Source organism: Pinus tabuliformis, chromosome 9, assembly GCF_031772625.1.
Source record: "Pinus tabuliformis cultivar Carrire ecotype Pingquan chromosome 9, CPIR1, whole genome shotgun sequence".
Taxonomy (NCBI): Eukaryota; Viridiplantae; Streptophyta; class Pinopsida; order Pinales; family Pinaceae; genus Pinus; species Pinus tabuliformis.
The window spans coordinates 1,002,388,881-1,002,460,969 of record NC_142307.1 but is presented as its reverse complement, the minus strand read 5'-3'; the positions used below and the strand labels follow the sequence as shown (position 1 = coordinate 1,002,460,969).

Here is a 72,089-nt window from a genome sequence, read left to right as displayed (position 1 = left end):
AAATACTTGGAAGTTGTTTGGCTGGTTGATATATTTAGGGACTTTATAGTGTGTGCTTAGTGCTCTTAGTTGGCCTAGCTTTCAATTTTTTGATTCTTTAGTTAGATCTTAACAAGAAATTCAAAGTGGCTGACCGATCACCCAGACATTCTCAAAGACTTCGTGGTCTTTCACCACCAATTTTAGAGCCTTTTCCTAGAAGGCGCAGGGGTAATACTGCTAGTGGGTTTCGTCCCAGGGTAGTTGACGCATCAGGGATTGATCCTCCTCTTGGGGGCATTAGTATTCAAGCAAGGTCTGACACTTCCGCGGAACAAGTGAGGAACACTCCAGTTCTTTCTCGAGTTCTCTTTAAAGTGGAGAATAACATAGAGGTAGAAGAACTCTCAGAGTCGTTAGTGGCTCCGAATTCTCCCCTACCATCTAGTCATCCGGACGTATTACAATACGTTGGGACTCTGACGCATAGACCGTCAAGTCCAAGTTACGCTACGCGCTTACCATCGATGACCACTACTGGAAGCATGGCTTCTACTATAAGTGATACGACTATGCAGACTCCAACATCGGTGCAAGGGGAGGAACGATTTCCATCTCCTCTGCTTCTTTGCTTGGATCTTTTGCTAGCACATCTTTAGTTGGGTCTACCTCCATTCCGTCCACGAGTGGAAATTCCCAAACCAATGCTTTTGGTTCTGGATTCTTCCCATTTGGCACCCACTCACAGGGTATTCCATCAGTTCCGTTTAGTGCCGCTACGTCCATGATGGGCGGATCGGCTTCATTCCAGGTTTTTCCTTTCGGAAGTGGTCATATACCACATTCCAACCCGACAATAGGATCCATGCCTTTTTCTTCTATAGGACAAAGCAGCAATCCTTTCCAAGGTTGGACTAACCTTGGGGTTAGTGGTGCGGGAACTGGGAATCCGTCTTTCGGCCAACAAGGGAATAGGCCGTACTCCACAGTTAGTTCATTTCAAATTATTCCTCCCTTAGCTTCGGCTTGGAATCCATATCAGGGGTTATCAACTCTTTATAATCCTTTAGGAGGAAGCTTTGCTGGTTATGGAGGCTTTACGGCCGGAGTTGGTCAAACTCCGAATTTTGCTGGATCACAAGGCTTGCCTTTTGGTTCAGCCGATTCTGCTGGTTACTTCGGGCAGCCTGGTGCCCTCCAAAATCCAGGCCAATCTTTTCAGAACTTTGGGAGTTCTGCCCAATTTGGGTGGAATCCCCAAGGTCCTCCTAGGCTTCCGTTTCTGGCAACTTTGAACTTGCCAGATCTCACTAAGTTAACAAACGATCCAATCAAGTACAATCCAGCCTGGCCTCCGGTCCCAACCAAACTCCCTTCGGACATTCCAAAATTCGAAGGGAAGAGCGATGAAGACCCAGGCGACCATGTAACCACATTCCATTTCTGGTGCTCATCTAACTCCCTTATCGATGACTCGATTAGGTTGAGACTATTTCAACGCACCTTGACTGGTAATGTGGCCAAATGGTATATAGAGTTGCCAGGGGGCAGCTTTACATCTTTCGTTGACTTAGCCAATATTTTCTTAAATCATTTCCAGTTGCCTGTCCGTTATGATGCCGGAACTGAACTTCTGGCCACTTTTCGTCAGGATAAGGCAACTCACATTTCTGACCATATTCAGGAATGGAGACGGAGAAAGAGGCTCATTAAAGCCAAAATCCCTCCAGAGTACCGTCTCAAGTGGTTTTTGAAATCTTTACAACCCGAGATCTCAAAGGATGTCTCCATATCTGGAGTCTATTCTAAGGAGCAAGCCATTTTTAGGGCCTAGCAATTAGAATTGATCTATTCTCAGTCTGGGATCCTACAAAAATACTTGCCAGATGCTCCTGGGTCTAAGGTTGACATAGCTAAGTCGAATCTAGGTCCCCACGCAGATGGTATCGTTGGGTCGGTAGACACAAATGCAGTGAACTTGTTGAACCAATTGCAGCAGTTGTCTTTACAAACTGCTTCTAACAACCAAGTCACATCGTCTAACCCTTCGGCTTCCCAAACCTCTTCGATTAATGCCATCCAATCTGATAATCCCAAAGGAAATCAAAATTCCAATGGGAAAAATAAAGGACGAGGTAAGAAAAAGAACCAGGATGGGAAGGCCAATGCAAATAAATCCAGCAATAATGATGGTGGTGGTAGAAATGAGTTTAGAAAGAAAGTCAAGTTTCCATGCAAGTTGTGCAGTGGAGACCATTTAACTCATCTATGCCCTAAGATTGAAGACGCTCAGTGCTTGTAGGGCAGCAAGGGACTTCTAGTTCTCAAGCTGTGTTAACCAACCCTTTTCCCCAAGGGCAACAACTTTTTGCTAGCGCGAGTTCAAACCCTGGAACCTCCGCAGGGGGCAACTAGGAAGGGGAAAAATCATCGAATGTTTTCAGGATGGGTTCTAATGTCCATGTGGCTACTCGGTCACGTGATTATGGTGAAGCCAAAACTTCCAAGGACAAGACTGTTCCCGGAAATACTGACCTTCATATTGAGCGACCCCCTGTTGAGACTATACCACGGATACCGAAAGGTTTCGCTAAACGCGCGACTATTAATCCTAATGCTAGGGCCGCCCAGAACTACTCCATTGTTGAGGATTAGGCTCAGAGTCCGTGCGCCATGTCTGCTTTAGAGGTTCTCCAGTCATGTCCGGCTCAGCGAAGTGCTTTACTTTCCGCGATTGAGGTAGCTGATCCAACTAACTCTTTAGTGCTCACTTTCGACATGTTAAATGTAAAAAAGCGACTCCCTCATCATATGGCTCTCCAAATAAAGTCTACATACCGGAAAATTAACATTTTTCGTACCGTTATCGATGAAGGAGCTTCCACGTGCGTCATGTCGATGTCATGTTGGAAGGCTATTGGATCGCCTTCGTCCGTCCCTTCACCTATCGTCTTGACTGCATTTGATGGTTATTCTCATAAGCCGCATGGGATTATCCTGGCCTTTCCTATATGTGTTGGGGGGAAGGTCGTTAATATTGAAGTAGAAGTCATAGATGCTAACCTAGACCATAATCTCCTCTTAGGAAGTAACTGGGCATACGAAATGGACGCCATTGTTTCGACTCTGTTTCGTGTCATTTGCTTTCCTCATGAGGGGAAAATCGTTAAGGTTGATCAATTGGATTATTGTCCAGTCGATCCTCAAGCAAGCTCTGACTCTACTGTCCCTTTAGTGGATAACCCTCATCTGCCTACTGAGAATTTAGGAGTGGGGATGTATTCCTCATTGATGGGTACCTTTGATCTTCCCTCTCCTTTCGTTAAAATCGATGTCATTTCATCATCTAAGGAGTCTCCTCTAGAAGAGTTATTCCGAACTTGTTATTTTTCAGACCCTTGGACCTTGCCTTCACCTACGACCACATTAGTTGAAGGACAAGTGAATGGAATGGCATTCCCTATATCTGTAGCTGAGCTTAGATATCAATCTATCGTTAACTCTGCAGATGACCACTCTACTCCTTTTTCCGAAGAGGAGTTAGATGGTGATGTGGCCCCGGCCTGGAGCCTTGATTCTACCTCTGCCTTGGACTGCTTAGATTCAGTTTTACCTTCTGAAGAAGCAATCCTCGAAGCAATGATGGGTATAGATCGACCTTGGGAAGACTTACACCATTGTTCATACTTTCTTCCTCCATTGCAGGAAGTAGAATCTAGATTCTCCGAGCTCTTTACTAGTGATGTTTGTACGGTGTCAAATCCTTTGGCTCCAGCACACGTTCGTGCCGAAGGTAATATGTCGGTGATTTCAAAAACGATACCTATAAACATCTCTAGGGACCCTAACGTGATCAAGAATCTCTTCATCGGAATTGAATGTTCCCCTGAAGAAATTCAAATTTACACCGACCTGTTCAAGGAATTTCGAGATGTATTTGCTTGGTCTTATGAAGAAATGCCTGGCATTGATCCTTCTATAGTTCAACATGAGATCAAGATGTATGAAAACGCCAAATCAGTTCGTCAAAGGCTTCGGCCGGTTAATCCTAGGAAAGCAGCAGCTATCAAAGCTGAAGTTGAGAAGCTGCTAAAGGCGGGTTTCATATACCTTGTTCCTCTTACTGATTGGGTTTCTAATCCAGTCCCTGTGGATAAAATGCAAGGAACAATCCGAGTATGCATCGATTTTAGGGACCTAAACAAGGCTTGTCCGAAAGATAATTACCCCACGCCATTCATTGATCAGATTATCGACGAGTGTGCGAGTAATGAGATTTTTTCCTTCATGGATGGTTTTTCGGGTTATAATCAAATTTCTATCCGTCTTGAATATCAACATAAGACAACCTTTATATGTCCCTGGGGTACCTTTGCATATAGAAAGATGCCTTTTGGTCTTAAAAATGCTGGAGCCACTTTTTAGCGGTCCATGTCATATGCTTTCCACGACATCAAACATGTCATCGAAGCGTACTTGGACGTTCTCGCTGCTCGTTCTCGAAAGAGAACTGATCACCCTAGTCATCTTCGAATGGTTTTTGAGCGATGTCGTTTTTATAAAATCCGGTTGAATCCCAACAAGTGAATTTTCGTGGTTACGTCTGGTCGGTTGTTAGGGTTCATTGTGTCAAATGAAGGGATTCACGTTGATCCCTTCAAGGTTGAGGCAATAGTTCAGTTGCCTCCCCCGTCCTCAATTCGAAAACTTCAAAGTCTTCAAGGGAAGGCTAATTTTTTAAGAGAGTTTATAGCAAACTATGCTGAGATCACTAAAGGGTTCATGCATTTGCTACGGAAAGGAGTTCCATTTGTGTGGGATGACTTTGCGCAGTAGTCGTTCGATGCTTTGAAAAAGGCAATAGTCTCTGCCCTGCTTTTGAGTCCACCGGATTATGGTAGAGACTTCATTTTATATCTCGCTGCAGCAGAATCAACCATTGGTATGGTTCTCGTTGAGGAGGACGATGCTCTCACCGAGCATGTGATTTATTATTTGAGCCGAGGCTTAATAGGTCCTGAACTTCGCTATTCTCCAGTGGAGAAATTGGCCTTGGCAGCTGTCCATGCTGTCCAGCGGCTTTGTCATTATATCCTGCTACGCAAAACTTTTGTCTTAGCGACGGTCAATCCATTTCAATTTATCCTTAGTAGGTGAGTGATTGGGGGCAAATATAACCGATGGATAGTCATTTTTCAAGAATTTGATATCGAATTCTTGTCTGCCAAGTCTAAGAAATCCATGGTTTTCGTGGAGCTAATTTCTGAGCTGCCTTGTGGAGAGGATACTGTTTATGAGGAAAGTTTTCCCGACGAACATTTATTCCTCATCTCTTCACTCGACCTTTGGTATGGAGATATCATTGTCTATCTCCAGACTTCGAAGTTTCCCTCTACTTTCTCCAAGGATGAACGTCGAAAATTACGTCACCTGGGTGAAAATTATGTTATCATTGGTGACACATTATACCGTCGAGGGGTTGATTCAATATTTCGACGCTGTTTAACCTTAGAGGAAGCAGAGTCAATGCTCAATGACTGCCACAGTGGAGCTTGTGGTGGTCATCTATCAGGGCTTGCTACAGCCCAGCGCATCTTACGTGCTGGCTATTTTTGGCCTTCACTCTTTAAAGACTGTGTGGAAGCGGTCAAACGCTGTCACCCCTGTCAAATTTTACTCGCAAGATGCGTGCACATCCAACTCCTCTTTTTCCCGTTGTCACCGTCGGTCCCTTTACTAAGTGGGGTATTGACTTTACAACTTGTAATCTGCCTTCAGTTGCAAATCACAGATACATTATCGTGGCTGTAGACTACTTTACGAAGTGGGCCCAGGCCATGCCCACTTATAAAAACAATAGTGACACGACAACACTGTTCCTTTTTAATCAAGTTATCTCAAGATTCGGTATCCCGAGAGAGATTGTCACTGATCATGGCAGTCATTTCCAGAATCAACTGATGTCTGAATTGGCTCTCAAATTGGGTTTCCGGCAGGAGCATTCGTCTCCTTATTATCCTCATGCCAATGGACAGGTCGAGGCAGTCAATAAAACTCTTAAGATGATCCTCCAACAGAAAATCGATAAAAATCGGTCCAATTGGCACATTATGTTGTATTTGGCTCTTTGGGAATACCGGACCTCCGTAAAGACTGCTACTGGTTTTACACCTTTTCAGTTGGTTTATGGGATGGAATCTATCTTTCCGGTTGAATGTGAAATTCCATCTCTTAAGTTAGCTGTTGAGCTCCTTCCAGAGAATTCAAGTCTCGAAGAGCACCTACTTCACTTGGAACATCTCGATGAGAAGCGTCGAGATGCTGCCATGATGAATGAGGCTCATAAGAAAAGGGTTAAAACGCAGTATGATAAATTTGTCCGTCCTCGAGTCTTTTCTGAAGGTGACCTTGTCTTGGTCTATGACCAAGAAAAAGACACCTTGGGGGTAGGCAAGTTTAAGCCTATGTGGTACGGTCCTTTCAGTATTAAACGAGTTTTAGAAAAAGGGTCGTATGAGTTAATCAATTTTGATGGAAACAAGCTCGCGGAGCCCCGTAATGGGCTCTACCTAAAGAAGTACTTTGCTCAGTTTTGGCCAGGCAATGGCTTCTTTGTACTTTATGTATATTTGTACATATATCATCGAGAGTTTTTTGATATCAACACTTTTGGTCTGCTGTGGCAGGTGTGGATGGATGACTTAGTCTATTTTGGGTTCGCCGATGGTGCTAGTCGGCACACTCGGAATCTCGTTTCCGTAGCTTGGGTACTCTATTATCCAATTGGTCAATTGATGGTATCAAGTGGCATATGCATCGGTCCTGCTTCAAACAATATGGCTGAGTATACTGCCATTATTAATTTATTATCCGAGGCAATCTCTCATGGGATCGACTCGTTGGTAGTGTATCTTGATTCTCAATTGATAGTGTCACAATTAAACAACATTTATCGGGTAAGGGATCCATGTTTATATCGCCAGTATTTAAGGGTGAGGTTGTTGCAAAGATCATTTACTTATATTAATTATTTGCACATTCCAAGATCTCATAATTGGTTAGCTGACTCTATCGCTAATCAAGCATTAGACTGGCACATCATTCATTCATCACCATAAAATCAAGCATCAAAAAGTCGAACTGTATATATATATATATATATATATATATATATATATATATATATATATATATATATATATATATATCATAAAGCGTCTCGAGTGTACATATGTTTGTCCAAAAATATACAAAATTGGAACTCAAATGCCCATAATCATGTCCGGCATATCTAATGCCCCGGCTCAGGATGAGCGGCTAAAAAAAGAAAGTACACAGGATAGTCCCATATCCAAAGTTTTTGGTCTATCCCCTCTTGATAGAAGTGAGCTGGCTCTTCATGTTGGCCAGAAGAGGAGTACTCCAGTTGAACACAGTGGTGAGACAGTCAACTGCCACGCTCATGGTTAGCCATGATGCCTGATGTAGAGAGGACGATTCATTCACTCGAGCTATGGTGAACATGATTATCCTCAGTGATAAACTCGCCACATGGGTGATGGAAATCTGGCTCCCAACCTTCTTGGGATGTCTCGGGCAATATATATGTACGTAGTCTTCTATCGTGAGACTGCTCTGTGTCTTGCCCTGGGAATGTACTACCTCTCCCCTTCGGGAAAGTCCCGTGATAAAATAGATATCCTCCACTTCTACCCTGAGCAGCATCTAGTCAATCATAAAGGCTTCCTCCTCGACGTCCCAATAATCAATGAGCATCTCAAGCAGACGTGTGTTTGCCTTCATATTCGGCAGTTTGAAGAATTTAAGCAAACCGCATCCCCATAGGGCTTCCAAAGCATCAGGATCATTCATGACTTCATTATCCACCGCTGCGTGCTCTCTTTCTCGCCAGGTGACTGGAATTCTGAGAAAAAAATGATTTGCAACCGTTAGTTTTTTGTTTAAAAATTGTTTGCAGCGTATACGCGGGTCCCTGTTCACACAGTCGTGTATAGGGCCCGCGTGTACGCAGGTTTCATATTACCAACCCACGTATACGCCGCGGTGAAATTTTAGGCAAAAATTCAATGGTGAAACATTAATTAAAAATCTTAAAACCAGTCACAATCAATTGCAAGCTAAGTATAAGAGTTACCTGGAGGTTTTTGAAGAATTTGAACAGTTGAATCTGGCTATGGGAAGTTTGCTCCTTTTGCTCCAAATCCTTTGCTCTCAAACTCAAATGGTGAAAATGGTGAGTCCAAAATCCTTTTTATAAGTTTTGAAAATGCAAAATTTTTTCAAAATTTTATTTTGTTTGACCTCATGTGACTTTTAACTTGGGAGCTTGGAATGTCGAGAATGGTTTGTTTTTCAGGACATTTTGGACGTTTTTTTCGAAAATTTCGAGACGGTTCCATGACTGCTGACCCGTCATGGCAGGTATGGTTTTCTCACTGGCATATAGGTTAGGGACACCATTTTTCCGTTGCATTATGCATACTAGCCTCCATTTGCCGATACATCTGCCATAGGGTCGACCCCATCATGTTATGGTTCGTAAGCCATCTTCACTCGCCGATTCTTTAAATCGTGACATGATGGTAGAGCCATCCTTTACATGGGCATCGTAATTAACACCTCACTGACATTTGTTGCCCATGCTGCTCCGATTTGAGTAGGCTCGGGAGTCCTCTATAGTCCCGCCATGACTTATGCGTTGAAGAATCATTTCTCTTAGCTTCTTCGCTTTGTTCTGGCCTTATACCCTAGAGGCTCCTTTGTGTTGAGTTGTACTACTGCATTGCATGTTGACCACTTGCACCTTTTGGCCTAGAGCCGGTTTCACTTGGACTCATGTTTAAGCCAACTTTTGACCATGACGACTGCAAAATCAACCTTGCATACCTTTGACTTCTGCAACTTGACACACCTTGACCCATGGAAGGAACACACCTTTGAGTGTCACTGACCAGTTTTCACCTCCCTGCATTGAGCATAGGAACGTTCCATTCCCAGGAACTAGATCATCTGTTTCACCGACACTCATTCTTTCCACTATACCATAGCATTCTTTTATTCTTTTTCAAGCTTAACAGAAAAAGACAAAAAAATTAAATATTCCAAAAAGAGCAGGAACGAGACATTATTTCCATTTATTGTTGGCATCTAGAGTCAGTCATGTCGCCCTTGAACAAATCACTCAAAACAAAGTCTCCTCCATTTGGGCGGGATTTAGTTTGACTTAGGTAAGCCTTAACCTGGTTATTGAGTCAGTTCTCCCCCGATTGGTTATCTCTTCCAATCATATGGAGGGTTTGTTCGTGCCTCCTGCATGACGAACTTATACGGAGTCATCATATGCCGCCACATAGTCACATTGAGTTGTGCTTTTGTTCAAGGGAAGTTAGCCTGCGTCGGCCTCTCTGCGGTGTCTCTTGACTCATTTTTTCAGTCGGCCATCCCTGGTTGTCGGTGTCATGTCTATCATCACATCAGCTATATTGGTCCTTTACTCGTGCCAGTTTGAGAAGGTTCCCATTGACTTCTTGCTGGCAGGTCTTGTCCTTATCAATGACGACATCTTGCTCTAAGGACAGGCCTAGAGCTGCACCTTGGCCCTATTTTCATTATGGATAGGTCACCTTGTGCTCAGCATCGATCAGTATCATGGGTCTTTGATTGAGTGGTTTCCCTTGTGTTCGACATCAGATTACATTATCACACATTGGGATTCGTGCAGTACCTTGGTTTCCATTTGACCCTATTGGTGGATACCTCGCCTCTCTGTCAGCTTCCATTATTGGTTGGTTAATAGGGTTTCTGTCGTGTGCTAGCCACATCTTGTGTACGCCGGAAACGTACTTCGGTTGGGTTACTACATCTCTTTCGTCCGATTCCTTCCACATTATTGGCCTATGGGTTACACTCGTGCTAGATTGATGAAGGATGCCTTAATGCCTTCCTTCTAGCGGATCTTTCCCTATCGACTCCGACTCATTTCTCTGGGGCAAAGATATAGAGTCCATTTTGCAGTACCTTGGGGTTTTCAGTCATTAGTGGCAGATCCTTCGCTATCGACAGTGGGAAACCATCATTGTCTCCTGATGGATAGATTCTTACAGGTGTTCGACTCCAGCTCATCTATTCACACTTGTTAGATTGTACTGGGTACCTTGATGCTCATTATCATTATCGGTGAGTAGTCTCGCATTTGTTAATGGTATACATCAATGACCGGTAATCAAACGATTTCTCACATGGTCGAATTCAGATCATTTATTCCCATGGTGTAGAAATATACCACGGCAGTCGGTGAAGACCTCAGGTTGTGTCAACATTCATTGGTTCACTTGACAGTTGCTCTTGTTGCTGCTAGTTGATACCACTCCACCTTATATGTTGCAGCCAGTCTTGGCGACATTCTATATGCTGGCACCTGAGTTTGCAGTGTAGTACCATCCTATTCCATCATGTTCAGTTGGTACCTTTTGGGATCAGTCTTTGATATCAGTGATCCGTTACATCTTTCAACATCATTGACAGTCTTATATGTGATATTCAGACATGTACTTGTTCATCATGATCAGATGATCCATTATGTATTTTCCAGTCATTTATACTTGTATACTTAGTGGATCCGCTTGTAGTTGATATGCGGACATGCTTTAATTTTTCTGAGCATGGGTATGCCCGCCTCAGACAATGTTTCTTTCTGATCTCCTTTTGTGGCTTGGCAGGCTGAATTCTGGGGAAGTTCTCCTCGGTTTTTGACAGATTTCCTTTCCATGTACTTGCATAATACATTTCGGCCATCATATACCCCTTTTGACCTTATATATTAGGGGGCATCTGTTATAGCTCCAAATCTCACTCTTATGGTTTGTGATGCTGCACTCATGGCCTAGGGCAACCCCTCCTTCCAGACCTGGTCCTAAAATTTAAAAAACAGTGTTTTATCCCTTATATGCGACATCACCATGAATTAAACACATGTATATGCAGGTAGGAATATAGCCAACCCGTGTATATGTATTAAAACACTTAAAAAAATATAAAACTCGTTAATTTCGGGCGGAGATCGCGAGTTTTACCTGCTAATCACTTGTTAGTGCCCGTGGCCCAACTGTTCCCAAACAACTCCCAACTAAAAAAATAATTTGGGAGAGGTATAAAAAGACCTCAATGGGAAGGCCTAAAGGAGGAGAGAAGAGAGAGAAAGGTTATTATGCTTAGATTTTTCCCCTGACCAGGTTTGAAGATCCTTGTGCCTTCTGTACTTCCCCCATTTGTACAGGAAACCCTTGTTTCCTTGTGTTGATGTTCATCCACTACTTATGACATCATGGAGTAAGTCATGGAAGGATTTTGTTAAAGGCTTGAGGCTAGACGAATCCGGAAGGAAGCTTTGCTTGGAGCCTGCGAAAGGTGACTCAGGTGAAATTATTCCTTTTCTGTACTTTATTTGTCTATAATAAAAGAAACACATGTCTTGGTTCCTGATATAAATCTTCTTTATGTTCATGATATTCATGTTAAAATACATATGTGAATGGTTGTTATATTTCATAACTAACTACCTTTCTTTATAACATGAAGATGGTTTCTTTATAAGGTTTTGTCCATATACTACTGTGTTCTTTGGAATTTGTGGTTTTGCAGATCAAAGGAGAAAAAAGGGAACTCCAAGAAGGGTTTGCACCCTAAAGGGCCTTCTGAAATGTAGGACCTAAGGTACGCTATCTTATCATAGAATTTGCTTACAATAGCATAATGGCTGTATGAATGCGTGTTTCTCTGTATAGACAATTTTCAGTCTACTAGGGTTTCAACCCAAAAGCCCTAGGGGAACATTTCCCTCAACACATAGTGGCTCGATACTATCTCAAAACCTTCGTGTACACCCATAATTGCTCTGATAAGGAGTAAGAGATACCCTCCTTCTTTATTTTTACACCCAATTTCATGGGTATTCTGCTTGAAATTAAGAGCCTATAGCGGTCAATTGATCAATAGGGGATCCTTTTGGAAGTTGTTGTGGTTAAGATGAAATAAAATAGTTTGGTTGATATCAATTCGAGAACCCTTCTTCCTCACTATTACCAACTAATGTGCCACTGTTTCACCACTTTTTATGCCACTATTTCACCACCGATACTGCTTGAATTTTTTTGAATTCCACACATACATAGCATAAAGGAGTAATAGAGAAGAGATGCGGGGAAGATTTAATAGAAGGTGATCCTCAGACACCAAGATAATTCACCAACACCCTCATTTAGTTGATATCTTCATAAACCACCAATGGTTAGGTTTATTTGAGCTACTAAAGGGGTATGATGATGATCTTGCCCATGAATTTTCCATGGAATTGCACTCTCAAGGGGAGCCACAAATGTTGTCAAAGGGTTGACTATCTCTCTTAGTCCTGAAACTATCAACAGAGTGACCACCTTTCCTCTAGGAATTAGATGGAGCAAAGAAGACAAGCAAGTGTCATAGCTAGGAAAAAATTCTTCCTTTAAAAGATAAGCCTTTAGAAGACAAGAATGGAGTGAGAAGAGAAATCCTACCTTATCCTTGCGATGAGGTAGCTTACGCTATCCTTAAATATATATCTTGTGAAGGGAGATTAAGTGTAGTTTATGACTACCACTTCAGGTTGCTCCAAGAGCTAAGATTCAAGGTAGAATTACCCCTTTCTCAAAGACTTAGTTTCCCTCATTTCCTTTTACAGTCAGTCATGGAGATGAGTCAGGAGGTAAGGGAAGGAAAATACCAGAATTTAGGTCACCATGCCCTCATCAAATTGATAGTGGTATATGCTCTGAACCACTTGAGAATCCTTATCATATGGAACAAATTGTTGACATGGATAGGGAGACTTTCATAGAAACAAAAGCCCTCCCACCAAGAGAGACTCCAACCTCTAATGTTGGAGGAAGAGAAGGAAAAACAGAGGAAGAATAAGGAGAAAAGATAGAGAAGGAATACACAGTAAGAACAAAAGAAGAATAAAGAAAGACATAGGAGAAAGAGGAAACAAAGATGGAGGAAGGAGAAGTAGACATGAAAGGAGAAGAGGAGGAGGAGAAAGGAGAAGAAATAACAAGCCCTCAGAATACTTCTCCACCACAAGGAGCAAAAGACACTGAACAGAAATTAGCTACAACCTTAACGACAATGGGCACTCTTGTCAAGCCCAAGAGGAAGAAATCAAGACCAAGTCAAATGTATTTTAGAACCAAGAAGACCACTAGAATTAGACAAGGGAACGCACAAACTCCTACAAAGGTTCCTATAATTATTGATGAGTCACCAAGGAAAAAGGAAGAAATAAGACCTAATGAGGGAAAAATTGAGGAGTCACTCCTCCTAAAAACAAAACCAAGTCACCCATAGCACCTGTGAGTAGGCATACCACTAGGTCTATTACCTTCAAAAATCCAAGGACATAATCTTCCTTTGAGGAAGAGGAAAAAGATAAGCCACATGGGGATCAGGGTTTTCTACAAGAGAGACAGGGTTTGCTAGATGAGGGGCAAAGTCTACTACAGGCAGGACAGGGGAAGCTACAAGAGCCCAAGAAAGGCTGAAAAGAGGAAGCCACCACATCAAAGACTATTGGAAAAAACCTACAAGAGCTCCAAGAACCTAGCCCACAACCTAGCTTAAGCTCCTACTACAAATTCATTGAAGGAGGAAGGATTATCCCTGAAATGTTTTCAATCCCACTCCTTTATGAGCTCGAGATAGAGAGAGGCAAAACCCACAAGTGGATTAAAGTTTCTAAATCTAAGAAGGTAGAGGATGTAGGCCTCATGGAAGAAAAGGTAATTTAAATGAGAAAAGAGTTAAGTGAGATGAGAATGATAGAGTATATAATTAAGGAACAACTACAAGTAGAAAACATGAGGTTGAGAGAGAGGCTGTAGGAGAAAGAAACACAACTTTCCACCATGGAAAGTCTCTCCATGGAAGCACTGCAATGAAGACAGGAATCAAAGTCTTATTCCCTCTTTCTCAAAGAATAATGGTTGCAATTCCAAATCAAATCTTTGGCACAATATGGATCTCTACCATTTCCGGACTATAAACAGTTCATTGAATTTTGCAGCCAAATGAACTTGGAAGACAAAGAAAAAGTGGCTCAATTTTACATACACAACCTCACTTTGAAAAATATGAATTTTTTAGATCCCAATTCGATATTGGAAGATATGCAGCTGATGGCTTTAACATCTTGGATGACTCATGAGGAGACAAGAGTTGAGGAAGGGAAAAGGGTAATGGAAAAGGATAAAAATGAACCATTATATATCAAGGCAGAGTTAGTGAGCCGAAAGGTTGTCATTAGAAATAATGGCCTCATATCCAATGATGCTTCTTTAGCACAAAAATAAATTTCTACCCAAGAGCAATCCATTCTACACTTTGAAGACACATTCAGGTTGTTGGGAACATGAAGTCTGGAAGCTTTCTAGAAGAGATGGCATGCCTTACCCCATAGTCTACAAATTAGAGAATATCACTCTCCTGAAAGGCTAAGGAATTCCTTGGAGAGAACACCATTATACAAGAGGATCATGCGAAGGATGAAAATTAGGTGGATATGACTCAATCTCACTCCACCCTTGTTGTTAGGCTTACAAGAAGGAAGAGATGAATGAGGAGAGAACAAATGGAAAAAAAATAGAGCAGAATGCAGGGTTTTACCCCCAAGAGGTCACACCATCTGAGGAGCCTTGGGATGTGAGGGAGGCCACCAGGGATATGAAAGAACTGCACATGGATGACTGATTTTCTTAGAGGATGAGCAACAACTTCAACAGTGGGGTGTTGATGAGTCCCATTAATAGGTACATTTTGAATATCAATATGGCATCCTCCATCCTTAAAACTATCCCTCTCTTACATTAATTCAAATTTTATGTTATATTATGCTTAATAAGAGGAGTAAAAGGTGTTTTTCATAGTATATGGCCTATTTTGGTTTATTTTTACAAAAATAAAGCAGTTTTTAGGATACTACTATGCAGGGGCTTAATGGAGACAACTAGAAGAGAATCTAGGGGGATTTCCCACATCCTTAACTCCCTAAACTTAACTTGGGATCACCATATCCTCTCTCACACTTTCGAGTTCACTAACATTCAAATGACTCCTAGTCGAAGTGAAGATCAAGAGGGACAAGATCCACCATTTTGATCAAGGAGGGAACCATTTCTACTTTTAAGGGAGCTACTAAAGCTGCCCTTTTGTATAAATAAACTAGAAGACGATTTCATTAGGATTCAAAGTTTTTGTTCAGCTAGGTGTAGCTATTGAGCTTCAAGATTGATATTATTATGTTCAACTTTCATGCAATGTATTAGACCCGCACTTTTTGATAATGAGAAGTTGGATTTTGTGTTGCATTTGAGTTACTTTCTGTAGTATGCTAGTGGGAATATTATGGGGTACAAAGGGATAATATACCTAGGGGGGATAATATGGGGTACAAAGGGAGGTACCTAAGGTAATAATGAGATGTAAGGATAATAAATAAATGGGGAGTCTCTAGCCTCTATATAGGCTTCATAGATACAATACCATGGGTCTCTCAATACCATATATCTAATACAATGGACTTATCACATTATTCCTAACTACTTATGGTCCCTTACATGATGTGGGTTAACCACTTTATTTATTAACTATGGCCCATTTATTTATTATCCTTACATCTCATTATTAGCTAGGGTACCTCCCTTTGTACCCCATAATATCCCCCTTAGGTATACTACAGTTTCAGAGGGTCGAGACCCTTGGGTTTGGGCTCAACCTAGAGGCTTTGGTCCCTCTTCTTGTACTTATGTTTCTTCTTGATTCCAAGCAGTTCATAGTTTCTTGCATTTCAGTAGAGATTAATCTATAAGATCCCGTGGTTGCAGCCTCTACACCACCTCTATTATGGGAGAATGAGTTGAAGGATTCACAACCAAAACCAAAAAATATTGTGTTTATGATTTCTTGGAAATAGATTAGTGTTAGTTGTCTTGTTTTACATCTTCTTTCTGTATCTTAGAAGTCATTTTAGCGATTAGATTAGTGGTATTGCATGAATTAGATGTTATTTAAATTCAACTCATATTTTCCATCATAAGTTATTTCATTTTGTTAATGATAAATGGATGCATGCATGCAATTGATTGTAGGGTTGGTTGATCTACAGGGAAGGGAACCTTCGCCACTTCCATCCTAAGCTCCTTCATCTTCTCCTAAGACACCAAGAGCACTCATCCTAGTGCAAGACAAGCCTTCGAGAGGTCCTCAGCTTAACTAGGGTCTCAAACCAACCTCCTTTAATTTGATTCAACTACTATCCACCTCTACATACCCTCAAGACAATGTTTTCACCTTCAAAAACCACTCTGATGCCCTCTTGTAGCATTACAGACCTCCTATAGCAATCGCCTGTAGCAACATTTTCCTCCATCAATTTCGATCCCCACTACAACTTTGGCTTATCGTAGATGCATAATGACCCCCAATCATGATATTATTATTAGGGAAAGCTCCTAGGCCAATCCAAACCTTCTTTTTCTTCACTGCAAAAATAGAATAGAGTTAGTTTCTTTATCATGCAAGTAGGTTACTGATTTGTAAGCAAATATGAACTAGGTAGATAGTACTTACAATTTCGAGTGAGTTGTTGAATTATGCAAGATATATTAGTTTCCTTTCTGCAAGTAGATGAGGTAATTTGATGAATTCTGCAAGATAAAATAACTTTATTTCTGTAAGTAGATTAGCCTTTGTCCTTTCATGAATTGATTAGTTAAGATTTTACAAGTTGAGTCAATGGAATTTCTATTTTCATAGCTAGAGGAAATTTCCAATTGTCCCTTTATCAACAAGATTTCATTCTAATTCAATAAGAGGAAGAGTCTCTGAGAATTTTTTGATCTAATGTCATAACTGAGGGTGGCATGAGTGGAATACTATTTGTTGTGCATATAGCACTGTCACCTCGAAGTTTGAACAAACCCCGAGTTGATAATTTGAGTTGAGGAGCCCTTGGGAGTTGCAATATTCTTAGTGCAATACTAGGGCTCACCAATAATTACTCACTTGCGGAGAAAATAAATATATTCTAAGATATAAATATTCAAACCTATGAGACTACAAAATTTTCAATTAACGAATAAAAGACAACTAGGTCAAAGTAGCAAAAATGGAAATTTCACTCAAACACAGAAAAAGTGAAAAAACACAAAAAGAATGGATTTGGAAAGTTTAAACTATAAACAAATAATGAAAACCCTCAAAAGCAATATAAAAAATAGATCTAAGATCGATTCGGGAAAAAACCTACGAAAATTTTGGTTTTCTAGGAAGTGTCATAGGTTGCAGTGCAACATAGTGTGATAGACAGGCTGTGTCGCAACTTGCAATCTAACATAGTGTGACAATGTCACTCTAGTTCCCAAAGTAGGGTGAAACTGGTGCAAAAATTAAGAAAAATAAAAAAATTCTTTCAAGTTCCAAATAATTCTGTGGTTGAAGAGTCAGATATGGATCACCAACAATTCAGAAAGAAGAAAGACTCAAGAAAACAAGGGCACAATCAATAAAAATGAATCTAAATAATATATCTGAAGATTATTCCACAATATGGTCATTAATTTTGTTAATTGACAAATCCTTCTTGTGGACACATGTTATTCTTTAGCTAATCATTCTCACTAGGTGGAGTAGCTTCCTCTAGCAAAATGGTGGTGTAATACTACCTATCATACATCTACTAAAATGATGCTATTTGAGGCTCTTTATGGATATCTAGTTCTTGGTATCTCATATTTTTCACAAGAATAGTCCAAGGTATAGGAAATAAAGTCACATATAGAGAATATTAAAGAAACTTTGACAATTCTTAAGGAAAACCTTCGAATGGTGTAAAATGGGATGAAACAACAAGAATATGAACAACAAAGTGTAAGAAAATTTTGGGAGAATAATTGGGTATTTCTAATACTACAACCTTATAAGTAATACACAATTAAGAAAAATAAGAATTAAAAATTATCTCCAAACCTTTATGGAGCCTACAAACTTATTCATATTCATAAGTGACGTATGAGTTAAATTTTCCTTCTTCTCACATTCATAAGGTATTTCATGTATCTCTTCTAAAAAAAGTCATGGGACATACTATTCCAATGCAAACAAAACTTCCAGAATCAGATTAACAAGGGAAGTTAATTCTTGAACCAAAAACATTATGCATCAACATTCTCTAACTCTTCAGAATAAAACCATTATGGAGTATATAATGAAGTGGAAGAATATTCCTCTTGAAGAAACTACATGGGAAAAAGAGAAATTCATGAAGAAATACTATAAATTAAAAGATTTGATAGTTTTTTTTTTAAGGGGTACTATGTTAAGGAGGCTTGGTCCCCCTATATGAAGGACCTAATAATCATACATTAGTACTTTAATTGTTATATCATTGGAGGTTATATGGAGACTTTCATTGTACTATATATATATATATATATATATATATATATATATATATATATATATATATATATATATATATATATATATATATATATATATATATATATGACACATTATTTTGTCGCGTTCATGGCAATTGATATCATTTCCCTATCCTTCGTTATCTAAATCATAATCACCATTAATCCCTGGAGAAGATGGAAGAAAAAACCTTATGTCGAAGATAAGAGACTTGTGCAAATGTCTTAAAAAACCCCAATTCAAAAGGATGGCATAACTAACACATTAATGAACTATGACACTACTAGGTTGTCGCAGGTTGCATACCTACTAGACTATGATATTGTTGCACTTTGTTCATTCACAGGGCGTGACATTGTTTTAATGTTCAGTTAAAAATAAAAAGTACAAGGAGCTTCTAGAATAGAAGCCTCACAGATGACATCTCCTTTGAGCAGTGTGGATCTAACTCACATCCATAACTTGTTGGATCTCAACATCCATCCCTTATCCTCCTCCTATCCTTTCTCAAGCCTACAAGTACAACCATCTCCCATTGAGATGGATAGTTAGAAAATATGAATAAGGATTTTGGCTTTGGTGAAACTCCATTGTAATATCAAACCTTTGATCTCAATATTTTTGAAGGCAAGGCATTGGAACAAAGAATAGTTGGAAAGGGACCTACAACATTAAGGTGACTTCAAGCTATAACTACATTATAATAATGATTACTCTTTCATTTCCCACATATCATTGTCTATTTGTTTTCAATCTTTGGCATATTCTTCCTTGATTGTGTATATAGGTTTTAGCAAGCCATCTTTGAATTATTGTACTTTGATGGTTTGTTTGTTTCTTTCATTTGTAGGTCCTGTCTTCAGAGCATAGAGGACAAGATTGGAAGCTGCAAACAACTAGTGAGGACAATCATCATAAAAAGGTATGGGTCCACCCCACTTTTATTTTAATTGTTGATTTGGTGGTGTTAAACCTAGGGAAAGTTTCTTGTCACTACCTATTTTGTTCTAGATCTGGGTGCCGTATCTAGGGAGATCGCTTTTGAAATTTTAATTATAACATAGTTATTTGACTAATCCACAATAAGTTCCTTGTTAGACATGTTCAATACATCATTTAATCACATGAACTGCATCCATTTCACTTATAACTCACTCTCCCTAATTTTCATAGTAATGCAACTTGCAGATGGGTAGTGCCATGTTTGGATTCACTACTCTTGTTCTTACTTTTTTTATCTCATTCTCTCATCACCATAATGACATTAATAGTAGAGTATGCATATCCCGCTAGAAATTCATAGTCGTTCTCTCCCTCAAGGTTCTTGTGAACAAGATGGATGAGCATGTCCATGGCGGCTTGAATGATGTGGGTTGGATGGAGGCCCTTTCTGGTGCCCTTTCTTTTCCCAAATAGAGAAGTTATTGTAGGAATTCTCTGTTGATTCTTGGTAGGCTATATTTATCTTTATATCAAAGAGTTGTTTTTGTGGTTTTGCATTATAAATTTCGAGCTTGCTCATCTTGAAAGTTTAGATCCTCTAATTTGGCTTTGCCCCTCATGCAGAGCAAAAAAATGTGTTTCTTACACATTGTCGCAACTATCATTAGTTGAGGGCTTACGACTAGAATTACTTTGTTCAATTAGTTTTATGAGGAGCTAATTTGTAATGCGACTATAGTGTTCTTAACTTGATTTCATATAATAAGCTAAGCTTAATGTATGTACAAATAAATCTTTTGTGTGTCTTTAGACTGTAAAATGAATGAATAAATAGGATAGTGTGGATGTTTAAGAATACCAAAAATATTTATTACAAATCATGGTGTTAAGATTTATATGATGAGTTAATCATAGAGATGGATGGTAGACCCTACTTGAAGGAGGAGACAATCCTTTACTTGTTTGTCCAATTGGTCCTGTGTTTTGGAGAGTATGGTGTGTACTTTTTATGGAATTTGCTAACATGATGTGGTTGTACAATAAACCGATCCTTTTCTAATACTATTGATTTGACACTGTAAACAGAAAGGTCCCATAAATGCTTTGATTACTCTAGTAAAGAGAATATTTAATGGGAAAAATATATAAACCATTCCTTTTCTAATACAAAACGTGAATAGCCAAAAATGTTTTGACTGTTCATCCAAATGGAAAACTTTCAAGACATGTTATAAATGCCACTATGGAAAAACCTTGAATAATAGATAGACTTGTCATAAATTTGTCTAAGATGGTAATATTTAGTATAAATATTTGTTATGGGATGATGATTTAAATGATTTTTTGTTCAGATATAAATGATAAATTGTTTACATTAAATTAGCTAAAAAAATAAAAATCAAAGTTCTATTTTTTATTTTAAAGTTTCTTAAAAATATTAAAATTGTATTTATATTTGTGAAAAAATTATTAACATTTAAGAGTAAAATAGATTTTCTTTAAGTATTTTTCATATTATTAATCTTTCAACTCAAAAAGTTATGATGATCTTATATCATTTTTTTAATATTTTTTTAACACAAAAATACAATTTAAAAAAATTCATGATAATTTCTCACCTTTTTAAATTTTGATAAATCATATTTGATCTTAGTGAAAGTTGTTGCTTCCTCATTCCATACAAACAATTTCATGATACCAGAACTAAACCTTCATACATATAACTCATGTTTAGTGAAAGGCTTTAAGTTGAAGTTAATTAAATCAATAAAGTTTAACTCATGTTTAGTGAAAGGATTTAAGTTAAAGTTAATTAAATCAATAAATTTTTGTCATTGAATTTTGACATTGATAAAAAAATCACTTTTGGTTAAAAATGACATAAGGATGCTAAGTCTTGGCTAGATCACTAGGAGAGAAAAGAGGAGATCATTTCACAGAATAAAGACAACATTAAAAATATTATTACATCAAAATTTAAGGAGAAAATGACTAATCTAGGATATTATTGTTGGACACCTAATCCTCTAAGGGTTGGTGTGGAAGCAGAACAACCAAAAGGAGTCCAAGAGACCACTTGGAATATGAATCCAAGGGTCACACCATGTACTATAAATGTATATCATTTGTTAATAATAAATGTACTCTCATGTTTATCATTCATATTCTGTTGCTTCCCATGTGTGTGTTTAACATGGTATCAGAGCTGGATGGTCATTCCTGGCCCTCTGCCACTTAGATTTTCTATTATGAAACCCTTGTCAGCTATATTTGAGTTGGGTTCTCTCCTTACACCTGCCATCTCTGCCCATTCTTTCAAAATAACAAAAAAATGGGTGTTTTCCCTCATATTCAGATATGTCACCTATCTTTCTGTTTGATTCTTTAATTCATGTCTTGTACATTTGAATGGAACTTCTGAGCTCTGCATTAAGCAGTTGCACATTGTTTTTGAAATGGTCATTGAATGAATTGTTGGTTGAGCTATTTGCCATGAATTGAATGTTGTGTTGATGTACTTGACACGTTTAAATACCTGAACGTTGGTGATTCCCTGTGCATGAATATAATGCTCCTTCCCTCGAGAATATCAACGCCATTCTCGTTGCCATTCTGCTGAGCATAGTAACACATCAACTCCCATACCCCGCAGCTTCATTATACTCATTATACTTGTGGCCTCCGTTGTTGCGTTCTTGGCCTACATTATCAACCATTCAAAGATTCAAATTGTGGTATATTGCTGTGGTGAACGCCGCTCCCATACCTTTGATCACTGCAGTTAATATACAATCGACTCCTCACTTGTATAGTCCCCATCCACAACACCCTCAACCCTCTCATACAACACCACTCCATACGCTGCCTTCTACAACACCCTCAGCCATATTCTTCTGTTGTATTCCTTCTGCCCTTGGGAGCTTCTTAGTTTATTCCTCGTTAAGTTCATCATTTCGACCTTTTACACGCCGTATCATTCGCTCAATCTCAAGTTCTCGCTCACTAATTTTCGGTTCAAAGGGTTTTATCAGAGCTTTCCACCACTATCTGTAGGGCATTTCAAGTTCTTAGGGCGGAATTCGACCTGTCTGTTATCCAACAGATCATTCAAGCCTTTAGTTCGCTCGACCAGGATGCCTCAAATTCAGTACTCAGAGAAATACACTGATGATACTTATGAATATAGGAGCCGATTATACCACACAATCATACATTGAAGTGGAAGCGTGGTGGCCTATGCATAGTGGATGTGTGTGAATTGTTGATAAGCTCTCTAAGAAAAATTTCCTTGTTGCTAAAAAAAAATAAAGTATAAAGTGTTGATAATAAGACTCAAAAGCTAGTTGATCTCAGCCTGGAAGGAAAAGGTCTCAACTTCACCAGCTTCTACCATTCTTGGTCCTCCAGTCATATAAGATCCTGATTAGATTGATGCACAAATGGAATGATTATTTGATATGTGCATTTGGCACCTCTTCGACACCAACTTTTGGTGCAACTTCGACACCCGCATTCGGTTCTACGACATCTATTCCATTTGGATCTACTTCAACGCCTACATTTGGAGAAGCACTCCATCTCCTTTTGGCTGTTAAGTGGATCAAATCATCTGCCATCACTCCATGCCTGTTGAAAGGAGTCAATTCATCTAGCCATTGGAGAAGCCATGTTGCAATATTAGGATCAAAGGAATCGTATTGCAGCCACTAATGTTATGTTTTAGATCTGATTTCTACATGCCTGTAGCAGTGAGTTTATGAGAGGCTGAGTTCGTGTACATGTTCCAGATTTCATGTGCCTGTAGTAGCTTGTAATGTGCATATAGTAGTCTATCAATATCATTGTGGTTTATTTTGCTTCGTAAAGGAAGGGAAGATCTAGAGAAAGAGAGCACTTTACTGGGTTCATCAGAGAATTGCACTGAAGGTTATTTGAGCTGAAAAATGGCTGTCGCTCATGGAAATATGCATGCAGGAGTGGGATGCGAAAATATTTGAAGCAACTTGGTCGTCCATACCCTCATCCACATAATATTCTGACAGATTCTCCAATTACGACTATGTTCTACATGGACTGACTTGAGACGGGATTTCAACATCTTCCGAGAACCTGATCTGAACTCTGTATGGATCAAACCCGCTCTTGAGAGGATAATGACATTACAGTTTTGAAGCAAAGAGGTATTGACTTGTTGATTCCAGAGTTGTTGATTCCTTGTTATATTCACTACTGCATAAGTATGTATGGTTCATGAAAGTAGTGTTCTTTTAGCATCACAGTGATTGTTGTTGGTTGATTGGAACATTGATTGTTAAAGCCCAGAAAATGGCTCTAATTTATGATGTATTAGATTTATTAAATACTTTGATATAGTCCAATGACGATGGGATGGTAAACATCAACAAGGACAATCTTTCCGATATCATAACCTATTTGCAAAATGCATAGGAAAACATTGATTTTTTACAACTTTAATCTCAGCTACAGCAAGCAGAATTACAACAATGGACTCATCATTCTGAACCTGTTTCTGTTCAGAACAATGAAACAGACTCCCATAAATAGCAAGACAATAATGTTACAATTGATTCAAATCCAGTGGCAAATAAACAGTAGTTGTACATGCATATGCAGAAATTCAGTCTGCACTTCCCAAGTCGGTCATCAGACATTGGGAAGAGCTTGTCCACAAAAAGCACAAAATTGGTCTTGGATATGGCAAGGACATGTCCTTTCATATTCCAGATTATTCAAAGCCCATCCAGTTTTAGAGTGCTGGATTCATTCATGACAGTTCACCTTCAGCTTCTGCTCCTCTTCCACAGCAACAACAATAGATTGTGAAATGCCAACACTATGACCGAGTTGGCCATATGAAAAATCACTATTTTGATCTTCATCCATGTAAGCACTGCCATAAAACCAGTAATTCTTTAAACATATGCTTCAAAAAAAAACCTCCTGCAAGAACAAAGATTCATCTTGGATGGATCGCTTCTTGGCAATGGGCATCAACAACCAAGAAGATATTCCAGTAATATGTCAGAACTTGTTCTAGAGTATTGAACAATCTTGTAGTTGAGTTTTCTCCATCATCTCACCTTGTATCTGACAGGGGAGGAAATGATGGTCATCCACAAGCTTCAAAGCCACATCAAGTGAGCCTGAGCCACAACTTCCCATACCATATTCAGAGTTGTAGCCAGAGACAAAGATGCCCCTAAGCATGCCTTAAGTTTGTAACAGCTCTTCAAAGAATTGGGGACACTTCCTCTAGCAAAAGACTTCAACTTCCTGCCAGTTTTGGAAGAGTTCTAGGAATTGCATTAAGAATTCCAGAGTTTTTGGTCATCCTTAAACCATCACAGGTTGAGACTTCCCTTTTTAGGTTGAAGTTCTCCCTTTTATGCGGGGTGATACCTCCCTTTCATGGTTGAAGGTTTCCCTCTTCAAAACATCAAGAGCACTTCCTGTAGCAGAAAACTTGAGCTTCATGCCAGACTTGGAAGAGTTCTGGGAACTGCACTAAGTGTTCCAGTGTTGGTGGTCATCCTTAAACCACCTCCCTTATACCAACATTTCATAGAGCACATTCAGCCTAGTGCTGCCATACATTTTTTGCACATTTTGTATTACAACTCTCTTCTTGGACTCATACATAACCCTTCGGATTAAGGGGGGGAATGTTGGACACCTAATCCTCTAAGGGTTGGTGTGGAAGCTGAACAGCCAAAAGGAGTCCAAGAGATCACTTGGAATATGAATCCAAGGGTCACACCATGTATTATAAATGCATATCATTTGTTAATAATAAATGTACTCTCCTATTTATCATTCATATTTTGTTGCTGCCCATGTGTGTGTTTAAAAATTATGAAAAGGCGATCAATCAAAATCTGCAAAATCAATTGTATTAATACTAAGAAGAAAATAGATGTTGCTAAAATAAGAATAAATTCTCATATGTTCATGATAGTAAAATTGGGTTTTGGTCAATTCTCAAAACACCATAACACCATAGAATGAAACACTCTTGCATCTTTGTAACACTCCAAGGGTTGAAGATGGAAAGCACTTTCTCTTATTTATCATAGTGACCACCTTCTAAATCTTTTAACTCAATACAACTATGGTGATCTTGAAAAACTTTTCTCAATACTCTTGAAGTATAGAAATAAAATTCTATTTTTTTTTTATTAATATCTTACCAAAGATGTGCTAGACCATATTTAATCGAGTGGAGATTTTTTAAATTATGTCTTTCTTTTATCATACAAACAATTTCAGATTATTAACACAACACCTTCCTATATAACTAAAATTTACTAAATACAAATATTTTATAAATTTTACTAAGTTAATCAATTTTATTATAAATGGCATTAATTTTTATTTAAGAATTTATTAAAGAAGTTCACATAGCATTGAGGTGTTGATAATAGGTATAACAGGTCAGGACAGATCTGATCTCATTGAATGTCTTATAAAAAAGAACTATGAAGTGCATGGAATCATCCGTCGCTCTTCCAATTTCAATAGACGACGCCTTGATCACATATACATTGATCCTCACAATACCCAAGCTCATATGAAGCTACACCATGGAGATCAAACTGACACATCATCCCATGGGTGGATGCAATCTGCCCAGATGAAGTCTACAACTTGGCTGCGTGGAGAACAGATCCAAGTATCGCTATCTTGGATCTCTTGACAGGTATTTTGTTATATTTTGATGTGGTATTGGTTGGATTGAGAAAGTTGAAATGAATAGGCGTAGTCCAAATCTGCATGCCTATGCTTTTATGGGTGCGGATCCAATTAGAGGATCTTTGCACAAATCCAGATCTGCAATATGGGCCTCTACTTCTTTAGATCCAAGTCACGAACCTGAATATTCAGAGCGAGCTCGTGAGGAGGAGTTCCAAAATTTTGTGGATCCAGTTAGATGATCTTTGCACACCTCCAGATCCGAAATATGGGTCTCTACTTCTTTAGATCCAAGTCACGAACTTGAAGATTCAAAGCGAGCTCGTGAGGAGGAGTTCCAAACTTTTTTAAAAACCCTAAATGGAAATTCAAATTTTATTGGGATTCAACGAGTGGACCTAATATCAAATTTGAAAAAGAAGTGCAAGAAAAATTGGTAATACCAACCAATAATCAGAATATGATCTTTGAGGGAAAATTACTACAAGATGTCATTAAATTGAAAGATTACTGTATCAAACGTAATTCTATGATCATTGCGAATATGAGGTGAGGTGGAGGTGGAGCTTTTTGGAATGAGAATTCCATTAGGATCAACTTCAGTTGCGAAGGGTCCAAATAGTTTCAAGGACGCAATGAGAGGGAATGTTTCCACACTAGACGGATAACCCCCATATCCTTACTTAGTTGAGAAGATTGGTCCAAATTATTTCAAGTACACAATGAGAGGGAATGTTGCCAAACTAGACAGACAACCCCCATATCCTTACTTAGTTGAGAAGATGGAGAAAGCTCTTCCAGGTCCTTATCTAGTTGAGAAAATGGAGAAAGCTCGAGATCTATCAATAAAATTGCAGAGGTGAGTGGTCTTTTCACTGTTCTTCACGCCAAAGCCATTATACGCCGATTTAATGGTTTATGGCACAAGTTTGAAGATATCCATCAATGGACCTACCTCAACTAGACTAAAATTTGTGATATTTACTTGTGCGTGAAAAGAATTTTTGTGGTTCAATTCGATAATAAAAAAGGCCTTGAATATGTCATAAATGAAGGACTATGGTTTTAGGGAAAGGTGAGTCTCTTTGTAACTCCACAGTTTCCTGATTTCGATGCCACAACAATGGTGGTAAGGATGATCAAAAAATGGGTCCTGGATAAAACTATAAGTCTAAAAGACTTCATGCAAGAGGTAAAAGGTGCCAAATGGCACAAATCCTTTATAAAGCAGTGGAAAATGAAAGTCACAGGTTTCTCTCAGAAATAGTCTCATTACAGGGATTTTCTCATTCTGAATCCAATGCAACTTGAATGGGCGAAAACGGACTCCAGATGAAGGAGTTATTGTAAAATGAAAATTGCCTAATGTCCTTAGAAAAGGAAGCAATTTCATTAAATTTTGAACTATATTGAAAATTCTGATTTTAGTATAGGCTCACGGGCCAATCTACAGCTGACACATGGCAGGTTGGGATTGGGCCACGTGGCCCTGTTTGATTTGTCAAAGAGGAAATATCGCATCAGCGGATAACACTATCGGGCCTTAAAAACATGAAGAAAACCACGAAAACAAGGGTATCAGAGGCAATAAACAAGAACCGTCAGATCTGGCTAATCAATGGTGCAGATCCGATCGGCATATCGCATTGGCGGTGACAGGTGGATAGGCAAACACAAGCGACATTGGCATGAACCATGTATACGGGGAGGCCTCAGACTTGTGCAATCTGCGATTGCAACTTGTCGTATCGCAATATTACGTCGACACAAAAAATTGGAGCGTGGCCACATATGTTATATAAGCACGATGCGATGTAAACCAGACTCGAAATGGTTCTGGAATGGAAATATACATAATTACAAATCTGCCCAAAGCCATGTTTGCGTTAATTTCACCATTTTAATGTATTTTTAAAATACGATCGGAAACCAGGGAACAGGCCAACTACGACATGCGATAGTGATCATGGGCAGACCCGATGGGAGTTTGGGATGCGATTATGAAAATTTGAAGTCCAGGAACTGTGTTTTCTATGGAGTTTCCTGTGTTTTCACAGTGTTCTCTATGTAAACAGAGAATGACTGTTACTAAGGATTCCAAGCATCGATTTCCCCTTACGTTACAGAAATGGTCGCCACCTCCCCTTTTGGCATTAAGCAATGATGGTATAACACCTAAGAGAGGGATTCGAAACGGATGGAGGCCTGGGAGACCGAGAGACGAGAATCTGAAATGAACAGGCAGCGTAGTTTTGGCTTTAAAGCCACAGAACAACAGAACGAGAGCATTTTTGGTTGTTGAAGGTGTTGTTGGGGTTTCTATTGCTGAAAGCCAAGCCAAAGCAGGAAGCTAAGGCAAAAAAGGCAGCGTAGAAGCCAAAGAGGCAGCACAGAAGAAAAAGAGTAGCTGAGGGAGCCTTTGGGGTCACTTGAAGTTCAATTGAAAACCCAGAGAGCGTGAAGGTTGCAGAAGGCAGAAAGAAACCAGAGCGAAGAGGAAAAGAGCCAAAGAGCCAGAGTCAGAGCCAAGAGCCAGAACCAAAGCCAAAGAGCCAGAGTCAGAGCTAGGAGCCAGAACCAAGAGCCAAAGAGCCAGAGCCAAGAGCTAGAGCTAGGAGCCAGAGCTTCAAGAGCCAGAGGGGATTAAATGGTATCTGAACCCACTGTTTTTTTACAATACAACAGGATTTGGGCCAAGAGCTTGTAAAAAAGACTTGCACCATAATGCCAGAGAGCCTAGTTGAGTTGACTAGAGCTCACGGAGACATAGCCCAAGAGTTGTGGGTGAAATCCTAATTAATTTGCTGTCTTATTTGTTTGTTTTTACTGTTGTATTATTCACTGTTATATGCATTTATTTATCAGTTAAGCACATTCACATATTAGCACAAACAACAAACTCTATAACATATAATCAGTTTAAAACAATTATCAGCATACACTATATTATCAAGCATTTCTTAATTCTGCATTGGTTAATCATCAAAGACTTGGGAAATTTCAAGCTTTGGAAGTGGGAGAGGTTTTTGTAAGTTAGAAAAGAAGCCTAAGTGCCCCATTTTCAGATCAAACGAGGATGGTTGTATGGGTAAGGTTACATAATCTCCCTCTTCCTTTCTCACGTCACCAAGTCCTAAAAGGCATTGGAAATTCATTGAGGAGATTTTTAAAGATAGATCTAGAAAGAATGGACAAAGGTAGCTTTTTTTTCTTGCATATGCGTGGAGATATACTTAAGTAAAGGTGTACCAGATCACGTCCATTTGACCCACCATGATTTCAAGTGGAAAAAATCGTTAGATTTGAAAATATTGCTTTCAAGTGTTGGATATGCCATCAAACAAGGAATTTGAAAAATTCGTGTCCATAAGAAAAAAATGACAAAGAAGAGATCGCAAAAGCCAAAGGGTTAGCAATTTCTAGATCTACCTTTTGTTGAAGACGATGAAGAAATTGATGAGAGCCATAAACAACCAGGGGCACAGAAGAAGCAAAATGATATTGCCAAACATGCAGAGACTCTTGGTAATCAACGTGAGGAAACGGGCAATGGTATAGAAACAACATAGATCATAGTAGCAGAGCAACATAAGGCAATCATACCCATTCAAAAGGAAGTAGGGGGCATAAAGCAAACCCATACATCTTAGAGTTCGGAAAAAGAAGCTCCCCCAAAGGTGGAACACAATGAATTGGAAAGAGTACCAACCACTCAAAATCAAGAAGCTTGGTGAAAGATGGAAAAAAGAAAGGAAAAAGGGGGGAAATAATTGATTATTATCACACTTAGCCTACATAATTTCATGTAATTATTAATTTTATCTTTTTCTCTTTTTGTGCATCGGCCAAATGGCTAATCTGATTGAATGCTTTGACATTAGGAAAATTAATTTTGTTTCTTGATTTTTAGGTTGAATAAAATTACGTTTTTTCTTCAAAATATATATAACTTTTATAAATAACAACTTAAAAATAATATCTTTTCTCTTTTCCATTTATTTTAAAATATTTTGACATTTTAATTATAACATAATGCTATTGATTTCAAATAATTTTGAAATTTTAATTATATCATTGTATATTTTACTAATCTACAATAAGTTCCTTATTATACATGTATATGGTAGTGTATATAGCATTCAATTTCGGTTGATTGGGTATTAATTTTTGTTGAATTAATTTAATATTCACAATTTAGTGAAAGTTTTAATGGAATCATATATTTACAATTATTTTAAAAAGTTTCTTCTTGATGAGATAAAAATATTTATTTATTATTGCATGAAATATGGTACTGGATTTGAAAATGTAGTGACTCATTTATTATTTAACTATGAAAATAGGTATACTCCACTTGGGTTATGCTCTAGAATAATTATCTTTTTTCTAACATTCTTGATACCCTCTAGTAATTTCAACATCTCATTACATTCAATGCCTTGAATTGTTCATCACTATCCATAACAATGTTCTCAACATGGCATAGATCAAATCACTTTTGTCAACACATATGCTTCTATAGGCACACAATGCTCCACCTGGATGACACTTCATCGATGTGCATGCAATGCTCCACTTGGATGCTGGTTCAAACACGATTCAAACAACATCCTCTAGCTTCTACTATTAGTATAGCTAGCATAATAATTTTTCATTGATTGGAAATATAATTAGCATTGAAAACTTCACTTAATCCCATAACTAGAAATAAGGTAGGACTACTCATAATGCATAGGAAGATGTCTTAGTAAACATAAGCCATGAGCTTCATACCTTAGTATAGATGAGCCAAAGCCATGATTGAATGGCACAAGGAGATTAATAGAAAAAAATTCTTTTGGAGCTTCATCTAATGCAAAATATTTCTCAACTAGGCAAGCACAGACCCATTTTCCTTTATGTTAGAATATACTCATGGCATGATAAATTAACGCTTGGTAAAAGTCCTTGCAATACTTGGCCGACAACCTTATTATCCACTCTAGAAAAATATGTATTCCATTGATGCTTTTTTGTAGGTCTTAACAAATATAAAAGGACTATCTAAAAGAATTCAAATATTTACCCTTTAGGAGTGGAAAAATGGAGAAAATTGCAAAAAATAATATATATATATATATATATATATATATATAGAGAAGAGAGAGAGAGAGAGAGAGAGAGAGAGAGAGAGAGAGAGAGAGAGAGAGAGAGAGAGAGAGAGAGAGAGAGAAGCCATATCAATTAAGAGGCGGGTCCTAGAGAAAGAAAGTGACATTAGAGCCAGTCCTATAGAGTTGGTACAAATGATTGAGAGAGCTAGCTGATCCCACATCGAGAATGGAGAAGCAATACAACTGCGAGATTAATGGAGTGAGATGAATGAAAGTTGGTTCAACAAATATTTGCTAGCAACAACTTTTCAGAATTAAGAGAGAGAGAGAGAGAGAGAGAGAGAGATTATTTTCATGCAGGAATTTCAAGATTAGTTAATCATCTAATATTACTTTTTATTAACAAACTATAAAATTTGTTGTGGAAGTACATCCTAAGATTGTCTTCTAAAATGTACAAATTAAAATCAAATATTATTTTTAAATTTTCTTCTTCCTTAATTGAATCATTTATTATCATTTTAATCAAAATGTTTCAAACCTATAGAGATACCCAACAATAATTGGAACAAAGTGCTTAAGGCTGTATTTTTCCATTTTTTTCCTATTTTTTATTTAATTTTATTTTTTTATTCATACCTCATTGATATTGAATGCATTTACTTGAGGATGATTGTCACATTGATTAAGTAATTGACTTTACTCTTTCTTTAATAAAAGTTTTGGATCTTGTTATTGTTGACACCTTTGTCAAAAAATAATCCAAATATAATGAAGGGAGATCATGTTATTTGGTGTATCATTAAAATAAAAAGCTATCCACGTCTTTCTTGGGAAACCAAAAATGCAAACCAATGCAAAGAGTGAAGAAAAATACCTAATTATTGATTCATTGATACCAAAAACCAAATCAATAAGAGAAATGGCATTTAGCTCTAATATTTCCATATCATACTATGAAAGAGATTAACCAACCTGTGCAAAAAAATTATGAATGGTTTGATAAAGTAAAAAGCCTAGTTAAATCATTCATTTCTATCAAAATCCAAAATAGAGAAGAGAAGTGGACCTAGTTAGCTCTCATATTTCCATATGATATCATGATAGAGATTAACCAAATTAGGGAAACATGTTATCAAAGGTTTGCTTGAGTATGAAGAATTTGTGAAAAATGTTAATACCATGTACAATATGTTAATTGTACATGTTGTACAAAACATTCCTATATAGTTCAAAGTTTGGAAATAACTACAAAAAAGAAAGAGAAGAGCCAAGAGGGGGTTAGGAGTGAGATAGAGGTGGGATATTAGGGGTAGTTTGTACTATGGTCCAAGAGGAGGAAGTGGCCTAGGCATAGAGGGGGGTAGTATTCAAATAGAGGTAGGTACCTAAGGGGATATGATTCTGAGTTTGAGTAGAGGTAGGGATGGAATGGTATATTGGGATAGGGGTTGTATGGGAGAGAGGAAAATGGGGGATGTGGTGCAGCATGAAGAGGTGCAGTGAGAGGGAGAAATTTTGGGTGGGTGAGAAGAGGTGAATGGTGGATGGCTAGGAAAGGGGAAGGGTTGATAAGGAAGGAGAGGAGATTAGAGCCAAGAGGGAGGGGGAGTAGGAGAGGAGGTGAGGGAAAGCCAAAATAATGAGGGAGATATGTGATACTAGGGGAAGCATGCATGAGTGAGTGGGATGCGATGGGAAAATGAGGAAAAGGGTTAATGCGTAAGGTAGGAGGAATGATTGGCATGAAGGAAAGGAGGAAGCATATAAGGGGTAGGAAGTGACAAGATGAAGGAGGAGGAAAAGAGAAGGTGTGGAAGGGATAGAGGGGAAGGAGGAATGTGGTGGTAAAGGGAGGTGAGAAGAGATCAAATGTGGATGGGTATGGGAAGGGGAGGGTGGGAATGAAGGAAAGGAGGGAAAATCCATTAGAGGATTGGGAGAGGAGATGAGAAGAGATAAAAGGTGGATGAACATGGGATAAAAATAGAAGGTGGGGGAGAAGAGGGATAAAGGTGAGACTAGGAGAGGTGGGGTTGGGGTGGTGGGATGAGAGGTTAAAATGAGGAGGATGTTAGAATAGGTGAAGGGTATATGGGTAAGGGAGGGGGACTAGTGGATATGAAGTATATGAGGGAAAATAAAAGGGAAATGGTGAGGTATGACAAAGGAGAAGGAGGTGAGGAGGCAAGGATGTGGTAGAGGGGAATGGGAGATGTGGTGGGCCATGGGAAGGCAGAGATGATGGGTAGAGAAGATGGATGGACCAAAAGGGTTGGTATAGGAGGTGAGAAGAGAGGGAAGGTGGATCTATATGGGTGTTGAAGTGTGTGGAGCATGAAGAGGGAGAGGTTGGTGAGACAAGAGGAAATGGAACAAAGGGGTGGGGTAAGAGGGGAAAAGGACATGGAGGTGAGAAGAGGAAAATGGTAGGTGGGTATGGAAGAGGAAGTGGTGGGCATGAAGCAAATGGGAGAAAATCCATTAGAGGAATTGGGAGAGGAAGTGAGAAGAGAGTGAATTTGGATGGGCATGGTAGGTAGAGAGGAAGGAGAGAGAAGAGTGATAGATAGGTGAGGCTAGGAAAAGTGGTCATAAGGGAGTGGAGAGATAGGGAAAAATAAGGAGGAGGTGTAGAGTGGATGGGGGATGGGGAGTGGTGGGAACTAAGAATAATAAGAATAAGTTAAAGGGTCAAGTGAGGTAAGATTAACTGGGGGAAGGAGGGAAGATAAGGGAGGAGTAAAGAAAATTATTGTGGTACACACTTTTAATTAAGTCTTAAGACATTAAGAATAGAGAAGGTGAATTAGGCATGGAGAGGATTAGGGTGAACATGGGCATGTGGGCCTAGGAATGAAGATGGTTTAAATCCTTCAGTAGTGACTAGGAAACTAGGATGAATGCATAAGAGGTGTTGGGGAAGACGTATTAGCGTAGGAAGCATAGGGAATATGTGTATAGGGGGCTAGGGGTTATGTAGATATGATGCCCTATGGAAAAATTGGGCCAGGGTTAAAAAGGAGGAAAGGCCCTAGGTGCAAAGGGCGATAGAAATAAAGAAAAGGTAGGGGGCTAAGGGTAGGCAGGGCTAGGATATGAGCAAAGATGAGGATAAAGAGGTAGTGGGGATAATGGTTAGATGAAGATAAGGGCCTAATGGGGTGAAGGTTGAGAGATAGTGGTGGAAGGGACTTCGAGGAGAGATTTTAGGGCCTAGGGGTGGAGAACGGATAAGATCACTATCTTTGATGCAATGGATAAAGGGCCTAAGTGGGTAGGGGGAATTTTCCTAGTAGGGGCCATGTTTGGTGGAGCCAAAGGGTGTCACATGCTTTGGACCAAGGGAAAAAGTGTAGGTTGTTATTCCCTAGGGCCATAGTGTCTAGGGTCCTGCGGGTGTATCAAGAAGGTGTCCCATGGGTGAAGAGGCTTAGGTGTTAGGAAGAGGTGGGTGGCCAAGTATAAATGGAGCTAGGGTCCAAGAGATGGGTGTAAAGGGAATAGTGTTGGTGGACTAATTAGAATTAAGAACCCAAGGGAAGAAATAGATGTAGTGAGGGTGGTGGGGATTATGTGGAAGAGGTAAGGGGGATTTTTGATCCATTAGTGAATCATACAAGGCTAAGGGGATCAGGTCTAGGGCATTACGTTTCAAGGGTTGTGGTTGGCTTCAAGGCTATGGATGAAGGGCTATGGGATAAATTTATGGGTCAACAAAATGGGGGGCTTAGGGTGAAGGGGACCCAAACATAAGACTTAATGGTGTGAAGGTTCCTAGTAACAAGAATAGGGCCCTAGGCTAGAGTGGATAGAAAAGGAATAGGGCCTTTGGGAAGGAGGTCCAAGGGTATAGGTGATGAGTTCCTAATGGGAGGGATGGTCTTAAGATGGAGGTGGTCAGGGTAGAGGCAAGGGCCTAATGGGAGAAGGCATTAGTGGCCCAGGGGAAAATGGAGATTCAAGTAAAGGTGAAATCCAAATAGTGGATGGGATTGTGGATAGAGCCATAATTCATCTAAGGATTATGTCCCTCCCCTTGGCCATATCAAGGGATTTAGATACATACCTAGTGATCAAAAACATTTGATGACACTAATATCATTCTCAAAAGTGAAGGATAGCCACCAAAGGTAACATTTGGTGCTTTAAGGTATCGTCCATGGTTCTAGATGTATCAAATATTTCTTTAGTAGCTAAGGCGTGGTCTTCATCCCTAGATCACTTGGTTTCCTTAGATTTAGGTTTATATGACAAACTTGGTTGTTCAAAATGCAAATACATGAAACCCTCTCTTTTTTTATTGTCATTCAATTTCCCCATTTTTTTATGTTATTTTTGAATAGCCTATGTAGATCCATTGTCGATGTAACTACACACATTAGAGTTGAATAAATCTCTCTCTCTCTCTCTCTCTATCTCTCTGGTTTACTATTTTTCATATATTTGTATCTTGACATATCTCTCTCTCTCTCTCTGGTTTAATATTTTTCATATATTTGTATCTTGACATCTCTCTCTCTCTCTCTCTCTGGTTTACTATTTTTCATATATTTGTATCTTGACATATATCAAAATTTCAAAATCTCTCTCTCTCTCTCTCTCTCTCTGGTTTACTATTTTTCATATATTTGTATCTTGGCATATATCAAAATTTCAAAATCTCTCTCTCTCTCTCTCTCTCTCTCTGGTTTACTATTTTTTTTCAAAAAAAAAAAACTTATTCGATTATGTTAATACCCTTGTACCCCACACTAAATCAAGGCCTTCATATTTCAAGGATATAATAAATTTCACATTTAAAAAAATAAAAATAAAAATATGAAGTTAACACACACACACAACTATAATATATACTCAAGAACAATTATCTCCATGGTTCTAAGAACAATTTAAGTAAATCCATCATTTAGGTATTCAAAACTTGCATTAATGGGAAAATATTCATCCTAATTTTGCACGAGAAATAAAATTTTGCTGTATAGAAAACCTCAAATTTCACATTTTCATATACAAATTCTATAAATAAATTTTGTTTATTCAAAAAACTAATTCAACTTCCACCATTTCCGTTTTTTACACCATATTCAAATTCATTGTGAGAGCACCTAGAATATCCTTCCAAGTAAAAAAATTGATGTTTTCCATGCTTGCATTGGCACTAATGCATCATGAGAGACTATCAATAACTTGAACCCACCCATTAAGTAAAAAAATGTATTCCTTTCATGACTTGTGACCTTTGTTCATTGATATCGATATGTGAATGAAGCATCAAATCTCTTTAGGTGCATTGTCTTTTGGTTAAGATGAATCGGTTTCTCTATTATTGAGCATCAACTTTGGTTTTACATAACACTTAAATTAGTGAAGTCTTGAAAGCAAATCTAAAGGCATAGAAGACTCACTGGCCATCATAAGCAACTAACAAGCAAGCTAATCCATCATACATATAGAACCATCATTCCATACCTGAAGAATAGAAGTTTTCACTCAACATCTCCTTATTCTTACAATTGTTAGGCGGTTGTATTATGTGCATGCTATAATAAGATATTAGGACGATTACAGGGGAGGGCAAAGGTCTTTGCATAAGAAAAATGAACATTTAATCCATAGGGCGAGGGAGTCAACATTTCATCCTCACATGCCCACCAAAAAGATATAACATAGAGGGGTATTGCAATTAGTTGTTTCCATAAAAGTTACACCTAAGAGCATAACTTATAACTATCAGCAGAAGAAAGATCCTTGTACAAGGCAAAAGACAAAGACTTATTAGTCTTTATTAAATATAAGATTGAAACAAATTTTATAAACTAAATTCAATAAAAAAATCCATATAGATAAAGAGAGTAACTTATAAATGTCTTGTTTAGGAATCATTGACCCAAATAAACCTTAACTCCTAATTTACTAAACACTTATAAAAATAAAAATCAATTCAAATACAATACTCTAAATACTTCAAAAAAAAAAAAAAAAAAAACTTTTAATTGATATATATATATTTTTCTGAATACCGCAGAAAATAAATCTTCATTTAACAGCAAAGCAGATCTCCTAAACCAAACTTCTCTGACTATAGATCGCGAAGCTAAGACACCAATGTCCCAAGAACCAGAAGAGATGAAGGAGATGCAAGACAAAGGAAGTTGGAAGACCGTAGAGAAAAGAAAGAAAGCTACAACACCAATCTCGCCAAGAAAGACGAGGAGCCAGACAAATAAAAATTAAGAAAATTGTAGGTCCGATAGACCAATTTGGTCTCAGTGGACTTTAACCATCATCATCATCATATATATATATATATATATATATATATATATATATATATATATATATATATATATATATATATATATATATATATCAATTAATATGCTTAGTTTTTTTTAGTTTTAAAATACTTTTATTCATAACATTTTGAAACTAGTTTTACTATTTTTTTAAATTAATTATATTACTTTTTTTTTTGTTTTTTTCACATAGTAGGGAAAAACCTATCATAACTTAATTATCAAACTAGCAATAAGAACAATCATTATTGGCTACAATTAATGAATTGAGATTGACTCATCACAGTGATTTAAAGAAGAAAATCAAACCACCTAAAACGATCATAAGAGACATTCAATATTATCTGGATCGTAGGCCATTGACCTGTTTCCTTGTGTTCTAAAAAAATCAAATTCTTCACCCAAGTTCTAAAAAATCAAATTCTTAACCCAACAGAGCGTGCTTTGCTTCTAACAGCTCGACTTCCTCTCCCGTTATAACTTCATGTAGTCTTATAACTTGGTGTAGAGAGTGTTAGAGAGAATAATGGTTTGGGTACAATTTCAAACAACGCAAGATCGTTAGGAAGGAAAAGTGCTGACCTTGCCTGTTGGATATTTGAATTAAAAACTTTGTAGCTGTTTGACTAATGTAGCAACCATCTCACTAACCTTGACCATGAGATCTATTTCAAAGAATTCCTTCTGTCCCGTCAGTCTAAATAAAAATAACCGGTCGTGTCCCAGCCGTGTGTTGAACGCGTCAAAGCGTTTTACTCATATTACTAAACACGGCGGTCGTCCTCCACTCGGCGTTGAAGGGTCTCGTCCTCACGCAGACGGACCACTATTATTTGCGTGGAATGACACGCAGGGAACACTATACATATACTTTCATCTCTGCGACAACTATATATATAGATTTTGATCGCTGCAATAAGAGCCACAAGCAGGTTTGGAAGAGAAGAAGAGATGGAAACATTACTGAAATTCAAGGCAACTGCTGTGCTAGTATTCGTTAATATTTTGGTCATGCTCTACTGCAATAACGAACAGATCCCTCATGGTTCAATCAAGGTAATTATAATAGGTTGTTCTTATTATAATTTCCACCAACGTGATTCCCACGCTGAATTGATCAATGGCTTTAATATTTTTCTGTTATTGATTGAATAATCAGGAGATGGGTTTGATGAAATTGGTCCAGACATCATTCTATCACATGAACCACATCCATTTCACTTATAACACAGTGTCCCTAATTTGCAAAGGAATGCAGCTGGAGCCACAGATGGGCAGTGCCATGTTTGGATTCACTGTTCTTGTTCTTGCACTTTTATCTCATTCTCTCATTGCTATAATAGCATCTATGTCAGAGTATGCTTATCCTGCTGCAAGTGCCCAGGTTGGATTTTCTGCAGTGGTTCTCTCCCTCAAGGTCCTTGTGAATAAGCTGGATGACCACCTCCATGGCCGCTTGAATGATGTGGGTTGGATGGAGGCCCTTGTGGTGCCATTTCTTTTCGCTGACAGAGCAGTTATTGTGGGTATTCTGTGTGGAGTCTTGGCAGGCTATATCTATCTTCATATCAAAGAGTTGTTTGTGTGGTTTTGCAATAGAAATTTGGGGCGTGCTCGTCCTGAAAGTTCACATCCTCTTATTTGGCTTTGCCCCTCCTGCGGAGTCAGAAATGGTGTGTTTCTTACACATTGTCACAACTGTCATCAGCCCAGGGCTTACGACTAGGGATTACTGGGCCGGGATTACTACGTTCCATTAGTTTTATGAAGATCTAGTTTGTATTGAGACTGTAGTGTCCCTCGCTTGATTTCATATAATAAGCTAACATTAGTGTAGGTATAAATAAACTTTGTGGGTCTCTAGAGTGTAAAATGTAGGGATAATTGGGATAGTGTGGAAGTTTAGGAATACCAAAAACCGTATTATATATCATGGTGTTAAGATTCACGTGGGGAGTTTATCACATAGATGGATGGCATACTCCATCGAAAGGAAGGAGACGATCCTTCGCTTGTTTGTAAGTTTGTTTATTTTCTTTATTAGTCCAATTCGTCATAGGTTGTAAGATTAGTCATTGTTTTTAAATTTTAAAATAAATTTCTATTATTATGATTTTCTTTAATCTTAATCTTCATCTTTTAACTCAGCAAAATTATTATGATCTTACATCATTCCTTTTAATGTTCTTTTGAGAATAGGAAAAATGTTTTAAAGAGTTTGGATTAATCTCTTACTTTCTTAAAATTCAATAAATCATAAACTGTCTCACTGAAAGTTGTTGCTTCTTTTTACCACATAAACAATTTTACAATGTTGGAACCACACTTCCATATATAAAACTCAAGTTTACTCAATGGATTTTAAATTGAAGTTAATTAACTCAATAAAAAATTTCCATTGAATTCTCACATTTATAACAAAATCACCTTTGGCTAAAGGTAAGATGGCATAAGGATGGTTAGTCTCAGCTAGATCACTACTATTACCTCAAAATTTAAAGGGAAATTGTGCGTTGATAAAAAGTTTGATGGGAAAAGTAAACTAAGATATAATAAAAGGTGATCAATCTAAATCTAGAAAATCAAAAGTATCTCTTTATCTTGACTAGTGCAAAGGAAAAAAAAGACTAAAATAAGAACAAATCCTCATAAGTTCATGCTAGTGAAATTCAATGTTGGTCAATTTCTCAATACACCTTAACCCCATGGGTGAAAGATTTTCTCACCTTTCTGACAGTAAGAGAGAATATGAAAAACACTTTGTCTTAAATTGTCAACTTGGATTAGATTCAAATTTCAAAATATTTGTCATAGTGCTCACATTCTCACACTTTTGATTAAAAAAAACTATAATGACTTTATAAAAATTCTCTTAATACTTTTTAGAACATAAAAATAAAATTTTAAATAATTTCAATTAATATCTTACTTTCTTAAAATGTGTTATAACATATTTAATCTTAGTAAAGATTCTTTATCATCAATATTATATTATTAAGTTGAGTTTTACTTTTACCAATAAATTTCAAGCTATTAAAACTAACACCTTCATATATATAACTCAAATTTAGTCCAAAAATTTTAAACATTTTAAATTACATTTTTAAAAATTTAAGTTATAAATATTTTATTAATTATAGTAAACTATTCAAATTTATTAAAAATTATATTAATTTTTATTTAAGATTTTACTCAAAAATATATTTTATAATTTTGTTTAAAATAATTATAAAAATTATATTATATAATACATTATACGCTACACACAAATATTTTATTAAATTAATAAATATAATATTATTAATAATATATAATTTTAGTTTGAAGAAATAACAAGTTAAAAATAACAATTTTTCTTTCATTTTTAAGCCATTATCAAACTTTGCATTTATTTTAAATTATTTTCCTTTATTCTTATAATTATCAATATTTACATTTATTTTAATTATTTTGACAATTTTATTATAGAAAAAATTATTTAACCAACTCACAGGAAGTTTCTTATTATAGATGTTTAAGGTAATGTATGTAATTTTTTTTTTGGGTTGACTGGGTATTATTTTTTTTTGAGTTATTTTCATATTCTTGCCAATTTTTTAATGAAATATTATATTTAAAATTATTTAATTTTTTTTATTATTGGATTAGTTAAAAAGATTGATTTCTTATTTTACAAACAATTGCATTAGCATTGGAAAATGCAATGACTCAATTATTATTATTTAATTATGAAAAAATGTATGCTTTATTTAGGTCTCTAGAATAATTCTCTTCTTTTTGAGATTTATGATAGCTTTTGAGAGTTTTATACTCTCATTGTAGTCAATGCCTTGAAGTGTTCATAATTTTCCATAATGTTGTTCTCAACATGGCATTGGTCAAATCACTTTGTCAATGTTTATGCCTCTACATGTGAAACAAAGCTCCAGATGCTGTCTCATCTATATGCATGCAGTGCTCCACTTGAATACTTGCCCCAACAATACCCTCTACCTTCTGCCATTAATATAAATCCCATTTGAAAATTCCATTAATAGGCACTGTAATTAGCATTTAAAACTTCATTTAATCCCATGCCTACTCATAAGGTAGTAATACTCATATTTCATAGAAAAATGTCGTAGTAAGCAGAGACCATGAACTTCATTCCTTAGCATAAAAGAGTCAAACTATGGTTGAATGATACAAGGAGATATTTTTGGAGCTTCATCTACTGAAAAATATTTCTGAACTAGATAAGCACAAAGCCATTTTCCTTTATGTCACAAGATATTTAGGGCATGATAAAATAATGCTTTTAAAATTTGGTTCTTATACTTGGTTTACAACCTTACCATCTACTCTAGCCAACTACATATTCCATTCATGCTTGTTTTGTAGGCTTTAAAAGATATAAACTATTGAATTTAAAAGAATTCAAAGATCTACCTTTTAGGAGTGGAAAAATGGAGAGAATGGTAGGAAATGAGATGATATATATATATATATATATATATATATATATATATATATATATATTTATGAGAAAATTGGAGACGATTAGGAATAGTAGTGACAACTTACCCAACTTCTTTCACTTATATTTTAATGCAACCATTTCAACATTTATCAATATTCTAATATTGGTTTTTATTAAAAAACTATAAAATTTGTTGTGGAAGCATATTGGAAGTTTCTCTTCCAAGATATACAAATTAAAATTAAATATGATTTTTTTCCCTCTTCCTGAGTCCAATCATTAAGCATATTATAAGATTCTCTTTCAAAATATACAAATTAAAATTAAAGATGATTGTTTTCCCTCTTCCTTAGTCCAATCATTCATTATCATTTTAATCAAATTGTTTCAAAGTTAAAAAGACACGCAACAATAATTTGAACAAGTGTTTGAGGTTGTATTTTTCCATTTTTTCCATTTTTATGTTTATTTTTCTAATTCAAATCTCATTGATATATAAAATACATTTATTTGAGGATTATTGTGACTTTAATCTTTCTTTAAAATTTCTTTTTTTTGGATCTCATGGTTGACCCTTGAAAAACTATCATGCTAGGGGTATATTACTAAAATAAAAAGCTATCCCAAAGAGGATCCAAAAATTTAAATAATTATTGATTCATGTAATCTAAAAACCAAAATAGAAATAACGAGTAAAAAACTATTTATACCTCTCTTCGGAATCCAAAAATACAAACCAATGCAAAGAGTGAAGCAAAATACCTGATTATTGAGTCGTTTCTACGGAAAACCAAAATAAAGAAGAGCGATGGTAGTTAGCTCTAGCATTTCCATATCATATTGTAAGATACATTAACGAACTTGTGCAAAAAGAAAAGATACGAAGGGTTTGATAAAGCAAAAGGCCCAATTATTATTTCATTTTACCAAAATCCTAAATAAAGAAGAGCTGGTATTTCCATATCATATTGGGAAAGAAATTAACCAAAATGGGGAAAAATGTTATGAAAAGGACGAAGAATCTATGAAAAATGTTATGAGCATGTACAATTTGTTAATTATACTTTCGTACAAAACATTCCTATATAATTCTATTATTGACTCACTGATCAGGAGTTGAGCTTCATGAAATTGGTCCAGACATCAGTCTATCACACGAATCGCATCCACTTCACTTATAACAGTGTCCCTAATTTGCAAAGGAATGCAGCTTGAGCCACAGATGGGCAGTGCCATGTTTGGATTCACTGTTCTCGTTCTTGCATTTTTATCTCATTCTCTCATCACCATAATAGCATCGTTATCAGGGTATGCTTATCCCGATGGCAATGCCCATGTTTGATTTTCTGCAGTGGTTCTGTCCCTCAACGTCCTTGTGAACAAGCTGGATGACCACCTCCATGGCGGCCTGAATGATGTGGGTTTGATGGAGGCCCTTGTTGTGCCCTTTCTTTCCCCGATAGGGCAGGTTTTTGTGGTTATTCTCCGTGGAGTCTTGGCGGGCTATATCTATCTAGTGATTTTGCATTAGGAATTTCGGACATGCTCGTCCTGAAAGATCAGATACTCCAGTGATTTGGCTTTGCCCCTCCCGCAATGTCAGAAATGGATGACAGACTCTACTGGAAGGAAGGAGACGATCATGGGCTTGCTTTGTACGTTTGTTTGTTTGTTGGTCCCAACGGTCATGTGTTGTGGAGAACATGGCGTGTACTTTTATGGAATTTGGTTCTATGATGTGGCTGCACTATAAACCCATCCTTTTCTAATACCATTGATTTGACACTGTAAACGGAAAGGTCCCAAAAATGCTATGACTATTCGTAAAGAGAATATTTAGTGGCAAAACTCTACAAACCATTCCATTTCTAATACATAAACTGAAAGTGTTTTGACTAATCTGTCAATAAACTGGAAGGCTGAAAGTGTTTGGACTAATCTGTCAAATGGCACACCTTCAAAACTTGTTATATATGCCCATATTCAATGGCAAAACCTTGAATAATAGATAGAATTGTCATAAATGTCTGTGGTAACATAGTGAGCTTTAGTATAAATATTTGTTTTGGGATGATGATGTAAAGGAGATTTTGTTATGCTATAAATAATAAATTGTTTATACTAATTTGGCTTAAAAACATTTCATATTAAAATTTTATTATATTTATGACACATTTATTAATGATTAAGAGTATAAATAGATATTTTCGGAATATTTCTCATATTATTATTTTATATATATATATTTTAAGAAAAAAATCATTAAATTTTATTTATATATATATATATATATATAGAAAAAAATCATTAAATTTTATTCTTTTTAAAAATAATTTGCCCAAATTTTATAAATTTTTTTTTTTTTACTTTTAAAATTGCCAAAATTTTATGAATACTATATAAAATCACTAAAAAGTCCAATATTTTACAAAAATTTTGCCAAACATTTTGTAGTTTACATACGGGTTTTAAGATTCCCTAATATTTCTAAACTTTAATATAAATTTCCACCCTTAAATTTTTCTTAATCTTAATCTTTTAACTCAAGAAGATTATGATGGTCTTACATCACTTCTCTTAATATTTTTTGCCCATAACTTGCAATTGCACCACATGTTACAAAGGAAATGTTGTAAGGCAAGAGCCTAGGAAAGAGCAATATAAAAGATAGAAGTAAAAATGTTTTTCTTTTCTATTTATTCACTGGAGTGTCTATGAGCAAGACTCTAAAATTTACTTTGCAGAATTGAGCTATATCGTCGATTATAATTACAAGATGGGTTCATTGCTAAAATTACTCTCTCTGGAATTAAGAGAGTATTTTATTGAATGTTTCATCATTTCAATATACATGTTGTATTTTAAATCTGAATCTTTGGATAACCTAGGCCAAACAAAATTTTGGTAAGTTGGAGGAGGTAATGCACTAGTAGATGACTTTGGTAATAGGAACAAGGCGCAAGGGAAGAAATGCTGGTTTACTATTCCAAGAGTACCTGTGAATGCACCATCAAATGAAACAAGGAAACAATTTTTTTACCAGAGAGATTGTATAAGTCAACTATTCAAAGTTGCAATATCCATAAATAAGCAGGTTCTTTTTGAAATGGAGGCTTGTGATGTGTACTAGGATACACTTCCTAAGGTAAATCATCAATTTGTCGTAAAGGAGTTTCTTTGGTTTTGAGATGGTGAAGCTCAGGTGTCATATGTAACTCAATGCTTCTCAGGCAATGTGGCTGGTAAACTCCTCCACTTTTTCACTCTATTGACTGAATGTTTCATCATTTCAATACACATGATGTATTTTAAATCTAAATCTTTGGATAACATAGGCCAAACAAAATTTTGGTAAGTTGGAGGAGGTAATGCAATAGTAGATGACTTTGGTAATAGGAACAAGGTGCAAGGGAAGAAATGCTATTTTACAATTCCAAGAGTACTTGTGAATGCACTATCAAATGAAACATGGAAACAACTCTTTTACCAGAGAGATTGTATAAGTCAGCTCTTCAAAGATACAATATCCATAAATGTGTAGGTTATTTTTGAAATCGAGGCTTGTGATGTGTACTAGGATACAGTTTCTAAGGTAAATCATGAATTTGTTGTAAAGGAGTTTCTTTGGTTTTGAGATGGTGAAGCTCAAGTGTCATATGTAACTCAATGCTTCTCAGGCACTGTGGCTGGTAAACACCTCCACTTTTTCACTCTATTGACTGAAACCAAGTACACGCTCTGAAGTTGTAACTACAAAACCTTCATTTCTAACCTCTCGGAAGTGCTCAATTGTTTTTATCAAAAACATTTTCTTTTTTCAAATGTGGATATGCTCTGTGTGATTCTTCTTCGAGAAGAGTGAGATTCATTATGCATTCATGTAAGCTTGGAGACTTCTTCTTACAGATATGTTTTTTACTATTCTCTTTGTTCTACACTTGAGGTGGTGTGGACCTCATATTGTCTTGAAAGTTGCTAGTTGTCTTGGCTAGAACTTCCACTCTCGAAGAATTGAAGCTAGTTTTGTACAAGGACATTGCCCAATTTTCTCCAAGATGGGCAGAATCCCAATTTGATAGTAACTCTTGGGTTTCGTGGCACTTATTGGAGAAATGGTGACTTAATTTAACTTTTTTCCCATTTCAATGTCAAAGTTCTAATTTTCTAGGCCATTTCAGGATTTTAGCTGCAAATGATCATTCTTGTCAATTGAATTTTACATTGTGAACCTATTGTTTCTTGTTGTTTCTCCATTTCAATTGTTGTAAACCTTCCCTGAATTGTCTCTATGTTATCTCATTCTTCTTGAAAAGATCATATGTTTTAAACACTTAGATTAAACTTTGGATAAGTGTGCATATTTCTAAAGATCATTTATCAATCCCTAATCATTTCTTTTTGTAGATTGGGAAGTCAAACTGGAGATGCCCTTTATAGAATCATTATTGTTGATTATACATCTGCAAAAAATGTTCTCTCCTTGCTCGATTTATCAATAAAGCACAATGCTTTGGAATTTCCAAATCAATTGGAGGTAGGCATATACACATGGAAAAGAAGAATACATAGTAGGCAGAGCATCTTGATTGAGAATGGGAAAATTGGTGTTAAATTTGCATGGTCCCTAGTTAAAGAGTCTGAAAATGAATTGCGAAGAAAGGAGATGTACATGGAAAGGGCAGAGAATATTCTACTGAGCCTGAAGAATAAGTTCCAAAGCATACCACAAAATTTCTTAGACATCACCAAAATTCAACACGGAAAGGTATGCATTCAAAAGTCACCCACCTTTTTAATTTTTTTTTTATATTTATCATGGAAATCATTCTTTGGATGATTTTAAACTGGTATATGGTCACGATTGTGCAGGTTATGAAATGTTTTTGTTCTCTCCTATTTTATTGCATAAACATTTTTTGCTTTTAAACTAATATGGCTTTGGAATCTATCTTCACTGCTTTTAGTAGTTGTAATATTTGTTTGACTGGATTGACAATTGGGTTTGCTTATTTTTAAAATACCACGTGGCATATATTTTGCATTGTTTCACATCAAAACCTTAGAGTTGTACGTCTATGTTTTCCAATCTTGATATTTCAGATTCTCACATACTTACATTGTACATATGGCATGAAATGTCTCATTCTTGAAAAGACCATGTCAAAAACTTAAGGCACTTAGTTTTTGACACTATTTAGAAGGTATTTGGGTAGAGTTTTGGTAAGGTGCCTATATCGAGCACCTTTATAAGAGGCTAAAATAGGGGAATCAATTATGCCTTTTGAAGTTAAGAATAATGTCAACATGAATGCATGAGTTTGATATTGTGAATGCGTGAGTTGTCCAAATAATGGCTTCATGTCCATACAAATTATTTTTGTCGTAATCAATGGTAATGTATATATTACTTGGTTAGGGACAAATTACACTTAGCAAATCATTAGCTAATATCTTTCTTGTGGATGAATGTTATGAAACCAACTCATAAAAAGATAGAAAAGAGAGATCCACGCCTTAGAATTCAGCCTCTTCGAGGGGGCAACCTCCTTTACATTACATAAATGAACAATTCTTTTATGATACAAATGACAACACCTCCTTTCTGTATATAGGAGTCTATGGAGTCACAATATAATCCAGCCGACCTAACAGTAATAATATAAAGCCACAAAAATAACAATAGAGGGATTCTATGGGCACATTAATAACAATATGGGGGTAATGGGGGCACAACAATATAAATAAGGGGTATAACTACAATAGTAATGGGGTAATCACTAGTATTATAGGGACCCAACATGCCCCTCTCCTTCAAAAAAGTGTTGTCCTCAACGCTTGAGTAGTTCTGGATACTTTTGCATAAAATTCACATCCTCCCATGTGGAATCCTCAGCGGATAAGTTCTTCCACTTGATAAGGTACTCTGAAATTGATCGATTTCGTAGCTGTCGAGTTCTTGTTTCTATAACTGCTTCCGGTTCCAATATAATTTTTCCTTCCTCGTCAAGTTCTGGCAATATTGTTTGAACTGGGAGCTTGTCGCCTATAACCTTCTTTAAGCATGAAACATGGAAAACTGGGTGCAATCGAGAAGCTGAAGGAAGCTCCAATTTGTATGCCATAGTACCAATCTTTTGCAACACCTTGTACGAACCATAATACTTTGGTGATAATTTATTATCCTTCTTAGCTTGCTTGAGGGACATTTGCTTATATGGTTGTAGCCGTAGGAATACCCAATCACCTACATCAAAACTTCTTTCACTGCCATGTTGATCTGCCTGTTGTTTCATTCTATTCTGTGCCAACGCGAGGTTATCCTTTAAGAGTTGGAGGACTTGTTGTTGATGTTCGATGTGATGTTCCACTGCCTGAACCTTAGAATTTTCTCATAAATATGATGTGATGGATGGTGGTTGATACCCATAAAGTGCCATAAATGGGGTCATTTTTGTTGCTGTATGAAAGGAAGTGTTATACCACCATTCAGCCAGAGGCAACCATTTGACCCATTGTGTCTGTTTATCAGATACAAAGCAACGAAGATATCCTTCCAAACATTTGTTTACTATCTCAGTTTGCCCATCAGATTGAGGATGATAAGATGAGCTATGAGATAACTGAGTACCAAGACAAGAAAATAATTGTGTCCAAAAATTTCCAGTGAAAATGGGATCTCTGTCACTTACAATAATCTTTGGGTTCCCATGTAGCTTTTGAATTGTTTCCATAAATGCAGTAGAAACTGTACTGGCTTTAAATGGATGTGATAATGCACAAAAGTGTGCATACTTGGTAAGTCTGTCAACTACCACCATGATGACACTCTTTCCCTCAGACTTGGGTAAACCTGTGATGAAATCCATTGATACCTCCTCCCAATGTTGGCTTGTAATGGATAAAGGTTGTAATAGACCCGGTGTCTTAATTGTTTCAACTTTATTTTGTTGGAAAACCAAACATTCTGCCACAAACTTTTGAATATCTGATTTAAGGCCATCCCAAAAAAATTCCTTCTTAACCCTGTGGTAAGTTCTTAAAAATCCTGAGTGCCCTCCTAAGGGAGAAGTGTGCAATTCCATAAGAATCTTTTGTTTTAGCTGGGAATTCTTACAGAGGTATAAGCGATCTTTGTACCATAACGAATCATTTTTCCAGCTAAATGTATCAGACGTACTGGAATCTTGTTGTAGCTTTCGAATAAGTTCCCACACTTCTTCGTCATTCTTCCATTCCTCCCTTGCTTCATTTATCCAATCTGGTTGGATGATAGAAATAGCGCACAAATGCTTCCACATCCTCATCCTTCCTTGAGAGTGCATCTGCCACCACATTTTGCTTCCCTTTTTTGTAGATGATTTCAAAGTCATAACCCAACATCTTTGTGACCCACTTTTGTTGCTCTTCAGAGGATAATCTTTGTTCTAAAAAGTATTTAAGGCTATCATGATCCGTTTTTACCTTGAAGTGTCTTCTCATTAGGTAGGGTCGCCATTTCTTAAGTGCATGGAGTATTGCCAACATTTCCTTCTCATAAATAGCTTTGCTTAGAAACTTTCCCTTGATTGGACGACTTTCAAAAGCAATGGGTCTTTCATCTTGCATTAGAACAACACCAATTCCATTTCCTGAAGCATCACATTCCACAATAAAGGTTTTTGTGAAGTTCGGTGTAGCTAAGACCGGTGCTTGGCACATTGCCTCTTTAAGATGTTCAAAGGCCTTTGTTGCTTCCGGAGTCCATGAAAATGCATCTTTCTTCAATAATGTCGTTAGAGGTGTTGCTATTCTCCCATAATTCTTTAAAAACTTGCGATAATACCTTGTCAACCCAAGAAACCTGCGCAAATGCTTTATGGATGTGGGGATTTTCCATTCCTTAATGGCTTTAATTTTGGTAGGGTCTACCTTAACTCTTTCATGAGATACAATATGACCCAAATATTCCACCTCCTGGACTCCAAAGAAACATTTGGATCTTTTGGCATATAATTGTTTCTCTTCCAATAGTTGTAGCACCCTGTCAACATGTTCAACATGATCCTTCCAAGACTTGCTGTAGATAAGTATATCATCAAAAAATACTAACACAAATTTTCTAAGGAATGGTTTGAAAATTGAATTCATCAAACCTTGAAATGTTGAAGGTGCATTGGTAAGGCCAAAAGGCATGACCAAAAATTCATAATGACCCTCATGAGTTCTAAATGCCGTTTTCGGAATGTCTTCAATCTTCATTCTGATTTGATGATATCCTGAACGAAGATCCAACTTGGTGAAGTAAATTGATCCATGCAATTCATCCAGTAATTCATCAATGACAGGAATGGGGAACTTATCTTTAATAGTAAGCTTGTTGAGCTCTCTATAATCTGGACACATGCGCCATGATCCATCCTTCTTGTGCACCAATACTACTGGAGCAGAGAAAGAACTTTGACTCGGTTGAATTATACCAGCCTCTAGCATTTCTGCAACCATACGTTCAATTTCACTTTTTTGGACATAGGGATATCTGTACGACCTGATGTTTGGAGGAACACTTCCTGGAATCAGATGAATAGCATGATCATGATCACGCATAGGTGGGAGACCTTTGGGAGTCTCAAATACCTTGGAATGATTGTCCAGGACTTTTTGGAGATCTGGAGAAATAGATGATTCTAATGTGGAAACATCTAGCGAACATAATTGTGCAATTACACCCCTTTGCTCCTTTTTTAGAAGCTTTGTCATACCATTAGAGCTGATTATCTTTCCTGGTTTCCCTGCAATACCCCTTAATTCAACTTCCTTTCCTTCCACAGAAAATTTGATGAAAAGTTCTTGAAAATTAAAGGCTATTGTACCCAAGGATTGTAGCCATTGGACTCCTAGTACAACATGAGCACCTCCCATTGGAATGGAAAGCATTGGGCTAGTCAATACATATTCTCCCATGGATAGCTTGATATTATGGCACTTTCCAGAGCAATTTATTGTTCCTCCATTTGCAATCAGCACTTGACACTCTGGTGCTGGATATAGGAAGCAATTCAATTCTTTTGCTACCCTACAATGAATAAAATTGTGGGTGCTTCCTGAATCAATCAACACTATCACCTTTTTCTTCTTGATTTGTCCTTCTATCTTGATGGTTTGAGGAGTGGTAATTCCCGCCAATGCATTACAAGATATGGTCGGATTTATTTGTTCTTCATCTAGGCTTTGTTCCTGGAACATATCCTGTTCTTTTGACCTTTCTTGCTCCTTTTCTTCTTCCTCTTCACAATCTATGTAGAATAATTTCTTCTCAGCACACTTATGACCTTTAGTGTATTTTCTATCACAACTATAACAAAGCCCTTTTGCCCTTTTTTCTTCCAATTGTTGTGGTGTCAACCTTATAGGTTGTGGAAGACTAGGGGCAACTGCACTTCCGTCTTTATAGTTGTGAGTGGTATGCTTCCTGGTTGCCATAATTTTGCTTTCCATTTTTCTTGCTAACCTGAATGCCTTCTCTAATGAATCAGGTTCCCAAAGTCGAACATCATGTTGGATATTATCCTTTAAAGACCCTATGAACACATCAATCCTATGCTACTTTGGAATATCTTTTACCCTTATGTTCAATTTTTGGAACTCCTCAATGTGCTCCATTATTGAACCCTTTTGTTTGAGACTTATCAATTGGCTCAAAAAAGTGTTGCTTTTTGTATCCTCATAATGTGCTATCAATTCTTCCGTAAAAATTGCCCAAGTGATAAATTGTTTATGAGAGCAAAGCCATTGATATCATACAAATTGATTTGGTTCCAAATATAAAGTTGCCATACGTACCTTTTGTGTGTTTTGCACATTATTGAGATTGAAGAACTGCTCCATCTGTAATATCCATGTGGCGGGATCCTTGCCATCAAACTTCCTCATATCAATTTTTGGAATATGGTGATTCTTCAATCCAACATTAGCGTCTATGGAATCATGATTAACATTTATTTTGTTCTCATCATGAGTTTCCTTTAGTACCCTTTCACCCTTAGGGACGATTTCTTGTAGCAACTTATTCATATTTATCTTCAATTCGTCCATGTCTGTCTTCAAATCTATCTTCAAATCATCCATCTTAGCTTCCACGTCAATCATCTTAGCTTCTACGCCTTTCTTTAAACCGTTCATCTTAGCTTCTACACCTTTCTTTAAACCATCCATCTTAGCTTCTACATCTTTCTTTAAACCATCCATCTTAGATTCTGTTCCCTTTTGTGCAAGGGATAGTTGTTGCACTTGGTCTTGTAATTTTGATATATCATGTTGCATTTCTTCCTCTTCTTCATGAGTCATGCTAGAGCTTTTAGGTTCCTTACTAGGTGTTTTCATTTTCTTTCCTCGGGGCACCAGTTACCGATAATAATGCTTTACTATGCCCTTTGAATTCCTTCAAACCAAGCTTATGCAAAAATAAAAAATAAAAACTACACACCTTTTTTTACTTTGTAGAAGCCTGATATTGAATCTGATGTATCTCTGTAATTTCGAATCATCCAGTTCTAAAATTGTGACCTGTAGTAGCCTTCTATGTCCTCTTTCCAATGGCACTAGTCTGAACCAAATTGGATTCTCCAAGAAAGAGTTATTCCCAATCTCTCGCAGTGACCTGATTATAGACTAGTTCAGTAGAGCGAACTTGTATGAAGTTCCACGTGTCACTGTTTGAACCTTTGACTCTGAAAAATATATAAACGAAAACTACAGTCCGTCCTCTTTCTGTACCTTCTTACGAAATTTCAATCCGATGCTCAGAAAGAAAGTTATGACGATTTTCCCCAGGTCACCTGTTTTAAGTGTAATTCAGGAGTCTGCAAAAAGACCAAATTCCTGAGATCATATCTCCGAAAATAGCGCGTGAAAAGCTCTGAAATTCAGACCCAAGGTTCAGTGCGATTTCTTCTCAAATGGGTTTTTTTTTTGCGACTTCTGAAACGTCACAGAAAAACAGTTATAGCGAAAATGCCACGATGACCTGTTTGGAGCAGCGAAAACCTAGAATCCAAAGCTCTGATACCAAATGTTATGAAACCAGCTCACAAAAAGATATAAAAGAGAGATCCACGCCTTAGAATTCAGCCTCTTCAATGGGGCAACCTCCTTTAAATTACATAAATGAACAATTCTTTTATGATACAAATGACAACACCTCCTTTCTATATATAGGAGTCTATGGAGTCACAATATAATCCAGCTGACCTAACAATAATAATATAAAACCACAAAAATAACAATAGAGGGGTTCTATGGGCACATTAATAACAATATGGGGGTAATGGGGGCACAACAATATAAATAAGGGGTATAACTACAATAGTAATGGGGTAATCACTAGTATTATAGGGACCCAACAATGAACATTGTCCAAACTATTTAATCAGCAAGCAGAACATGTAATTTTAGAATGGATACCAGATAACAATAGACAAACATGAAATAATACAATAATACTGAATCAAGCATTGTTTTGGTAAGGTGTCTGTATCGAGCACCTTTATAAGAGGCTAAAACAAGGGAATTGATTATGCATTTTGAAGTCAAGAATAGAGTGAACATGAATGTGCGAGTTTGATATTACGAATGTGTGAGTTACCCAAATAATGGCTTCATGGCCATACAAATTCTTGTTTGTCATAATCAATGGTAATTTCTATCTTACCTCGTTGGGGACAAATTTCACTTAACAAATCATTCTCTTATGTTTGCCTTGTGGATGAACATTGCCTAAAATGTCCTCTTGGAAATAAGCTAGCCAAACTTAACACTGAAACATATCTCCATGATTGTATGCATCAATGATCTCAATGTCAATCAATGCACTAAAAAAAATATTACTATAAAAAAAAACAAAACATTGGTTAAAGTAACATAGTAGGCCCTCCAAAAATTCAATAAGTGAGTAGAACATCCAAAATTGGCATCGGACATTTTCCACATTGTCATTTTTAGAAATTGAGCAGCCCTAACTTAAGACTCAAGCACACTTCATGATTACATGCACTCATGTTTTCAACATGGCTTAGGAGGTTCCACACTAACCACTATTAAACTATTTGGTATGAAAACATCCCTCAAGATACTATTAAATAAAAAAATATTGATTGATTAAAAAAATAGGCCCTTGAAAAATTTAATCACTGAGAAGAATATCTAATTTCAGAATGGATACCATAGAACAAGATACAAACATGAAACAATACAATAATATTGAATATATATGCAATAATATAATTAAAAGGCACAATCTATAAACCAAGAATTTCTTAATTTCATAATAACCATGATAGTAGAAACATGAATAACTGGGTAATCCAGAAAATATTTCAACTTATTCTTATTGCATAATATCTCACATTAAATGACCCAAAAATTATAAATGTCCCCAACCCTTCCAACAAGCCAATGAAGGGTTGACCTTTTAGGGCCAACACTCCACCATCTTAGTTGAGGAGTCCAGGTCACCTCCTATTATCTTGGCATTCATTCCCAAACCAACCTACTTGGTTAGAATGTAAGTGAATATGTGTGCAAGTGTGTGGAAGGAGAACCTAGTTTTTTTTCCAAATAAATAAAGAAGAAAGAAAATAATGATGGAAATGGAAAAACAATCTGTCTCGAAAGAAAACAAAATAGATGGAGGACAAACTCTTAGATTTATGTGATCATTTTTGACACTGGTTAGAAGGTAGTTGAGCATAATTTTGGTAAGGTGCCTGTATTGAGCACCTTTATAAGAGGATAAAATAGGGGAATCAATTATGCCTTCTGAAGTCAAGAAAAATGTAAACATGAATGCGTGAGTTTGATATTGTGAATGCATGAGTTGCCCAAATAATGGCTTCATGACCATAAAAATTCTTGTTTGCCATAATCAATGGTAATGTCTATCTTACTTGGTTGGGGAAAGTGCACTTAGTAGATCATTATCTAATGTCTATCTTGTGGATGTTTGATGAACATTGCCCAAACTGTCCTCCTGGAAATGAGCTGGCCAAACTTAATGCTGAAACATATCTCCATGATTGTATGCATCGATGATCTCAAAGTCAATCAATGCACTAAAAACAAAATATTATTATAAAACAAAACAGAACATTGGTTAAATTAACGCAGTAGGCCCTCCAAAAATTCAATAAGTGAGTAGAACATCTAAAACTAGTAATGTACATTTTCCACATTGTAGTTGTTTCCAAATTGAGTAGCCCTAACTTAAGACTCAAGCACACTTCATGATTATAGACACTCATGTTCTCAACATGACTTAGGAGGTTCCACACTAACCACTATTAAACTATTTGGTATGCAAACAACCCTTAAGATATTGTTAATTCCACAACACAATATTGATTGAAAAATAAGCCCTTGAAAAATCAAATCAATGAGCATAACATTTAATTTCAGAATGGATACAAGAGAACAACTAACAGACATGAAAAGATACAATGATACTGAATCTAGTATATACAATAATATATTTAAAAAGCACAATCTATGAACCAAAAAACTCTGAATTTCATAATAACGATGAGAGTAACAACATGAATAACAAGGTAATTTAGAAATAGATTGCAACTTATTCTTGTTGCAGAATATCTCACATTCAATGACCCAAAAAATATAAATGTCCCTAACCCTTCCAGCAAGAAAATGGAGGGTTGACCTTTCAGGGACAACAACACTTCACCATCTCAGTTGAGGAGTCTAGGTCGCCTCCTATTATCTTGGCATTCATTCCCAACCCAACCTACCTGGTTAGATTGTAAGTGAATACGTATGCAAGTGTGTGGAAGGAGAACCTCATTTTTGTTCCAAATGAATAAATAAGAAAGCAATTAATGAATGAAAATGGATGAACAATCTTTGTCTTGAAAGACAAAGAAATAGATGGAGGAAAAATTCTTAGATTTATGTGATTATGGTGTTGGGGGACCAAATACTTGGAGCAGATATTTCATCCCTTTAAAATTCCCTAAACATGAGATTGAACACAAAGGAACAAACACAATCATCCCTAGTGGTAGAATAAGGTCACAAATGTAACTCTAATCCAACCATGTGTACAATCATCCCTATTGTCAAAAGAAGTCACAAATGTAACTTTGATCCAACCAAGTATACAATCATCCCTAATGTCAATAGAAGTCACAACAAGAACCTCTCACTTGAGCCTTCACCTAAATGTCTTGAAACCCCAGGCCAAAGAAAGTTGAGCTGTGAACTATAAATATCCAACCATGCTGGAAGTTGGATTAGCCACATTTATCTTACTACATTCCTACATTCCATAGGACACGAAAATTTGAAAACTAGATTAGTGGAATTAGAGGTATGAGCTATAAGAATCCAACCATACAACCAAATGTTCATCTTAGACCATGAAACTACTATATGAAAAATAGTGGAAACCCACAAGAAGGTTGCATCAATAGAATCTTATCTAATGGCACCTATAAAACATACTTAAGAAAATACTTTGCTAAATAAATTGCATAACATTATTTAAAGGAAAAGAAACCATACAAACATTTTTACAATAAACTAACAAAGGAAAGAAATCCTCACTAATTGAAACAAACAAAAATACATTGTTAATTATGAATCAACCACTAAATTCCACTTTTAAATGTACAGATAGACACCACATTCATTTATATCATATGAGATTGATCAATCACCAGAATTTTGAATCTTATAGCATCAACAATAATTTTCCTGTCTTCCTGACTTGAGGAAGATTCAAACTTGATACAGGCAAAACCAAGTTTTCATGAACTGCGCATTCTTCCCTCGCTTTGATATGACAAGAGTGGAATCAATTCATGGCATACTTTTGAGTCCATGCTCTTTCTGTCTCCTCATAATGAGACCTTTGGCTCTTGTATATATGAGACATTTCAGGAACAAGAGGATCATCAGAATTTGGGCCAGTCAGAAGAGAGCAAATTGACAAAAGCACCTTTGAAATTGTCATTGTAGGACTCCATTGTTTGTTGAGGATATCCAAATAGATTCTACTATTGGAATTGATGTTTGGATGATAAACCTGATTAAGAACAAAATGGTGCTACATTAGATTCATGAACAACTATTCACATTATTTTATTTGTGGAAAGAAACATTTTAACACAAAAGGCCACCAAAAGATTGACATTTCAAGACTACCCACAAATATAAAGGTTCAACTAAATTCACAGGATCTTTCTCTGTTATAAGATCATAAAAAATTGAAGTGATAATAAGTATCAACTAATCTCCATAATGAAAACATATGAAAAAAATCAAGATTTAAGAGCTAAACAAATTACAATAAACTCAAATGTGTTAAGAGGAAGGAGCAATTGGAACCTGTTGAAGAGATTGAGCAAAATGAACACATAAAATAGGCTTTAGACTACACTAAATGAGTTTTATTAAGAGTGAAGCAAGAGTTGATAGCTGCAGATGAGCTAAAAGAAATGACTTCCAAGAGACTACAATTAAGATCAAACAAACTTAGCCTAAACCAATTCTTGGCCACTCGTCAGGAGCTTCATAGTAAATATGTAGAGAAATTGATATAGCCAAGGTAGAGCTTTCCCCATAATAAGATCTAAGCAATTTGGGACTTAGGAGGTTAAAATTTCAATTAAATAGTAGTATTATTGTTCTAACCACATTAACATGAAAATCGCTTACCAAGGATGTAAATTTTAGTAGCTTGTTACCTTGGGCATCTTTAGCTTTGATTTGATCAATGCATCAATCCCATGGGATTCTTCTTATGTGTGCAACAACACTACGTAATCTTGCTCACTAGGTATGAAAAGTAAAGACCTTTTCCAATCAGATATCCAGTTGGTGTAGCCTCTGGAGGAGATATTTGAAGCTTGAATACAGGTAATTTTTAAAACTTGTAATGGAATGCATCAAAACATGCACACTGAGCTTTTGAAACAAGCCCTCCTGTAACGAGATGTATAAAAAAAAAGCACACTGATATTTTAAAATAAATCCTCCTACCAAATTAATATTGTAAAGAAAGGAAATATATTTCACATGAATAAAATGAAACTCGGCTATAGGTTAGAAATTCTAACTGAATCCAATAAAATGTTAGATGTTTTGAAATATCGATAGATAACTATTTTCTTTGCTCAGTGAAGAAAAAAAAGCCCTTTGGCGGCCCAAATTTCAATCGTCGTCCTTGTAGACCAAGGAAAACGAACAAATGCCTCTGTGAGCATCAAGATAATACATAATTTTTTCTTGAACACTTTAAAAAGTAAATAGCATTATAACATTGCCTTCACGTTTTCTATATAGTAGCAACAAGAAAAATCAGTTCACTGAGAGAGGGCCTCAATAAATGAATCAAGTTTCTTGTAAATGTTAAATGCAATGTTGTTAAATAAGAAAATCGAATTCCAACCATGGTATGCATCCAGTTGTTATACCAACCAATTTCCTTAACTAGATTCAACCCTCTCTCAATCATTATGCATGACTAAATGAATTGTTGAAATCCATAATGCGTACTATACAATAGTACATCTCCATATTCAAATGAAGACATTTATATTAGTTGAAATGATCTATAGAATCATTAATCAAGGAGTTTGAGGCTAAAATAATTTACATTGGTCTTGTTCCAAATTTCAGGAATTCAGTAATTTTAGAAAGGATACACACACACACACACACCATTGAACTATTGGTTCTAATTAAGCATACATCATCAACTAGTAAATAAGGCAACAAATACATACTCTGAAATAGATGAATAATGAGATGTATCAAAACATGCACACTCATATTTTAAAACATATTTCAATAATTCAGTAATTTTAGAAAGTATACACACAGACACACCATTGAAATGTCGGTTCTCATTAAACATACATAATCAACCAATAAATAAGGCGACAAATACGTACTCTGAAATGGATGATTCACTAGACTACCTTGAAACATGGCCTCATAAAATACAATATATGGTCATCCTTGCAACAATAGCCTACCAGTTTAACCAAATTGGGTTGAGGGTGGGAATCAATTGTGTAGTTAAGCAGACCTCTCTCGAAATAAAGTTAACCGAAAATCTGATACCCTAGAAAGACATAACTTCTAGCTTCTCACATTAAGATAGTTTTCATGGAAGTCCCAATAACATATTTTCTTGTGATCAATGATGTTTTTGGATTATACTAAGATTACTAATACTGCAATCGTTCTCATCATCTAAAATGCAGGGATGACAACTTTTCCTCTACAATTGAAATGATTGTTGAGTATCATGTCTATGAACGTATTGGATGAGAAAATCTAGGTCTTTCCCCAAAGTACATTATCAAGTTGTAGTTGAAATTTCTAAGAGTTTTGAAATGGCTATGTTGTTGTGGTAATACCTCATGAGAGTTCTTTCATTTTAGCGTAGACTTGAAAAATCCAACTGTATTAATCTTGGTCACACAAAATGCTTTCCAAAACTGGCCTCCTACATCTTGATTCTTCAACAAGATAAAGATGTGAAAATCAATACAAGAAGAAAAACCACCCTAGTAGGTAAGATAGTTCTCCAAGTGTTGAAAAACTATATGGTTTGCTGTTAGTTCAATATTTTGGGCGGTTGAACCTAGTGATTTTATGATAGGACCATCAACATGAAAAGAAGCCAAGTTGGTAGAAATAATTTGTTTAAAGGATTCTAGACATATCAACCTTCTATTGGGATCATAACTTTGTATGGATTAGTGTCCATCCAGTATTAGGAAAGGAAGTCAAAATTTGTTTCGAGCATGTCTAGCTGTAATAGTAACTGGCTTTGTTGGGGTTTGCTCTTCTGTTGGTGGATATCTAGACCAATATATCTAGATATGTATATCTGGCTTTGATGATGGAGAAACAACACCTATTTATTCCCGCGCAAAGCCTGTAGACCGATCATTGTTGTAGAATCAATGACTGGATCTATTTCTTATTCGAAAGCTTCATCGAAGGTAGTGTATCAAATGTGAAAAATAACCACTCTGCTACGGATATGCCATCGATGCGTATGATGTCATATTTGGATCAATTGCAATAAAGGACAAAACTGGTATTTGGATTCCATTTTCTATATGAGATATAACATGAGCATGATCAGACTATTGTAGGCCAATAAGTTTGACCACATTTGTAAACAATAGCCAACAAAGAACTACAAGTTAGAATCTTATCTAGAATCTCTAAAGATTAAAAAGCTCTAATGAATTGTCATGAAGAAACCCTAATAAAATGTTAAGAAGATAGGGATATGGTACTTACCCAATAGAATTTTCCACCATGGTATTTGTTCTTGTAAGAGAAACAAAACTCTAATGAAATGACGAGAAGAAACCCTAATAAGATACTAAGCAGATAGGGATATGGTACTTACCGAACAGAACTAGACACCATGGTATTTGTTCTTCTTTCCTGCAAGATGCGAATGTGCCATGTCAAATGCATTCGCGACCCCAAACAAACATGGCCTATGAATTTGAAGTCTAGATAATGCAAGGACAAGGCAATGAGTTGGAGCTGAGGGAATCCTTTCAAGGACTTAGTGGCAAGAAGCGCCATCATAAGTAACAAATAAGATTAGATTGTCCTATGAATTTAAAGTCCAGATAATGCAATTATAAGGCAATAAATTGGAGCTGAGGGCATCCTTTCAAATATGTAGTGGCAAGCAACGCCAACATTGGTAAGAAATAAGGTTTGATTGTCCAATTTTTCAAGCCATCAAACTCAGGTTTTTGTAAATTTCCATTTCTTAATTATTCTCAATCGATTCCGCTTGGACACAGTAGGGAAGTCGTTACACCATTCATCAAATACAAGCTGTGTTACTCAAATTGGGAATTTGTTTATAGCACATGCATTCATTTTGGGAGATCGGTTGAACAAGCTGGTGTAAACCAAGTAGTCAGTTGAAAGTTCAAGGGTGGGATCCATCAAAGCAAGAGGTTTCAATAATCTAATGCTTGATCCAATGCTGCAAACCAATACATAGTGGCATCTATATTATATAAATTTCTCATTTCTATATATAAAAGTATTCTCGTTTTTTAAATTTTATTAAAACCTATAGGGACATTTTTAGTAGTAGTGAGGATAGAGGGCTTAGATATATCTCAAAATTAATTATAACCTTTTAGATTTAATTAAATTAAAATTAAATATTCATAAAATATTTTAATTGTGAAATGGGTTATGGTTTTTGGGCATGTGGTATTGGTAAAGCATGGTATTGTAACAAAGTTTGTTTACAAGTTAATAATATCCAAGGTAAAGTGTGGATGAATATCCATGGTTAATAATCTTGTTAAATTGTAAGTTAAGTTCTGATGTGATTATTAATTAAATTTAACTAGCAATTGCACCAGATGTTGTAAAGGAAACACCATAAGGTGGTATCATAGGAACTAGTATCATAGAAGAAAGAATATGTGACCAGAGTACTCTATAGGGAGATGAGAGATAGGGGAACCCTATCTACCTAAGTAAATGTCTAAACCAAATGTGTTATCATCATCTGCAATGGTGGTTGATTTTGTGAGGTGGGGAATTTACTACGAGGCATTGAATTTTTACTGTGATATGCAAAAACCTAACCATTTCACATTCACCAGTGTTGTCTCCACATGTTCTAATTTGGTAGATCTGGAACATGGAAAAGGAGTCCATCATGACATAATTGCTTGTGGATTACAGTGTAATTCCATTGTGGGGAGTGATATTATAAATATGTATGCTAATTGTGGTTGCATATAGAATGCACAACAAGTGTTTTAAAAAATGCCTGAACGAAATGTAGTATCTTAGAATGTTATGATATTAGGGTATGTAGAGGATGGGAATGTAGATGAGACCATGAAACATTTTCTTCAAATTTCTGAAGGAGATGTGGTTTCATGGGCTACAACACTTGCTAGAAATGCTCATAAGGGGTATCTTGATAAGGCTACAGAATTCTTTCTACAGATGTTGAAAAAGCTACAAATTCATGGAATTCATTGATTGCAGGGTATGCTCAACATGAACATTTTAGAGAAGGCTAGAAGCTCTTTGATGAAATTCTTTAACAAAAGGTGATATCATGGAATTCAATGATTGTAGGATATACACAAAGGGGGCATTTTAATGAAGCTTTGAGGCTCTTACCATCTATGCAATTATAAGGAGTGAAGCCAAACTCCATCAGCTTCATGAGTATTCTATTAGCATGTTGCCATTTTCCACTTGAAAAACATGGTGTGAAGGTCGATGCACATATTATTAAGAATGAAATTTAATATGATATATTTGTACGAAACAAAATTGTTGGTATGTAATCCAATTGTGGTAAGCATGGTTAATGCATAGAAAGTGTTTGAGAAAATGCCTAGGAAAGACATGGTATCATGGAGTGTGTTGAATTCAAGGTATCTACAGAATAGGTATTTTGATGTGTCTCTCAAAATCTTCAAACAAATGAAACTGGCATGTGTGAGACCAAACTCTGTCACTTTTACAAGTGTTCTTCCAGCATTTTCCAACATTGCAGTTCCGAAACACGACAAGGAATTCCATGAAGGCATAATATGAAGTGGATTTCAATTTGACATGTTTGTGGAAAATGCACTCGTATACATGTATGCCAAAATGTGGGAGTATAGAATATGAACATAAAATCTTTAGTAAAGCGTCTAAATGGGATGTTTCTCTCTTGGATTTCTATTATTATAGGATATGCTATTCACGGATTTGACAAGGAATCTCTTCAATTATTTGAATAGATTCAACACTCTTCCATAAAACTAAACAAAGTCACCTTTGTTGGTGTTATGTTTTCATGTGTCCATGTGGGTTTAGCAAACTATGGTTGGAAATACTTTTATTGCATGAATCAATATTACAATATCATTTGTACAATAGAGCATTATTGTTGTATGTTTGATCTTCTAGGTCGTCCTAGGAACCTTTACAAGCAACAAAATTTTATCAGCAACATGCCATTAGAGCTTGATGTAGCTGTATGGGGATCTTTTCTCAGTGCATGCAGAATCCATAACAATATAGAGATACCATAACAATGTAGATATAGGTATACATACAACAAACTAGTTTTTTGAGTCAAACCCCCAAAATTTTGCACATTATATGTTGTTATCAAACATATATGAAGATTCTACCAGGTGCGATGAAGTAGAAAAAGTAAGAAATTTTATGAAATACCAGAAGGTGGAAACAATACCAGGGAATAGCTGGATTGAGATCAATAACAAGGTATATTCATTCCAAGTAGGAGACTGAATACACTCACCAACACCATATATTTATGTGCAAATGGAGTAATTGGATGAAAATATGGAGACAGGTTATGTTCCTAACCCAAACTTCTTGTTGCATGATGTGGATGGGAAGCATAACAAGCATGCTTTATCTCATCACAGTGAAAAGTTGGCCATTGCATTTGGGCTTATTAATACATCTCATGGTTGGATATTCAAGAAACTTCACATTTGTGCTAACTTCCATTCATCTTTTCAAGGATGGACTATGTGCTTGTGGAGATTATTCATGATGTTAGGGAGGTAATGATTCAACTTCAATTTGTGTGGAAACAATCAGATTTGTTAGTTTCCTTGCATAGGTAATATGGCCTTTTTACAATTGATTATGATGTTAAGAAAATTGTTTCATACCATCTCCCTTTATGTTGTAGTGTTGAAGCTTGAAATTTTATGAATGTTAGGTTCAATGAAGCGAGGTATTCCATCCATGCACAAATGTTTTCTATTCCTACTCTACTTGTTTACACCTAACATAATCACCCCCATCATGTGTCTAATAGTGGGTTTATTTGGTCACCTGGAAGAAATTTCAACTGCATGGAGGGAGTTTTTGTGCATGAAACATGAGGAGTTCATGCCTATAGAATTAATAGTTTATGATTGATTTCTTTATGAAGAGCACAATTTGGAAATCTCTCCTTTAGGTTGAGGGATGATACACAAGGTTCTCATGCCTACATGATGAAAAGTAAATAGATCTTGTGCACTACCCTTGAGAAGGATGTGATGGGATTCTACTATGCCTATTGGCTTGGATTCCTAAAGATGGGAGCTACAAATATTAAATTTAAGGCATGTGTGAGCGATGCCAGGGGACATCTTTTTGTATTTTGTAGGGAAGTGATAATTCTAGTGAACAACATTGTTGGCTCAAAATTGCAATGATTATGAAACATGATAATTTGTTGAATGGACTAACACTTTATTGTTAATGTGATGTTGGGAATTTCAAATGGTCGGACGTTCAGTGGCATCTCTATACTTACAGGAATTTGTCAATAATTTATTTATTTATTTTTGAATTATGGTTGTGATTGCCTAATTAAATATGTGAAGTATATTTCCAAAACTATAGTTGTTATAAATTTCCAAACTCATCATTATTTTGAGTGGGTGGTTAGTCTGATGTTCCTACTTGAGAAGTTAGTCCAAGTAATTGATTCCCAATGATATTCTTAATTGAATAGTTAGTTGGCACCACTATTAACATACATGCTAAATCATTATGAGAGCCAAACTCGCTTAAGGCCTTAATAAGGACTACAAAAATGAGATGCCATTAAATTGCATTTGTAATCAACTTCTGCCTCATTCCTTCTTTGTTATCTCCTCTTCTTATGATGAGTATTTGGACTGACAACCCCTTAGTGGGGAAAAAATGGCAACATAAATAATTCAGAAGGGGAAATAGAGTCCTTATGACCAATTTTGAGGAAGTTCTTGTCAAAATTCCATTATATAATAAGCAGACCTACAAACTATAGATCCTACATCCTAGAAATTCCATGAACTCTCAAAACTATTGTTTGCATGCTAGATCAATGAACACATAGCTAATTGAATATATGAATCGAAAATAAGAAATGTACAACACTCAAAAATCCATTTATCAACTGGAAATAAGAGCTCACATTTTTTTCTCTCTTACTAACACTCTAAGACTTGTGTAGAGAGAAAACAAGGAAAATTCTAGAAAACACACTTAGAGAAACAAATAAAACTAATAGTTCCACAATTATTTTCAGTGGAGCTTCAACCAATCTTGCACCCTTCCACTGACCAAAAATATTGAAGAAAGAAACAAAGGAAAAAAGTTACACACTCTTGAATGTTAAACATCCTCAACAAGGACATGTAATATCAATGATTGTATCTTTAGAAAGTTTAAAGTAGCTGATTGGAAGATGGGTCTAAGTGTGATAGTTGTAATTAGCTACCTTGGAGAAGGGGTCAAAATTTAACCCATACTATGAATACCAAAAAAAAACTAAAACACCATTGAAGAAGAAGCATGCTTAATCTCATAACAGTGAAAAGATTGCCATTGCATTTGGGCTTATTAATATTTATCATGGCTGGCTGTTACACTAAAATTTGTCACCATGACTATTTGCAGTTAGTATGGCTCCATCAACTGTCATACTATCCTCCTTGGCAAGCCTCATACCTCTGCTCTCCATGTCAAAATTCAAGAAAGAGAGAAAGTCATTAAAAATCTATATATCTCTGGGTACGCAGTTTCTCTTAGCCTTACCTGCGTGTACGCACTCCAAGTTCACAATACCTGCGTACTTGTACGCTCTGTATGTAAAGCAATGGGTATGTACTCCTGTAAAGGTCAAAAGGCGCATCTTTCACTCCAAAAAAGTTACTTGTGGTCATTTCTAGAGCCTTCTAGAAGCTTGTTTGACATGTATGGAGTGCCTCCAGATGGTTCATGTATCCCTACCAAAGAGGAACTTATCCCATCAAGAGGGGAGCTATCCCATCCAAAGAGGGGCTTATCCCATTGATGGTGGACCTGAATAAATTCCTCTAGAGCACTATAAATACAGGCATTGGGCCAAAGGGAGGGGGGTTGAAAGCTGGACATTCCTAAGGGTAGATGCTGCTAGAATTAGGACTCCCTTATAAAGCTTGAGAGGAGATATTCCCATCCTTTCCTAGCCTTATTTGAGAGTGGGTGAGCTGATCAAAGTAAAGGAAAATTCTTGTTGGACCCTAGGAGGGACTTGCACAACACCAAGGCTTAGGTTGTAATGGTTCCTTTTGTTACCTTTTAATGCAAATGGACTTATTTTTCTCAACAGATTGTTATTCATGGTTTGTTTCATATACTCCTTGGTCTATATGATAGATATGTATTGTTTTATGAGTTTATAAGGTGCTATTTAATCTTTTGGCTTGTTAGTGAATGCAGGTTTCGAAGAGAAGGAGGAGCTCATCCGGATCGGCGAGGCTGGACTACTACAAAGCGTTGGACTAGAGGTATGTTAAAGATCCCCTGATTACTTATATTTGCAATGCGTGTTTAGAGAAAAGTAGCTTTATTTGTCTTGTTTGTCACTAGAAAGCTTTTGCTTCTAGGGAGGTCGGTTGTGTCCACACTAACGACTCTTTCCGCACTGGCTATTCAAGAACCTTCACATTTTTTGTTATAAAACCATCTCAAGAAAAGATAGAAAAGATAGATCAACGCCTTAGAATTCAGCCTCTTCGAGGGGGCAACCTCCTTTACATTACATAAATGAACAATTCTTGGATGATTCAAATGAAAAAACCTCCTTTCTATATATAGGAGTCTAAGGAGTCACAATATAATCCAGCCGACCTAACAATAATAATATAAAGCCACAAAAATAAAAATAGAGGGATTCTATGGGGCACAATAATAACAATATGGGGGAAATAGGGGCACAACAATATTAATAAGGGGTATAACTACAATAGAAATGGGGTAATCACTAGTATTATAGGGACCCAACATGCCCCTCTCCTTCAAAAAAGTGTTGTCCTCAACGCTTGAGTAGTTCTGGATACTTCTGCATAAAATTCTCATCCTCCCATGTGGAATCTTTAGCGGATAAGTTCTTCCACTTGATAAGATACTCTGAAATTGATCGATTTCGTAGCTGTCGAGTTCTTGTTTCTGTGACTACTTCTGGTTCCAAAATAATTTTTCATTCCTCGTCAAGTTCTGGCAATATTGTTTGAACTCGGAGCTTGTCGCCTATAACCTTCTTTAAACATGAAACCTGGAAAACTGGGTGCAATTGAGAAGCTGCAGGAAACTCCAATTTGTATGCCATAGTACCAATCTTTTGCAACACCTTGTACAGACCATAATACTTTGGTGATAATTTATTATCCTTCTTATCTTGCTTGAGGGACATTTGCTTATATGGTTGTAGCCGTAGGAATATCTAATCACCTACATCAAAACTTCTTTCATTGCGATGTTGATTTGCCTGTTGTTTCATTCTATTCTGTGCCAACACGAGGTTATCCTTTAAGAGTTGGAGGACTTGTTGTTGATGTTCAATGTGATGTTCCACTACCTGAACCTTAGAATTTTCTCTTAAATATGATGTGATGGATGGTGGTTGATACCCATAAAGTGCCATAAATGGGGTCATTTTTGTTGCTATATGGAAGGAAGTGTTATACCACCATTCAACGAGAGCCAACCATTTGACCCATTGTGTCTGTTTATCAGATACAAAGCAATGAAGATATCCTTCCAAACATTTGTTTACTATCTCAGTTTTCCCATCAGATTAAGGATGATAAGATGAGCTATGAGCTAACTGAGTACCAAGACAAGAAAATAATTCTGTCCAAAAATTTCCCGTGAAAATGGGATCTCTGTCACTTACAATAATCTTTGGGTTTCCATGTAGCTTTTGAATTGTTTCCATAAATGTAGTAGAAACTGTACTGGCTTTAAATGGATGTGATAATGCACAAAATTGTGCATACTTGGTAAGTCTGTCAACTACCACCATGATGACACTCTTTCCCTCAGACTTGGGTAAACCTGTGATAAAATCCATTGAAACCTCCTCCCAACGTTGGCTTGGAATGGATAAAGGTTGTAATAGACCCAGTGTCTTAATTGTTTCAACTTTATTTTGTTGGCAAACCAAACATTCCGCCACAAACTTTTGAATATATGATTTAAGGCCATCCCAAAAAAAATTCCTTCTTAACCTTGTGGTAAGTTTTTAAAAATCCTGAGTGCCCTCCTAAGGGAGAAGTGTGCAATTCCATAAGAATATTTTGTTTTAGCTGGGAATTATTACAAAGGTATAAGCAATCTTTGTACCATAACAAAACATTTTTCCAGCTAAATGTATCAGACATACTGGAATCTTGTTGTAACTTTCGAATAAGTGCCCACACTTCTTCGTCATTCTTCCATTCCTCCCTTGCTTCGTTTATCCAGTTTGGTTGGATAATAGAAATGGCGCACAACAATGCTTCCACATCCTCATCCTTTATTGAGAGTGCATCTGCCACCACATTTTGCTTCCCTTTTTTGTAGATGATTTCAAAGTCATAACCCAACATCTTTGTGACCCACTTTTGTTGCTCTTCAGAGGATAATCTTTGTTCTAAAAAGTATTTAAGGCTATCATGATCTGTTCTTACCTTGAAGTGTCTTCCCATTAGGTAGGGTCTCCATTTCTTAAGTGCATGGAGTATTGCCAATATTTCCTTCTCATAAATAGCTTTTCTTAAAAACTTTCCCTTGATTGGACGAATTTCAAAAGCAATGGGTCGTTCATATTGCATTAGAACAGCACCAATTCCATTTCCTGAAGCATCACATTCCACAATAAAGGTTTTTGTGAAGTCCGGTGTAGCTAAGATCGGTGCTTGGCACATTGCCTCTTTAAGATGTTCACAGGCCTTTGTTGCTTCCGGAGTCCATGAAAATGCATATTTCTTCAATAATGTTGTTAGAGGTGCTGCTATTCTCCCATAATTCTTAACAAACTTGCGATAATACCCTGTCAACCCGAGAAATCCTCGCAGATGCTTTATGGATGTGGGGATTTTCCATTCCTTAATGGCTTTAATTTTGCTAGGGTCTACCTTAACTCCTTCATGAGATACAATATGGCCCAAATATTCCACCTCTTGGACTCCAAAGAAACATTTGGATCTTTTTGCATATAATTGTTTCTCCTCCAGTAGTTGTAGCACCCTGTCAACATGTTCAACATGATCCTTCCAAGACTTGCTATAGATTAGTATATCATCAAAAAATACTAACACAAATTTTCTAAGGAATGGTTTGAAAATTGAATTCATCAAACCTTGAAATGTTGAAGGTGCATTGGTAAGGCCAAAAGGCATGACCAAAATAATGACCCTCATGAGTTCTAAATGCTGTTTTCGGAATGTCTTCAGTCTTCATTATGATTTGATGATATCCTGAACGAAGATCCAACTTGGTGAAGTAAATTGATCCATGCAATTCATCCAGTAATTCATCAATGATAGGAATGGGGAACTTATCTTTAATAGTGAGCTTGTTGAGCTCCCTATAATCCGGACACATGCGCCATGATCTGTTAGGCCCCTATACTACTAGTGTAACCCCTTATTGTTATTAGTACAACCCACTTATTATATTGATGTACCCATGTAGTGCCCATATTGTTACTATTGTGCCACATAGAAGCCCATTATTGTTATTATTTTGCCCTTACATTATTATTGTTATGTCGGCTCTGATTATGTTATGACCCCTTAGACTCCTATATATAGAAAGGAGGTATTTTCATTTGTATCATCGAATAATTGTTCATTTATGTAATGTAAAGGAGGTTGACCCCTCGAAGAGGTTGAATTCTAAGGCATTGATCTATCTTTTCTATCTTTTTCTTGAGCTGGTTTCATAACATGATCCATCCTTCTTGTGTACCAATACTACTGGAGTAGAGAAAGAACTTTGACTCGGTTGAATTATACCAGCCTCTAGCATTTCTGCAACCATACATTCAATTTCACTCTTTGAGACATAGGGATATCTGTACGGCCTGATGTTTGGAGGAACACTTCCTGGAATTAGATGAATAGCATGATCATGATCACGCATAGGTGGGAGACCTTTGGGAGTCTCAAATAACTTGGAATGATTGTCTAGGACTTTTTGGAGATCTGGAGAAATATATGATTCCGATGTGGAAACGTCTAGCGAACATAATTGTGCAATTACACCTCTTTGCTCCTTTTTTAGAAGCTTTGTCATACCATTAGAGCTGATTATCTTTCCTGGTTTCCCTGTAATACCCCTTAATTCAACTTCCTTTCCTTCCGTAGAAAATTTGATGACAAGTTCTTGAAAATTAAAAGCTATTTACCCAAGGATTGTAGCCATTGGACTCCTAGTACAACATCAACACCTCCCATTGGAATGGAAAGCATTGGGCTATTCAATACATATTCTCCCATGGATAGCTTGATATTATGGCACTTTCCAAAGCAATTTATTGTTCCTCCATTTGCAATCATCACTTGACACTTTGGTGTTGGATATAGGAAGCAATTCAATTCTTTTGCTACCTTACAATGAATAAAATTGTGGGTGCTTCCTGAATCAATCAACACTATTACCTTTTTCTTCTTGATTTCTCCTTCTATCTTGATGGTTTGAGGAGTGGTAATTCCCACCAATGCATTACAAGATATGGTCAGATTTATTTGTTCTTCATCTAGGCTTTGTTCCTGGAGTATATCCTCTTCTTTTGACCTTTCTTGCTCCTTTTATTCTTCCTCTTCACAATCTATGTAGAATAATTTCATCTCAGCACACTTATGACCTTTAGTGTATTTGCTATCACAACTGCAACAAAGCCCTTTTGCTCTTTTTCTTCCAATTGTTGTGGTGTCAACCTTATAGGTTGTGGAAGACTAGGGGCAACAACACTTCCGTCTTTATAGTTGTGAGTGGTATGCTTCCCGGTTGCCATAATTTTGCTTTCCATTTTTCTTGCTAACCTGAATGCTTTCTCTAATGAATCAGGTTCCCAAAGGTGAACAACATGTTGGATATTATCCTTTAAAGACCCTATGAACACACCAATTCTATGCTCCTCTGGAATATCTTTTACCCTTATGTTCAATTTTTGGAATTCCTCAATGTGCTCCATTATTGAACCCTTTTGTTTGAGACTTATCAATTGGCTAAAAAAAGTGTTGCTTTTTGTATCCTCATAATGTGCTATCAATTCTTCCGTAAAAATTGCCCAAGTGATAAATTGTTTACGAGAGCAAAGCCATTGATACCATACAAACTGATTTGGTTCCAACTATAAAGTTGCCATACGTACCTTTTGTGTGTTTTTCACATTATTGAGATCGAATAATTGCTCCATCTGTAATATCCATGTGGCGGGATCCTTGCCATCAAACTTTCTCATATCGATTTTTGGAATATGGTGGGTCTTCGATCCAAAATTAGAGTCTATGGAATCATGATTAACATTTCTTTTGTTCACATCATGAGTTTCCTTTACAACCTTTTCACCATTAGTAAGTATTTCTTGTAGAAAATTTGTCAAATCTGTCTTCAAATCTGCCATGTCTGTCTTCAAATCTGCCATGTCTGTCTTCAAATCTGTCTTTGAATCATCCATGTTAGCTTCCATGCCATTTATCTTAGATTCCACACCATTTATCTTAGCTTCTGTTAGCTTTTGTGAGCATGACATTTGTTGCACTTGTTCTTGTAATTTTGATATATCATGTAGCATTTCTTCCTCTTCTTCATGAGTCATGCTAGAGATCTCAGGTTCCTTACTAGGTGTTTGCATTTTCTTTCCTTAGGGCATCAGTTACCGATAATAATGCTTTACTATGCCCTTTTAATTCCTTCAAACCAAGCTTACGCAAAAATTTAAAAAACAAACTGCACACCTTTTTTCACTTTGTAGAAGCCTGATATTGAATCTGATCTATCTCTGTAATTTCAAATCCTCTAGTTCTAAAATTGCGACCTATAGTATCCTTCTGCGTCCTATTTCCAATGCCACAAGTCTGACCCAAATTGGATTCTCCAACGAAAAGTTATGTGAAATCACCCACAGTGACTTGATTATAGACTAGTTCAGTACAACAAACTTGTACGACCTGCCACGAGTCACTGTTTCAACCTTTGGATCTGAAAAATGCATAAACGATACTATAGTCCATTCTCTTTCTATAC

General features: G+C 36.6%; 1 protein-coding gene across 1 annotated transcript; it reads left to right on the top strand.

The window, feature by feature from the left end:
- The first annotated feature begins 38,480 nt into the window (after positions 1-38,480).
- On the top strand, positions 38,481-39,590 carry LOC149152107 (rhomboid-like protein 14, mitochondrial). Its single transcript, XM_089445547.1, has 2 exons — positions 38,481-38,608; positions 38,712-39,590. Exons 1-2 carry the CDS (start codon positions 38,504-38,506, stop codon positions 39,276-39,278), a joined length of 672 nt encoding a protein of 223 aa, XP_089301673.1. The 5' UTR covers positions 38,481-38,503; the 3' UTR covers positions 39,279-39,590.
- Positions 39,591-72,089: the final 32,499 nt, after the last annotated feature.

Excerpts from the sequence above, each read along its gene's own strand:
- LOC149152107 (XM_089445547.1), top strand. The coding sequence starts at position 38,504 with ATGGAAACATTACTGAAATTCAAGGCAACTGCTGTGCTAGTATTCGTT. Across the intron at positions 38,609-38,711 it reads TCCCTCATGGTTCAATCAAG|GAGATGGGTTTGATGAAATT; the intron begins GTAATTATAATA and ends TTGAATAATCAG.